At 43.5% G+C, this 71,030-nt stretch overlaps 2 protein-coding genes across 2 annotated transcripts in view; both read left to right on the top strand.

Moving 5' to 3' along the window:
• DUSP5 (dual specificity phosphatase 5) overlaps positions 1-9,540 on the top strand; it is a 10,832-nt gene extending 1,292 nt beyond the window's left edge. The window contains exons 2-4 of the mRNA XM_068139397.1: positions 3,593-3,735; positions 5,129-5,348; positions 7,610-9,540. Of these exons, the coding sequence (XP_067995498.1) occupies positions 3,593-3,735; positions 5,129-5,348; positions 7,610-8,010 (764 nt within the window). The 3' untranslated portion in view covers positions 8,011-9,540. The remainder of the gene's footprint in view (positions 1-3,592; positions 3,736-5,128; positions 5,349-7,609) is intronic.
• A 14,872-nt stretch (positions 9,541-24,412) lies between these two features.
• On the top strand, positions 24,413-49,848 carry SMC3 (structural maintenance of chromosomes 3). The gene is made up of 29 exons (XM_068139396.1): positions 24,413-24,598; positions 28,161-28,236; positions 29,405-29,443; positions 30,101-30,168; positions 30,527-30,598; positions 30,789-30,868; positions 31,418-31,496; positions 32,296-32,413; positions 32,971-33,146; positions 33,351-33,431; positions 33,855-34,019; positions 34,548-34,669; positions 35,074-35,287; positions 35,919-36,022; positions 36,237-36,336; positions 37,975-38,135; positions 39,447-39,588; positions 40,712-40,862; positions 41,803-41,955; positions 43,616-43,767; positions 43,978-44,136; positions 44,434-44,541; positions 44,908-45,016; positions 45,827-46,074; positions 46,174-46,386; positions 47,881-48,072; positions 48,232-48,409; positions 48,966-49,072; positions 49,354-49,848. The coding sequence occupies exons 1-29, from the start codon at positions 24,584-24,586 to the stop codon at positions 49,423-49,425; spliced, it is 3,654 nt and encodes a 1,217-aa protein (XP_067995497.1). The 5' UTR covers positions 24,413-24,583; the 3' UTR covers positions 49,426-49,848.
• Positions 49,849-71,030: the final 21,182 nt, after the last annotated feature.

Here is a 71,030-nt window from a genome sequence, read left to right as displayed (position 1 = left end):
TTTCACCTGGCAGTGCCTTTGCCTTTGTGCCCTCTCTGTGTTCTGAGCCCCCTCCCTCTTTCGTGCCTCTCCCTCAGCTCAGCTGGCTGCCGGGACCGCGGGGCTCTCCAGAGCGGGGCACGCCGAAGCAGGAGTTCCGAAACACTCCCCTTGCCATATCCTGAGGTCATGGGGAGGCCATAAATGGAGTAGAAAACTAGGAGCTATTTCCTGAATAAACTCTGCCCCTTTGTCTTCACCGGCCCTAGTTAATTGACTTTTATTGAGATTTTATCGCACTGATTTTCGTCCTAATGTGCTTCCACTTCGTCACCTACAATGAACAGTGCCCGGAGGGCCAAGTAAAGGCACCTCCAACTTGGATATTGCCCAGTATTAAAGGGGATGGAAGTTTGCCACCACCTTGAGTGTGTCTGGGTACCTCCAGCCTGCCCTGGGATCTGACAGTTACCCCAAAAGCACCAATTCTGCTGCAGGGCAGGAAAACTTGCACTGTGCTGGGCCAGGCAAATCCTTGGGGACCCCATTAAAGCGGGGATGAACATCTTCCAGGGACGCACTATGAAGCTGTGATGAAGCAAGGGCTGTATTAATCTTTGCTGACTCTCAGTCGCCTCTTTTAGCCACAAGGTCGTCCTTCCCTCCTCGTGTACCAGCCCCACGCTTTGAAGTGGTGCTTGTGGCTGTGGGCAGTTTATCTGGGGGTTTGATGTAGGCTCTGCCTTGTACCTTCTGTATATTGCAAAGTGCCTTATCTGAAAGCCTGTCGGTCTGAGGCTAAAAAGATTTCTCCCGTAGTGGATGAGAAAGTTTCCTCCTTTTTCTGCTTCTGTTACCCTTTGCTGGAAGTGATGTGAGTCGCAGGATCAGGCCCGTGAAGTCTGCAGCTCTGTTTCAGATCCTGTGTGACCCGAGGAGCCAGTGACTCAGTGGGCAGCGCTGCTGATTCACTGGGGCCACGGACCCCCAGGAAGCTGATGTGGTCTGGACAAAGATCTCTGGGACAGTGGGGATATAAATCACTCTGAAGCACTGGGCACTTTCAGAAGAAAGGGTCACTTGGGAGTCTGTAGCATCGACTTTGCAATAATGGGCTGTAAAAACACCGGGGGGGGGGGGGGGGGGGAGGGGGGAAAGAAGGAAGGAAAGAAAGAAAAATAAAAACAACACAATAAAACCCCAACACTTTGAGGTTCCCTTTTTATTCCTGTTCTCCCTAGGTGTGGGGGAGTTGGGAGGGGGTGTTAGTCTTGACTCAGAAGCTGCAGTGATAAGATATGAACAGGTCATCACAACCTCACCAGGTTGCCAAGCATCCTGGAGATCTGGCCCCAGGAAGGGCAAACAGCACAGAGCAATTGCTTGCCAAATTGTGTGTCAGGCACAGTTTCTTCCCTCGCTTTTTGGCTTCCAGGGGTTGTGTCACGGGTTTTTTTGTCTGTGTAGGTGCAGTTTCATTCTGGGTGAGCTCAGCCCCAGCACGGTGAAAGTGATTGTGTGGCAGGGGAAGAGCTTGCAGAAAGATAAAACAACCAGTCCTCCCCTGGCACTGACAGGGGTTCTATTATTTATTGATTAAAACCAAAGCACAGCCCAGCTCTGTGATGAGCAATTGAGTATGTGCAGAAATGACCTCAGGGAAGCTAGGTTGAGTGGGGAGGGGGAAGAGAGGAGATTGCTGCAGGATGGGATGAGAAGATGACTCACTGTAAGAAGGGCCTGCAAATATCCTGATCCCCAAGGCTTGTAATTAACCATTCACCAGCTGCATGCATTAGCTGCCCCAGAGACATGAGACATGCATGTCTGTTCAAACTCACATGCTGGCTTGGCTTGAGCAGGTTTCTGTGCTCATTCAAGAGTAAAATCAACAATGCTGGGCAGGGTGTAAATGAGCATAATGTCTATTTATGTAATCTGGACATATTTTTCCTATGTGATGGCAGGGGTTGGAGGGCAGGGGCGAGGAAAGGTTAACTATGCAAAACAAGAGGATTTGAAAGTCCACCCCACAAGGGCAGCTGGAGATCAGGAGAGTGGAGGAGTCTGCAGAGCTGTTTTGTGTTTGTTGGCTTTTCAGACTGCCAGTTGTTAGGGATATCACTTTATCAACCCAGTTGTTGTGGATATCATTTTATCAACCCCCGCTTATAGTCTCCACGGTCACTTGGCTGCATGACCCACTGCCTCACGCTGTGAGCTCTGGGGTGAGCTGGCTGAATGTGACTGACACCCAGGGAGTAGGATGAAAGGTGCAGGTGCTGAGTGCCAGTTGACTACAAAGTCATCCTCCTGCTCTCCGTCATGGAAAACAGATTTCCATCACGCTCAGTGGGCTTTGGATCGTGCCCTCCACTTGCAACATGAGGACCCCATGGCTGGACTGTGTGGGTGGCAGCAGCACGTCATGAATTTGAGCACATATCTGCTCAAACACTGCAAACAAATGAGACACCAGCCTTACAGGGCTGAAATGTCACAGGTAGCTGTACCAGGCAGCTCTGGCAGCCAGGGCGGTGGGGGCTCTGTGGCCGCTCAGATCTTCAGCGCTTCCTTTGTTTGGAAGCCCTTCCTTGCACCCAGGCACCCACACTGATGCTGCTTATCAGAGTGAAACTGCTGCAGGTGAATGAATGGCATGGGAGGGCTTGCTTCCCAGCCTTGTTTACTCGAGGGCCATGCTCTGAAGGATTATTGAATCTAACTGTTTGAGAGCTTTCACCATTCATTCCCCTTCTGAAAAAGCACAGGTGGTAAGACACGTGGCACACCACTGACCTTTCCAGGCTGCTTAACACTACCTGCCTTATTCACATTCATTTTGGAAATGGTGTGCCTCCGTGCAGCCTGCTCCCAGCCTGGAAACAGGCAACGAGTTAGCTGACGACAAACTTTGAGTAACAATGTGATAATAGGATTAATTCCTTTTCATTAGCAGCGCACTGAATGAAACAAATGTGCTACTTAACCATGCAGAATAGCTCATGTGGGGCTATTCAGTTGTCAAGTGCTGTCACAGGATTTCATTAAGTTTTATAGTTGTTATTTAATAGATTGGTCTCAGTGGGGCTGTTTTCCTTACCTCACTGTTTTGTGCATTGTGGTGATTAATGACATGGTTGCCAGCATCCTCCTCTTGTGCTTATGTCCATTCAACAACGCGAATGAAACATTTCTGATGTTGTCACAACATATATAATAATGACAAATTTAGAGAGGATGGCTGCTGATTACAGGAGTCTTTATCTCAAATGCTCATATATAAAACCTGGGGGAGTTTAGTCCCTGCTGTACTGGAGTTAATGGTTGCTAGACTCAATGGAATTACAGTCATTAACAGTTTTAATCTGGATCCACCAGCTTTCGGCAAGTTAATAATTGTCAGCGGTATCAGAGGTTTTTCCTCGCCTGCCCGAAGCCTTTTAAGCAAACCCATTGCCCCAGGGGAACACTATCCCTCGTTAACCCCCTGGGGCCATTGCTGTGTGGCACTATCCCACTGCATTTCAGGCTCCAGAGCTTCATTTCTTTTCCACTTTAATTAAAGCAGGTTTTGGAAGCACAAACATTCTTTCTTTTTTTCCCCCCCTAGGAGGATATGAAACCTTTAATTCGCAATATCCTGAGTGCTGTGTGGATGGAAAACTCATTTCCCCGGAGAAGACTGAGGCAGAGAGAAACCTTGCCAGCCACTGTGAGAAGCAGAGTGCCAACCACAAACCCGCTTATGACCAGGTGTGTGTCATGGCTGCAGCAGGTGACCTTCTCCTTGAGTGTCTCCCTCCTGCCCCTGAGCTCTGTTGGAGGCTGGCAGGGTGCTGGTGGCCCCCGTGCCTGTGCAGGCTGCCAATGAGTTGTCACAGACCAGGCTGGCAGCCTGCATGTCAAATAAGACATTCTCTGTGTGCTGCTGGTCAGCATCACCTCAACCTGGCTTGAAAATTAGGCAACAGAAGGAGAGAAACCACCCTGTCTAGCCCCAAAATTGTATTTGCAACTTATCTGTATCAGACAGCCAGGCAGTGTGAACTATGAGCAGCTCATGCCTCCCCAGGAGACTGAAAATGAGCAGGGGAGAAGCTGCCAAGAGTGTCAGTTTTCCAGGAGATGAAGGATCACACTTTGCCCATGCCTCCTCGGAGACCCCAGGAAGAGATCTGAGGCTGGCAGAGGGAGCCAGGGCCGCTTCTGAGCAGAGGCATTGGCTCTTGAGAGCTGCCCTTGGGCAGGGGAAATTGTCCTAGTCCTGTGCCCTGCCAGCCTAAGGAGCACACGTGCTCTGAGACGTCACCCTGCGGTCAGGCCACTTCCGCCAGGGCTGCGCTTCCGGGCGCTGGGGGGAACTCCCAGGTGATGCACCGCAGCTCCCCAGGGAGCACCCCCTGCCACCCCCTCTGGCTTCCGGCAGCCCCCGGTACGTGGGGACCTGCCGGGCAGGCAGCTCAGTGGGGTGGAAAGCTGGTTTCTCACAGCTGGGGGCTGGCAGCAGCTCTTGTGCATCATGGAAAGTTACCTGTGATCTCTGAAAGCCTTCTGTCAGGTGGTGGCTTTCTGTTCTTTTGTGGTCTTGTCACCCAGCCTCTGCCTGCACTCAGAAAGGAGGAACCAAGATAATATCTTGGGGTGGGTGACGCAGAAGGTGCTGTGCCCCAGGAAGGTGTGGGGAGGAACAGGGAGCCTTGCTCCAATTTTTTTTGCTTCCCTTCACCTTTGGAGGTGTGAGCAGAGGGGATGAAGCCATGAGCTAACTTAGAGCAGCCTCTTCCTCCCTGCTTGGATGTGGCTCCCTGCCTCACATGCATTTTGGTAAAGCCTTGGAGAGGGTGGGCCTTACATATGAAAGGTGCATCCCAAGAGACAGTGTTTTAAATCCAGAATCACCCTGCACATGAGTGGACTGGATCTCACTTTGTACCTTGCAGATGTAGACAAGAAAATGAAAACCTTTTTCTTCTGTGGGCTTTGCCTTTGCAGTGATTCACTGCCTGGCAGCACTGGGATCCAAAAACCAGCAAGGGAGGGACAGGACACCCACGCAGGTTCCAGGCTCCTTTGCCCCTTGTGTATCAGGACTCAGATACCTTTGAAAAGGAATTAAATGTTTCTGCTCTTTATTTTTTTCTTCCAGGGTGGTCCAGTTGAAATCCTGCCTTTTCTCTACCTTGGTAGTGCCTACCATGCTTCCAAGTGCGAGTTCCTTGCCAACCTGCACATCACAGCCCTCCTCAATGTCTCCAGGAAAAGCTCAGAGTCCTTCAAAGACCAGTACTGCTACAAGTGGATCCCAGTGGAGGACAGTCACACAGCAGACATCAGCTCACACTTCCAGGAAGCCATTGACTTCATCGGTAGGTCCAAATGAAGAGCTTTCCAGATCTTTGTGTTTTAAATGCCCTCTTTTTGTTTTAAATACATATTGGTGGGAAGGGCAAGTTATTTTCTCTATGTCCTCAGATGGCACAGCAACAGTTTAGGCTCTCTCCCTTCCCCAACATCCCTCCTGGCAGAGGGTTTTGTGTGAGGATTTTTTAAATTGTTATTTGTTTGTTTGTTTGTTAAAGGGAAAAAAGCCTAATGGTTTCCTTGGGATGGCATGCCACACCCTGTAAAAGCCAGGAAAAGCACACACAGCTTATTGCCTTGCTGTGCTGAGTTATCCCAAAGCCAGGGAGTTAGAGACCCAGCACCTCCCCTTATAGCAGAACTCTTTCCATTTCTCCTTTACTCAAACACTCCAACCTGTGTGGGTGGGTGGAAACAAAACAAACAAACAAAAAGCCCTGTAACCTTTAGAAAACTTTGGGCTGGGCAGGTGACACTGGCCATGCCAGTTACTGCAGGGGAGAAGCTTCTTCCTGATAGGCACAGGGTGACTTAGGGAGGTAGAGCAGCCTGAGCCTGGGTGGAGATGGTGTTGAAATTGGTGCTGTAGCTCTCCAGGAATGCTCTGAATATTACCCCAGTTACAGACTTGCTGGACTCATTGCTCAGCTGAGGCTGAGTCCCTTGACTCTGCAGGCAGAATTGGGAAAACATGATGTGAGGGATACACTCTTCCCTTCCTGGTAAGGGACTTCTCACACCTTTCAGGGAACTGCTACTTCACAGTGCCCCTCTATCTCATCCCAAACTCTTTCTGATAGTTGTTGAGTCACTTGGAAATTTCTCAAACTTTGAGGATGACTTTTCTTTCTTTCTTCCTTTCTGCTCTCTCTTCTTTCTTTCTTCCTTTCTGCTCTCTCTTCTTTCTTTCTTCCTTTCTGCTCTCTCTTCTTTCTTTCTTCCTTTCTGCTCTCTCTTCTTTCTTTCTTCCTTTCTGCTCTCTCTTCTTTCTTTCTTCCTTTCTGCTCTCTCTTCTTTCTTTCTTCCTTTCTGCTCTCTCTTCTTTCTTTCTTCCTTTCTGCTCTCTCTTCTTTCTTTCTTCCTTTCTGCTCTCTCTTCTTTCTTTCTTCCTTTCTGCTCTCTCTTCTTTCTTTCTTCCTTTCTGCTCTCTCTTCTTTCTTTCTTCCTTTCTGCTCTCTCTTCTTTCTTTCTTCCTTTCTGCTCTCTCTTCTGTGTGGTGTAGATGCTGGGGATGACTCAAATCCATGTCTTCCTTACTTTGTGTAGTAGTTAAATATAACTGCTTGTGGTGTCACCAGTCCCCTGGCAGACAATCGAAGACAGGCAAATGATAACTTGCTCAGCTCTGCGTTGTTTCATTGAGAACTGTGCAAAATGCAGTTATCCATAAATTGGGGCTTGAACATGTTGCTCAAGGCAATAGAGCAGAGAGTGTCTATTTTTGAACTCTGTTTTTTGTGTGGAAAAGGCTTATTTTAAGCACATTCTCTTTAATCTAATAACAATCGTTGGGTTGTGTGAGTAACCACAGTGGCTCCTGTTGTGTAAAATGTGTGCTTTGCATAAGCCTTTTATATCCTGACTTAAGTCCAAGCATCTTCTAACCAAGCTGTAATTAGCAACTGCCTCCCAGTCCTTGTGTGCTTTGTGGTGAGGCCCCAGGGATCGAGCTCAGCATCTCCACCCAAGGGTTCAGCTCCTGGTAGTGCTGTTTGCTGTGAACTGGCCAAGCAGGGGGTTGCATTTGGACTTCTGGTTTCCTATCAAAGCTGGTGAAATGAAGGCAGTCCTGTAGCTTTAGCAAGACCTGATGGTGGGAGGTCTGGCCTGGCTGATCTTGGGTCAACACTTAAAGCCACAAGCAGAGAAATACAGGTACAGCAGAGGAGAAATGTAGGTACAGCAAACACAAGCATTGCCCAGGTAGTTGGTGTCTATCTCTGCAAAGTCTGTTCATCTGAAAGAGAAATAGGCACATAGGAAGGAGACAGGAAAAGAGTTTCCAAAAAAAAAAAAAAAAAAAAATACAGAAAGAACCAAATCAGGATCCACAGATTCTGAAACCATCACCAGCCCAGCTCCATCCCAGGCTAGGCTTTGTCCTCCTTCCCTTTTAGTCTCAATGTTACCCTTGGTACCCAACAGAAGAACAAGTCACTCCCTTCTGGTGGATGGGCTGCATGCCATGCTTCACCTCCAGTGCTGTGTGTTTCGGTGTCCTCTCCATCTCCAACAGCTGATGTTTGCAACAACTCTTTTCCCCTAGATTACGTCAGACGAACAGGAGGCAAGATCCTGGTGCACTGCGAAGCAGGGATCTCGCGCTCTCCCACCATCTGCATGGCCTATCTCATGAAGACAAAGAAGTTCTGCCTGGAGGAAGCCTTCGATTACATCAAGCAGCGCCGGAGCCTGATCTCACCAAACTTTGGTTTCATGGGCCAGTTGCTACAGTACGAGTCGGAGATCTTGTCTTCCACTCCCAGCCCTGCTGTCGCCTCGTGCAAAAGAGAAGCCGCATCCTTCTTTGCGGAGGAACTGACATTAGGCAACAACTTTGAAGGCTCCTGTTTTGCCTTTCCTACCTCAGTGTTAAGTTCTGTGCCCATCCACTCTCCTGTCCACCAGCTGAAGCTCAGCCCCATGACAGCATCCTCGTCCTGCTGAACATCCTGGAGGAGACCAGAGCTGGTGTGGTCCTCTGATCCAAACTGTGACCCTCAACAAGAACATTTCATGAACGTGCAATAGAGAAACTTCCATGACTTAGTCTGAGATGGAGAAGTTACCGTGGGTCATACTTCCCATATGCTGTGACTGTAAGACACAAGTGCTCAAAGTGTGGCAGGGTTTATGATCTTTTATTGTCTTCTTTTTTATTTTAAGAAAAGAGAAATTGAAAAGAAAAAAAAGTGCTTTTTTTTTTTTTTTAGGTTTTTAACCACAGAGTGTGCACCCACTACTGTATCTCCAGATTCCTGGGGAGCAATGAGAAATGCATTTAGTATGTTCTCTGTTCCCATCTCCTGCCCCTTCTTATTTTTTTAAAAGACCCTTATTTAATTTTTCAAGCAATAAACAGCAGCAGCGGGGAAGAAAGCGAAATGAAAAGCACCACCTTGGCAGCCACAGAGATGGTGGGAGTCAATATTTGTTCTGCTCTTTCTGGGGCTTTCCTCCTCCTCCTCTCCTGTGTCATGTTTCAGGGAGCAAAAGGCTAAGGTGGCAGGAGTGAGTTCCTTTCCCAGGACACAGTTACACAACCAGGTGAAAATCCCCTTTCCTGCTTCAGCCTCTGAAGTGTCAGGTACTGGCCACAGTGTAACTGGACACCAAACCGCTGGGGGATCCATTCAGGTGTGGCATTTCCTGTACTTCTGCATTTGCCTTTGTACTGGATGTGCTTTTAACTAAAGCAGGGGGACTTAACCCGAGCTGTCAGGCTACCCTGCTGAGTTATTATCCTGCCATCTGTTATTTAAGAACAGCCCTAAAATACTTGAATGTCTCCACAATCCTCCCGTCACATAACACTGTAACTGCTGGATTTTACACCAAAAAAAAAAACCCTGACAAGCTCGGCTCCAAGCCAACTCTTCCTCCATCCCTCCCCAAGTGTTCCCGATGTGTATCATGTGTGGTCAAGTGGTCTTTTTCAATGTTACCTGGCTTGCTCTGTGTGTGTGGTCACCTCTAGCCAGCCTTTGTCTGCAAACCCCGGTTTCTCCCTTGCTCACATTGGCTTCTGTGTCTGCAGGGAGTTCAGAACGAGCAACTCTCTGTCTGTTGACCATTTTAGTTTATTTTATTTTCAATTGTATGTAATATGTGTGGGAAATGGCAATAATTTCCAGGAGATCTCGTGAATGTGAAAGCAAACCTGTGATGGTTTTTATGGAGTGTAAAAAAAACAAATAATAATAATAAAGGAAAAAAAAAGCCAGGAAAGAAAAGGTTTTTGTTGTACTTGGTGTTGGCTGCAGAAGCGCTTTGGGAGAGTTTGGTGGCAGGAGAGGTCACCTGAGGGAAAAATGCAATGGCCCCAGAAGTGGTGTAAGGGGGTAGAAGAGGAGGGTAAGCATCGCTAAGCTGTGTGCTGAAAGGCTCTAAGGTGCTTCTCGTTGGAGGGGAGGAGAAGGTGAGGGGGAGGATGGTTTTAAACAGAATGACATGAGTCACGGTGGCGTCACTTCCCAGCAGCCAGGCAGGCAGTTCTGTTTTGATTCACCCGTGTCTTATATAAGATTTGCCATCTTGCTGAAGATGAAAATCTGAACTAGACATGGACTCCCCTTCCTTCCTGAGCACATGCCATGGTATGCTGCATGCCCTGGTCCTTGGTGTGACCCTTGTGGGTGGTCCCTGGCACCCACAAGCGTCAGGGATCGGAGCACCTGGGTATTGCTCTTTTTTGTTCACTTTTGTAATGAAAAACAGCCTAAAGTACTGGCATCTCTGATCCATTTCATGCTTCTTAGTGGCTGGGAGCTTTGACTTTTTTTGGCTCATCACTGCAGCACATTTCTAATCAGCATTTTTTTCAGGTCAGCAAGTGAAAAAATGTATGGTGGATGTGTGGGTTACAAAGCATCTACGCCCTGTGAGATTCATCCATTTGCTTCCCCCCAGGGAAGCAAATCTGACAGGTGAGAAGCTGTCATCAGAGATGGGCCTTGGTTCCTCTGTTAGGAGGACATGGCAGTAGCCCTCTCTCCACTCCGAGAAGCCTGCAGATGGGGAGTAGCAGTGGAGAAGATGAGGCAAATACTCTGGTAAGAGCAGTGGCCTTTGGTAACCCATGTCCTGTTGCAGTGTAAAGGTCTCCTAAGCAGAAAGGCTGCATCCTGACCACAGAGACCTACAGCCTCCCTTGAGCAGCCATCAGCAGTCTCATTAAAACATCATAAACCCTCTCCTGAAGCAATGACCAGTTATCTTCCTCAAGGATGAGGAATGTGAAGCCCTCTGAAGAGCTGCTGCTCTTTGCCATGGGAACCTGCAATGCATAAGGCAGCATGCTGAAGGGGTTAACAAAGACACTGCTGGCACTGGCAGGTTTGACCACAGCCAGCAGAAAAGATCATAGGTCAGGCCCAGGAGCCAGATGTTTATCAGAGAGGGAAGGTAGTTGCTCTGGTCTTGGAGAGGGGCTCTCATTCTGGGCTTTAGTGCAGTGTTGGCCCTGGGATGTATTGGGCTGGGATTCAGCAAGGATGGAGAGCCAAAGCACTGTGGGAGCCTCAAGAGGGGGTGTTGTCATGCCTGAGCATAGGAGTTTGAGGTTTTCATTCCTGTCCAGGACATTGCTCCCCTCTGCTTGGCTGCCCCAGTATGCAGAACAGAATGTAAATGCTGCCTCCCAGAGGGATATGCTCCCCTGATATTGTTGGTGCCTGTTTCAGTGGTAGTGTAAGACCTCTGTCCCTAGATCCCTTCGCCAGTTTGGCAGATCCTATCTTTCTGAGGAGACATCACAGCCATTTGCCTGCAGGGCTCTGGGGTGAGAGTGCTCTTCCCACCCCAGCAATGCGGCTCCCACAGGCAGGGAGGAGCTGAGGACCCAAGCACCAATGTATGAAAGTGAGTGTGACAAATCATGATGGCACCTACTTGGGGGACGGGATGTGTGAATTTAAACTTTCATGGGCAGGGCAGGATCCTTGGTTTTCTGCTTCCAGACACCAGCACACTACAGGCAAAGGAACAGGCCTGGCTGTGGTTTGTGTGCTGAACAAATTCACCAGGTTGGGTAGGACAGAAGATTTAGGGGGCTTTTATAACCCAGATGGCTTGGTTTGGGGTAGCTATCTCCTAGGAACAAAAGTTCAGATCAGGCAGGTGTGTGGGTTGTGACAGTGATGGGAGCTGAACTGGATGGTTCAATGTGCCTGTGTCCATCTGCCAGCTAAGCTTGTTGGAGGAGCAGGGATCACAAACCCAAAGTTCTGGTGGAAATTAGAAATATCTCTAGCCTTAAGAGCAAGGGGAAGGCTACAGCAGGATGCTTTCAGGAACCAGAAAGGCAAATAAGGGAGAGATGCCAGGAATGCTGTACCCTTAGGCAAAACTTTGATTAGAGCTTATCCCTTCTAATAGCTGAATCCAAAGAAGATGAGAGGAAATCTCACAGGAAAGGGGGTTTTGCAGCTTCTGCTGCTTATGGAAATGTTGGCTAAGGGCTTCCCTAGGACTTGAGCAGCTCATCTCTCTACACTGACACTCCTGATGGTGTACCCTATGTCCTAGACTCCTTGGTGTCAGTCAGGAGCTGTTGCAGATTCTGGTGCAGGATGGGACAGGTTTTATGAAATGCAGCTTTTGGTCCCTTGCTTTTAGGCTTCCAAAGAGCAGTCATGTTGCAAGCATGAGTGCTGTTGCTCAGCCCCTGTCTCTGCTTTGCACATGCTGCCTTTCCTTTCTGCATCCAAGACAAACTCTTCAAAACACTACCACCAAATAAAACACATGTCTTTACATAGTTGCAAATGAGATTGTGAAGAAATCTGGGGTGGGGGTGGATGGGTGGGTGCTGTCCTTAAGTGTCCCTGTATGTTCTTTTAGTCCATACGTTTGCTGGTGTGATTTGCAGCCTGTGCTGGTTACAAAGGCTTCTCTGATTAAAGGACTTTCTAAAAGGCAGGTCAAGGGAGGTGATTCACCCTCTACTCCTCTCTGGTGACACCCCACCTGGAGTACTGCATCCAGTTCTGGAGGCCCTATTACAAGAAGGATCTGGAGGTGCTGGAACATGTCCAGAGAAGGGCCACGAGGATGATCAGATGGCTGGAGCACCTCTCCTATGAGGACAGACTGAGGGAGTTGGGGCTGTTCAGCCTGGAGAATTGAAGGCTCCAAGGACACCTTATTGTGGCCTTCCAGTATCTTAAGGGAGCCTACAAGAAAGCTGTTGAGGAACTTTTTAGGGTGTCAAGTAATGATAGGACTCGGGGGAATGGAAAAAAATAGAAATGGGTAGACTCAGATTGGATATTAGGAAGAAGTGCTTCCCCATGAGGGTGGTGAGACACTGGAACAGGTAGTCCAGGGAGGTGGTAGAAGTCCCATCCCTGGAGATTTTTAAGTCCAGGCTAAATGTGGCAACCTGATCTAGTGTGAGGTGTCCTTGCCCATGGCAGGGGGGTTGGAACTAAATGATCTTTGAGGTCCCTTCCAACCCTATCAGTTCTATGATTCTACAAAATCACATCCTGATCAGTAGAGCCCAGATAAAATTCACCTGCTCCATAGGGAGTTAATACCGAGGTGCCCATCCTCAGTCCTTGAGCAGCACAAGGTAGGTAGTTCTTCTCAGCTTCTTGCCTCGTGGTTGTGAGCTGCTCTTTTCAGGAGACATAGTGTGAGTGCACAAGGTACTCTGCAGGCATTGTTACTTGTATGCTAAAAACAACACTTGCCTTGCTGGGAAGTCAAAGGCCCAGATGTGCCTGTAACACGGCAAAAATAAGTGATGCTCCAGGCATGGTGAATTTGACCCTCTGTCTCCACTTTTCATGGCTTCATGCTAATTGGGGAGGAGACACGCTTGCCAGCTCATTTTCTGGGCAGAAAAGGCAGGAACCAATTTGCAGAGCCACATAAATGTGGAAGTAGGAATTTTTTTTGGCGTGGGAGGTGTTACCAGCACCACACACTACGGTTCCTTGGCTTTCTCACATTGCAGGCTTTTACCAAGACATGAGTAAGTTCTCTAAATAAGGAAAGTGAAAATAGCTTGCGACATAGATTGAGTCACCAGAGAAAATCAAATGAAGTTCTGACACCGAGGCCTCAGTTGTAAAACCCTGCTTTGCTTTACCATTGCATTATAAACTACAGGGTCGCTTCAATCTGTTTTATTTCAGCTTCAAAGTACTCTGACAGCTAAGTAACACTTAACAAATGAGTTCATTTTTCTGTTAGCAGCAGTGCTCCAGCCCTACACATTCTGCCTGTGAACTCTTGCAGGGAATGTAAAGGTTACCAGGAGAAATGGCTTCTGTGGTTATAGATGAAATGCTCAGCACTTCTTCCAGATTGGTTATTAAATGGGATTGATGGCCCCTAGATAAGCCTTTCAAGTACTAGCATATCCTATGGAAGTCACTGGCTGTCAGTTGTAGCTCCTGGAAATCCCAGCAGGACCCATTGTGCTAGGAGCTGTGCAAACAGCAAACATCCAGAAAGCCAGGAACTCAAGATCAGGAGGGACTGTGGAAGATAGAAAGGAAGAAAGATGGTCAAAGCTCTTGTGGGACAGCATTGCCCCAGGACTGCCATATTTCTGTCAGGATTTTTTGTATATGCCAGAATAGCACCCAGGCCACCAGCACAAGAAAAAGAGGACACAGTCTCAAGCTGCACCAGGGGAAGTTTAGGCTTGAGGTGAGGAGAAAGTTCTTCACAGAGAGAGTAAGCGGCCAGTGGAATGTGCTGCCCAGGGGGGTGGTGGAGTCACCGTCCCTGGAGGTGTTCAAAATGGGACTGGGCGTGGCACTTGGTTTAGTAGTCAAGAGGTGTTGGGTGACAGGTTGGACTTGAGGATCTTTGAGGTCTTTTCCAGCCTTATTGATTCTATGATTCTATGACCAGCAAACTGATAAAGACTTCAGGTCCCTTTGGCATAACCATTTTTCCAGATTTGGTTTTACTGAGTGTGGTCATTTTAGGTAGATGCCTAAGAAATTTTCCACAGTTCTTGAGTAGAAAAGTGGCAGAATGTAAATAAATCACCATTGGATGTAAAAGGGAAAATGATAAGATCTAAATAATCCCATCGGGTCTGAATATCTCATATAAAGCTAGTTGTTGTAAACTAACTCTTTCTCTTTTCTACTTCTTCACTCTAGGAGATTCTAGCTGGTGCTTCTGCTGGCTTGCTGACCTTGGCTGCATTTCTTTGTTGTGGCTAAGTACTAACAGACTACCCTCTGCTCTTCTCTCTGTCTCTTTTACCTTGTATAGGGTGGGGGAAGGGAGCAGGGAGGGGGAAGCTCTTGGTAATCCCCCTGGTTTTGTCCAGGGGGGGGTCTTGTGTTGCTTATAAATTGTAAATATATGTCAGTGTTGTATATTTTGTACACATTCATTGCATTTCATATTCCTAGATTGTAGTTCTGCTTGTAAGTACAGCTTCATTTGCTTTCCACTTGAGCTAGTTAGGCAATTTTATTTTGGGGGGTAATTTCAGCACACCACACTGAGTTACTGGTGTTAGTTAAGTTACTCCCATGAGTAAGCATTCACTGGACCAGGTTAAATCTCCCAAGTGAAACGACAATGTAGTTTTTCATGTGCTCTCTTTTTGTGTGTGTGTGTGATGAATAGTGGTTTATTTCTGTCACACAGATACTCCATTTCTAAGATTCCTTTGTAAAGCAGACGGTGTTTGATAGTGAGTCATCTCTCGTTATTAAATTGCTCATACATTGGGAGCTGCCTCCAGGCCCTGATCCAAAGCCTACTGCCTTCGGTGGGCAGGAAGGCTCCTCAACACAATGGGCTTCAGATCAGGCCCTGGATGAATTTTTCTGTTAAACCTTTATTTTAAGGAACTGCTTGTTCTAATTAGAACTAAATTTGCTGCTGCATTGAAATGCAAATTGAGGTCTAAGGGCCTCAAACTGGACCAAGGGCTATATCCTCTCTGCTCTGATGTCTCAAATCATCTTATGTCAAGGTGACTGGAAAATCAGCTGACACTAATTCCAGTGTGACCATTAGCTGCCATCCTGCTGGACCCTGACAGGCTGGCCAAGATGAAGCATATTTCTAACAGGGACAAGGCAGAACTGTGAGTATTCATCACTTAGAGATGCTTTCAACCCAAGGTCTCTTTACCAGTATACATATTGCTCCAAGTTATTACTGTGGCTAACACAAAGCCTGGGGGTCAGGCAGTCTGGGAGCAATTGTGGGCTCAGCCCTTGGCTTTCCAGGGCAAGTGATGCAGCTGCTCTCTACAGCCCTGTTGGCACAGTTGCATTTGTCAAACCCCTAAAGGAAGTGAGTGAGACCTGGGCTGACTGAGCTGACCAGATGGATCCCTTGAGCTCACAGAAAAGGAGCGTAGCACTGAAACTGTTTTCCCACAACACAGCTCATTTCTCCTGCAGAGGATGTTACTGCTCTCTTGGTAAAAAGCAGAGCTTTGCTGATGTGGGTTTGCTCACATGAGAAGCATTTTGCTGCTGAAGTAGACCTGAATTTCTCTCTAAATATTTCTTGCAGGCTTAGCTAAATGTCTCTGCATTCTGCCCTGCATCAGGGATAATGATATCGATCTCATTCTGAGAAAGGAATAAAGCTTCTTTCATATGGTTGCAATGCACATTAGACACATGGACAAAGGCTATCCTAAGCAGCAAATCTCATTACCATGATGTACAAGAAAGCTGATGAGGGACTCTTTAGTGTGTCAGGTAATGATAGGACTAGGGGGAAAGGAAAAAAATAGAAATGGATAGATTCAGATTGAATGTTAAGAAGTTGTGCTTCACCATGAGAATAGAATAGAATAGACCAGACCAGGTTGGAAGAGACCTTTGAGATCGAGTCCAACCTATCATCCAACACTATCTAATCAACTAAATCATGGCACCAAGCACCCCATCCAGTCTCTTCTTAAACACCTCCAGTGATGGTGACTCCACCACCTCCCATGGCAGCCCATTCCAATGGCAAATCACTCTTTCTATGTAGAACTTCTTCCTAACATCCAGCCTAAACCTCCCCTGGTGCAGCTTGAGACTGTGTCCTCTTGTTCTGGTGCTGGTTGCCTGGGAAAAGAGACCAACCCTCACCTGGCTACAGCCTCCCTCCAGGTAGTTGTAGGGAGCAATAAGGTCTCCCCTGAGCCTCCTCTTCTCCAGGCTAAGCAACCCCATCTCCCTCAGCCTCTCCTCATAGGGCTTGTGCTGGAGGGTGGTGAGACACTGGAACAGGTTGCCCAGGGAGGTGGTAGAAGCCTCATCCCTGGAGGTTGTTAAAGCCAGGCTGGATGTGGCTCTGGGCAACCTGATCTAGTGTGAGGTGTCCCTGCCTATGGAAGGGGGTTGGAACTAAATGATCCTTGAGGTCCCTTCCTACTCTATCAATTCTATGATTCTATGATGCATTGTACTGTGCCTGTGAAGCCATATGGGTCATATTACAAGGGAGAGTTTCTTGTTTGTTTTGGATTTTGGTCTCGTTCATTTATTTGGGTGTGTGTTTTGTTTTCATTCCAATTTTTGTTTCTTTTCCCTCCAGCATATAATGTTTTACTTTGTTAAAACCAAAACCAATCGGGTAGTGCTTTCAGACAACCACCACAGGGTAGAGCAGCCGCTCTCCTAGGAAGCAGGCACTGGGAGCCCTGAGTGGGTGGCAAGAAATCTGTGTGCTACTGAGTGCTAAAGCATTGACATGGTTCAGCTTACTAAATCCAGCTGTGAAGAGCAGCTGGTTTTCTGGCAGTCAGCACGAGATATGCAGGCAGATATGCTCAACAGAATTGATCAGCGGCCACCAGTGAAGGGAAGGGAGAAAGGGAGTGTATGTTGTTCCTTGCACTACTAAGCGCTAAAGTGGCTCCTGGCAGTTCTGATTACCAAACCCAGCTGCGAGGAGCTTTTCTGGACAAGAAGGTGATGTTTGATGGGGATATGCCTCAGCTGTGTGCATGGGGAAGAAGGGAAGCAGAAGGCTTCTGCATAACTGGCTATTGCCATGCTCAGTGCTCTGGCTTGTGGAGCCCTAGGGAAAGTTTGTCGGGACAGCAAAGGAGACTGCCAAGAGGCTTCAGGCGTTCTTCCCACCTCGGTTTCTCTTTCCATTTCCATCTCTTCAGACCCCTGTGAGAGGGAGTGGTGGATGCAATGGGAGCAGCACTACCAGCAGGCCAGGGCAAGGGGAGGTCATGTAGAATAAACAGCAAGACACTTCCTTGGAGGGCTGGAAAAGATGCCTATTATCTGAACCAAACTGTGAAAAGCTGCACTGGTGAAGCCTGCCAGCTTAGGTGTGACAGGAGTTGTCCTGCTGCCCCTGCGCTCAGCCTGGGAAAAGCCTGAGAAATACTGAGTGCTAAGGGGAAGGGCGGTCCAAGACAATCCCTAGGGCAGTGGATTTAGTTTCCATGATAAAGCTGAAAGTTATCTTTGCTTTCCTTTGATCTTCAAAGGACAGGAGGAAATTTCACACTTAGAGGAGGCCACCCGGTGTCAGGTGAATTTGCTGCAGCTTGTGAAAGTCGGTCAAATGCCATAAGGTCAGCAGCTCACCTGCCTGGGTGTGAAAATGCCTCCTAGAAACGAGTCTGCCTTCCTCTGAGGCTGGTTTTGGTGCTCTGGTTAGAAAATCACGTTTATTGGTGGATCAGGAGGCTGTAGACAGATGGCTCAGAGAGGGACTAAAATCCAGGCAATGTGAATCTGATGTGATCCATCAGTTTGCATGTGTATTGCTTTGTTGGATGGATGTAGTCAGCCACGACAATGATTTTTTTTTTTTCTAATCTAATTGCAAATTTACTGCAACCATCACCTTATAGGGTGCTAATGAGAAGCAGAGGCAGGAGGAAAGGGATTTTTCAGCATTTCAGCTCACTCTGTGGAAGTCACATGTGCAATCTGGAATCTCTGTCAAATGTAATTTTGTCTGTACTGGCCACAAAAGACTGAAAAAGCTACCCTGCAATGAGGTGGCTTGTGTCATAGGCCCACACAGGTTCTCTGCCCCTTGCCCCACAGCCTGGCTCACCACACATGCTGAGCACAGACTTTCAGAGACTTCTCTACACCCACCCACCCATTCCCCCAGGGAGTCTCTGTGGACATTGGTTAGTCTGTGTCCTGACACTGTTGGGAATAGGTTGCAAAATAACCCTTTGGTCAATGATATCATCCAACCAAGAACACCTCCTGGGCTGGGACAGGCACCACCACTTCCTCTCAGTGCCTTACAGACTTTCTAACAGCAAAAAACCGGTGTTCCTGTGGATGCAGCTTCAGAGCAAGCTGAGCAAGCTGCCAGTCCTGCAGATGGGATGCATATATTTATGTCTGCCTGTCTCTTACTGCCAAGACTGCACTTACTGCTCTCCTGAACATGAGACTCTTTGGAAGTAAAACTGGCTGTTGTTAATTCACCTCCTGATCTCCCAGGCTGGCACTGCTGCCTGAGCTGGTGATCTTTCACTTAGAGTTTGTACTTAGGCAGGTCATCAGAGATCACCCGCACTTAGGATTAATTTTTAAGAGAATCAGTTGATCCTGCCCTCACAGAGATGTCCCTGAGCCTTATTGGTGGATGGGCAGGTGCTTCCCCCAGGAATGGCATGCAGGCCTGCAAAAGCAGCCACTCCATTGCCCTGATGCTGGTGAGCTGGTGCTGATCTAGCCCTACTTCAGGGCAGTTCCCACTGAAGCCAAAGGGTGCTGTGGGCTTCCACCCTCACTGCTGGAGCAGCCATTGGATGCAACAGAGCTGTGGGATCCTGGGTCCCTGATTCACTTCTCCTTCATGTCTGAACCACCTGAAAAGAGGTCTGGGAGTGCATCTGGAGGTGTCTCCTAGCACAAGTGACCCCATAAACAGTCCACTGTAGGGCTCGTTCCTTGCCCGGGGCTTAAAAAAGAAAAAAATGCAGAGCAATGGTTTCTTCTCTTTCCCAAAATTGCCAGATGCTGTTTTGTTACATCAGAACAAAATAAAACATGGATGATTTCCACCTGGGAGGGGATGCAGCCTGTCCCACGCCACCGATGGTGCAGCCCCAACAGGGCACCCATGTGTGTAATGAGTTTCGTGTGTCTGCAGTGCCTTGCCTCATGAAATTAGCAAGCCAAGTGAAATTAATTCAACCACAACCACATGTTACTCACAGTGAGGCTCAGCTGAAGGATGATGAGCAAAACAACTGTTTTCCCCTCATAAACCTGCAGCAGATTCATTCCTAGTGAACCAGACTGTTTTTAGAGGGAACCTTTTTCTATCGTTTGTTTAGGCCGTTGTCTTACCCTGCCACTCTCTTCTTGACAAGCACATTGGCTTTCTTAAAGTGTTGCTGGATGAAGGCCTTGATGGATGAGTACTCAGCAAAAAATAATTTACCTTTACACATTCAAAGGATCATAGAGATCCAGAAAAACCTTTTTTTTTATGCTTATGTTTCAAAAAGAAACTGCCTGATAGTTTTGAGTTGTTCAAAGTGAATAGAAACAGAGTTAGAAAAGATAAACAAAACAGACAGACATCAATAAATTTAGTGCTTTTCATGGTTGGCAGAGCACTCAGTGTGAGGAAGTAACAGGAGAGCTTGGCAGGTCTCCCGAGCCTTGGCAGGATGGTCACCCTTCCACCCCCAGCAGCTTTTAAAGCTCATGGCAGCCACCTCACAGAGACAAGCTAATGGATCCACACACGGTGCTAAGCTGTGGAGCCATATGGCTACCCACTGCCCAGCTGCTCCTGGAGGTGGGTTGGCAGGAGTGACTAAGCTGCTACAGCTCTGCTCTTCTCCTCTGAAAGGGGCTGTGGCCAGCAGTGCCAGATCGCTCCCGAGTCACAGGGACAAGTGCTGTTACCACCACTGATTGCACGTTTGCCCTTTGTATCTAGGTACAGAGATGTCTTATGGTGTATCACCCCGGCACACTTGGGGGTGCACTGCAACTGTGAGCAGCCAGCTGGAGTGTCTGCTGACTGCTGCAACATCGGCACCAGAAACAAAAAAGAGCAAGAACAGGGTCTGAGGGTGTCCACCACTGCGACACAGATATTACTGATTAATGCCACGCGGCTAGCGTCTGAACCTGTAATTACATTCACCCCTTAACAAACAAACAGAGCTTCTTAAGTCCTTGCAGGCTTAGGGCTTCCTCTGCTAAGTCTTTGGCAGGCAGCTGCGCAGGGGCAAAGGCACAGACATTTCTGCAGGTTTTGATGTGGGCTCAGTCTTGTCTCGCAAGGCATAGGGGCAACTACATGACTTGAGGGCAAAAGATCTTGGTGGTGTTGCTCTAGAGAAACAATTTTCTTGAAAAAGGAAACCACTGTGTGTCTGGCTTGCATGTTTTTCAGAATGATTATTGTTCCTTGCTGAAAGCCTGGTGGGTTAAGCACACTGAAACCAATCCACATGCCCAGATCTGTTGAGAAAGGGCTGGCTTCTCTTACTTCACCTGCTGGAATCTCCACCGAATTTGAAGGCAAAAGACAGATGCCTTGCTGCCTTAGGATTTGCACTTGACACGGGTAGCTCAGGAGGAGAGGTATTCTTGGCCATTCCACGGTTACCCTGCTTTCTCACTGCCTTTGTTTCAGAAGCTGAAGTTAGAATATCATCATATCCGGTTGTGTTCTCAGAATGTCATCAAACATTGGTTTCTGCAGGGTCTAACCAAACTATCAACTGAAGCCGAGCTCCTGGTTTGCTCCTGAGGCTTTCTGTTGTGACACGAACACAAGGCAGAAGCGCCCCCACCAGTGCTCTGCCTCTCCTAACAACCTCAAGCGGCTGTTGTGATGAGCTAGCTGACCGATTTCCTACAGCCATTTAAAAATGGCAATAAATACCTCAGTGATTGCAGCCATTCATGATTGAGAGCAGTTGATTCACAACTGAAAGTGGTAATAGGAGAGATTATAATATGCTCAGAACACTTTACACACACGTTTAATATAGTTTTCTATGTGAAATTTTACTATTTGAGAAGAGAAACCCACAACTACAGACTTGAAATCCTGTCTATATATTCCTGTTAAGCTTCATGAAAGAACTGCCTGACATTTTCATGTAGATAAAGCCTAGGTGATTTAAAGCAGTGTTCCCACTTTCTCCTTTCTAATGCTCATGCCTAACTTCAGTATATTTATAGAAAAAGTGCTATAAAATACAGCCACAGAAAAAAGCTCTGCAGCACCTACAGAAGTGAGGTGAGCTACTCCACACATAGCAAGCACTGATTATATAGTATCATAGAATGGTCTGGGTTGCAAGGAACCTCCAAAAGTCAGCTAGTCCAATCACCTTTGCAGTAAGCAGGGACATCCTCAATTAGATCAGGTTGCCCAGAGCCCCAATGAGCCTCACCCTGAATATCTCCAGGGGCGGGGCCTCAACCTCCTCCCTGGGAAATCCATTCCAGTGTTCCATTACCCTCATGGTAAAGGACCTGTTCCTAACATATGTTTGCAGGTTCTGAATAAAGGGCCCTGTTTTACTAGCTGCCAGCACTCTGCGCTCCTACAGTCACAGCAGAGTGACAGAACAAAGCCAATATGCGTCACCCTTGGGTTGGGTGATTATTTTCAGCATGGACTACAAACCCAAAGAGATTAAAAATTAAAGAAAAAGAAAAAAAAGGCACCTACCCCACCCCTGCCCTCTCCCTCAAATACAAATCTCTAAAAGCTATGTGACAAAACTTGTATGCAGGGGCCTGTAGTAGAAAGGCTCTTTGAACTGACAGTCATTTACCACTTAATTACCACTTAATCCTTCATGAATACAGTTGCTATTTTTACAAGTGTGTCACAATGGTGGGAAAGTATCTTGAGATATGATTTTATTCCTATGAATAAATATAACCTGGTGTATGCACATATAAGTCATCTCTAAACCTCAGGAGTATGAGGTATATACTAAGTCCTCATGAGGGAATAAACACCTCAGGATAAAAAAGAGATCTCAGGCCCTTATTTGGGCCTGTTCATAATACAGAATGATGCACTTCTTGATACACCTCAACAATAGCAAGGTGTCTAGGACACCAGCCATGGACCAGAAAGTTGTGGAATCTCAGCTTTTAGAGGTCTCTTAAAGGTTTGACTTTAGCCGGGGTTTTCAAGATGACTTAAGTGCATCCAGGCACAACAACATCAGTGCAGGAGGAGTCAAGAGAAAAGGCAATTTTTTCCTCAGGTACTGGCCACCCTGGTGACTCTGAATACTCTTTTTAGGGGAGGAAGATTAAACCCTTGTTCTGGAAGCCTATGATTAAGTTAAAAAAAAAAAAAAAGTTTCTAAACTACAAACAAATGCTCAAAACATGACTCAAGGCATGCTGTAACTCTAAAAGCAGGAGACAAAGAGGACGGAACTTTAGAACATGTCAGTTTAAAAACATTTTTATGCCTGTTACCACCCTGAGAAACAGGGACAAGTAACACAGGGTGGTCCTTCCACCCACAGTCTTCAGCAGTAGAAGGAGGCTGTAAGTAAAGAGATATCCCAGCTGTTTGCTGGGACAAAACCTTTGCTGATGTGTTTCAGCAGAGGTCAGACTGTACTGCCTGCTGTGCAGTGCCAGCAGAGTCTCAAATGCAAAAAACATATGCATGTGTTCTCTTGCCTGAGTGCTTCACGAGGTGATTTGGAAAATTACAAGTTTATCTGACGTACAAATCTGTGCAATTTATTTACAGGCAAATATTAACAACAAACCAACCAACCAACCCACTTTCTTTTAACCACATATAGGATTGGTTAAGTGTACTGTGAGGAAAAGGGTATTTAATTTCCCTTTCTTTTAAAACTCTCTTCTCCCCACTGCCAGTGAGCCCCCGCGGCACGCTCAGGCAGCTGCAGCCCAAAGTATTCACATCTGTGATTTGCTTTGCCCCCCCAAAAAAGCAAAAAGTAAATTCCATTTTATAAACCAACTCCAGAAAGATGTTGTGAGCCTCATTTAAGGATTTAAATGAGCCCAAAATCCTAAAATTGAAGAGATTTTGAAAATGCACACGAGGAAAACATTTTCCCCCCAAGTCCTAGGGGACTGAGCTATTTAAAAGTAAATGCACAACAGTCGGGCAGGAATTTTTCATTTTGAACTTGTCTGTGGAGTAATCACTGAATACTTCGGGGTTTTAAGCACTGTGCTTTCTAAAGAAACAACAAACTTTCTTTACATGTGCAGGTGAAATCTGTTACAGGAGCCTCCTGATGGGCATTTAGCAGAGCCGGTTTGCTTTACGGCAGTTAAGTGCTACAGGGCTGGGACTGGGGAGATCTCCCTCTTTAGCAAGGTAAGTAATACCGCCACCTATTATTCCAGGAAAGGTAGGAATCAGACCGTTCTTTTTAAATCTGATTTTTATTAATGTGAGGAGGCTCAGTGCAGGAATTCTATTACATCTATAGAAATATTTACTACAGCTACATTTTGGGAGGAAGGCTGTCAAATTGAAAATTGCGTTTTCTTTGAGACATTGTGCCCCTATTTTTGTCCCAGTAACACCTGAATTACTGTCATTTAAAGAGATTTGAAGAAAATGAATGTTTTCATTGTTTAGCAGCTCTCGTGGGAGTTGAATGGTGGCTTTATCTCTTTGGGAGATAAAGGCGTGGGTACGGGCTCGGGATAATATTTTTGGGTTTGCTTTCCTGAGAATATTTTGCACCATTCACGTTACTCGGCTCACCCTGGGGAGGCAATTGGCTTTGCCCAGGCTTTTCGCCGAGGAGGCGGAGCTCAGCCCTGCGCCACGGCTGCTCAAGCCCTGTCCGACGGCACTTCACGTCGCCTCGCTGAAGGGACTAGGGTCAGCACAGGGGAACTAATGAGCACAACCAGAGGTAGCGAGTAAAAATAGAATTTTATTTCTTTTAATATACATTTAAAAAATAAAAGTTTTATTACTTAGTCAGGGTGAGAACTTTTACTGCGGCTCCACCTCGGAGCTGGCTCACAGCGCTCGTCTCGGTGAGGCTCGAACCTCCGCTGCACCCCGAACCCTACCAACATCCTCCCCGAGATCCCCGCTTTCCACTGCTCAGCTCTCGGCTCACACTTGCCTTTGGCGCCCAACCTGCCCCTCAGTGGGAGAAACCACTTTTCCCAAATCTATAGGGGGGATCCCTACTGAGAGACGAGACGAGACAGTGTGACCAGCCTTCTCCAGCTTCAAAAAGGCCTGTGAGGCACTTTAGAAAGAAAAAAGAGGGGAATCCCTTCTGTCTGCTGTCATGCCCCTTCTCCAGGGGACAAGCGGAGCATTCTCTGTTCTGTATCTCCCCTTCCATCTGCTGCTCTATGATTTGCGCCGGTCCGTGTTGGGGGAGGTTTCGCCGCCATTTTGTTTGCGTGAGGGGTGAGCGGGACGTTGTGCTGTGGAGGCTGAAGGGGGGGCGAAGACGGCGGGGGTGAAGACCACCTGGGGAGTCGCGCCGAACACTTGTGCGAAGAGGAAACGGTGAGGGCGGGCTGAGCGTCGGTAGGAGGCACTGGGGCGGTCGCCTCCCCCATCCTTCGCAAATATGTACATCAAGCAGGTAAGCCGGCGTTCTCCGAACCGTCCGCCTTGTCTGGTGTGGCCTGATCGTGGCTGACCCGGTTTGTCTTGGCCTTCTTTGCCCTATCCTGGTGCTGCGGGGGGCGTCTTCATTCATATTCTGGGCTAGCGGCAGAGCCAGGTCCCGGGCCCACATCAAGAGGCCCTCTGGCTGGTGGCGGGTGTGAAGGCCTTCGCCGCTGTCCCGGGGAGGGAGACCGCGGCCGCTGGTGAAGGAAAACGTCCCCGGCCACGCCACAGAGCAAGCCCCCCCCCCCCCCCCCCCCCCATGTAGTCTGGGGGATGCCTTTTCCTGCGGCTGGTTTAGTTAATTACTGGTATGAAGAGGCTTTGAAGGCAGACCCTCTTGGACCCATGACATTTTTCGCGGGCTCTGCGACGACGGGATAGCCCAGGTGTCCTGGTCCTCCAGGCGACGGGCGACCCAAAGCCCGGCGGCTCTTACTTGTGCTAGGTTCATACACTCCTCACTTGTCACGTTGTGTCTTCCAGCTGTTGAAGTTGTGGGGATCTCCTCTTTTGTGTGTGTGTATACCCACACACGCACGCACACACACACACACATCTATGTATGTTTATTAACATACCCATATTTTAATCTACGTGTAGTTTCAGTGGGAAAACGTGACCGTGTTGGGGGTTTCAATTCAAACTGTTTTTGTTTGCTGCTTCCTCCGGCAGAATCAAGTTGCTCTCTGACTGGGGTGATGCTTTAGGCCCTCGGGCATGAATTCTTTAATCTGTTACACTTCATACTTGACGGGCGACCTGTAGCTAATCTTCAGTTAAAAAAAAAAAGAAGGTTCTTGTATAGACTTTTCTCCAAACTGTTTCTAAGATTGAAGTAATCGTTAATGTTACTTTTGTAGCATAACCCTCCAGTCGTATTGCATGGTATAGCTGAATTTCTTTGGCTGCTTTTGTACCACTGCCTGTGCATGTTCATGCAGAGCCTCCTAGGATTCTCATTCTCAGTGGACTCAATTTACCTAGCTTTCTGACACCCTGCGGGTCTCATTATTATGAAAAATACTTCTTCGTGTTTGGAAGTGCATATTCGACATAAAAATCATGTTTTCGTCAACTGTTTGACTGACTAGGGAGTGTTTCAAATGAGCGTTTCAAATGCCTGTTGATAGTGTTTCGGTAAATCTATGATTACAGGTGTACACGCTGCTTTAAAGCATTCAACACTGTTTTGCAGATGTGAACTGCATAAAAGTAAACAGTAGTGAATATATAGAGAATCAGAGTAAGAAGTCCGAATTAGGTGAGAACAGGAAAATTAATTTCATCTGGAAGGGAGATTTATGTGGTCAGTGACCAGTACTGGAGCCACAGAAGAGAACGTTAACAAGGTGTGAAAGTGAGAATGAAATGGTTGATGGTGAATTTTATTTTCCCACCGCTGTCATTTATTTTGTTGCTTCACAGAAATAATTCCTGGAGTTGGAAGATAAAAATTATTGCAGTCTTAATCTGAGGTTGTATAAGGCAGTAAAGAAGTTAGGAGGCTTCAGACTTTGTAGGCATGCACGAAGTGAGAAGACCTCTGGGAAAAAAGCTTGAGAGGGAGGGAGAGTGGTGTTCAGAATCTGCCTGTGTCATACTCCTGTAATGCCTGAATTTGTACATGGCAAAAATTTATGCTTGTGTAGTAATATCAAAGAAATAATGGTTCATTGGTTTTACATTTTTATAGAGGGTTTTTGGGTTCATAGGGGATTAAAGTAGATTAATTTTTCCATTCTGGATGTTTTTAGACTATTGTAGATAAACTAGAAAAACACTGTAGAGCAAATTTTTTGTCCATTATTTTACTGAAATTTGATGTATTGGAAGCAGCATTGTTTGCCAAATATTATTTAAAAAAAAAAAAAATATTTTTCAAATTTTGAGTGATCAAAAGTAGTTGCAATGGCCTAGAGTTGGTTTCAAAACCTGAAGAAGATTTCTGTGCCTATTTTTCCTTTGAAAGCCACAGGTACGGAGCTTGCACAAGCCTCCTCTGGCGTATGAGGCAGACTTGTTTTTTGTGGCACATGGCGGGTCTGTATTCACAGTCACGGTGATGGGAGTTTTCAGTTCATATGTCGTCTTAAACTTGCTTTCTGGAAACTTGCTTTAGGAAATCCTTAATTACTCCAATGCAGTTGCTTTGGGTTCAGATCTGAATACTGTGCAGGTACTTGATGAGAACTGTATCTTTCCTGAGGAGGGTGAGCATAAACAGTTGCAATTTAGAAAAAAAAAGTTTAGATGGGCAAAGTTTTGGAGGAAATTGTATTGGAAGACTGTTCCTTTTCCAAAATACCTGCTCCTGCTTAGATCTGATGTCAACCTGATTAATTTCTCAGGTGTTTGTGATGTCAGTGGCTCTGTGATTTCTGATTCAAAGTCAGTTAATGCCTTTACAGAAATTGAAATAACAATTTCATTGTCTGACATGACGTTCTCATTCAACTTTTGAGAGATGGTTTTAATCCTCTAGTTACTAACAGGTGGTAAGAGCAGTTTCGCTGTCTTCCTAAGAAGTCATTCTTCGTTGATGATGGCTATCATGGTGAAACATTGCCGTTAACTCTAACAATACCTTGCTTCTCTTCTGGAAGAGCTTAGCGAAGGACATAATGATTAAATGTCAGTTCTAGTTCTTTTGTAACTGTTCTTGCTGAAAGATCTGCAAAGAGCAAACCTTGAATGTGGCTGCTGTCTTTTTGATGTTTTCCTGAAAAGTGCAAAGCTGCTGTTTAGTCTTAACAGCACAGCTTTAATGTTTGGAAAAGGTTGCTTAATGCTGGAATGGATCCATTTCTCTGCTCTGAAGACTCAAACTACTGTATATTGTCACTGTGCCTTGTATTTTACTTGCTTGGCAAACCTCAAGTAACTACTGAAAGAGAATAGTTGAAATTTGACATGCAGCTTGGGATTCCTCTGCTGTGTGGCTCCTCAAATAGATTGTGTAGGTTTGTATTTGTCTGCTTAGGAAGTGAGTTCACTAGAACCAAGATAGTTTGCCTTTTTAACTTTCCTTTTAGGCTGCACAGTAAAACAAAACATGACTGTATTGTAGGTGTTATAGGCAGAGCCTGGTAACTAGAGTTTTTGTAGTTCTGCAGTTCTCTGCAATTGCTTGGAGCATTTGTAAACACAATTCTTACCGTCCGTGTGAATTGCATTATAAAAATTAAAAATAATCTAACCTGACTAGGATAAATGCTTGTTATATTGAGGTTTCCTTTCCTCTATGTACATTTAAAGCAGTGCATCTCTTCTGTGTAGCATTTTTACAAAAGGATTATCAGAACGCTCATGTTCACAGTACTTTGGCCTAGGTAAGCACCACTATGTCTTGTGATGGGGAAGACAATCTGTCTCTTAAGTGCTACTTAGATAAGTCTCACAAGTTTTGTGATGTAAATTGCTAGGTTTTGTGATGTAAGTTGCTTAAGTTTATGTGGGAAGGGTAGATAAAATCAAATGCAATGAATGTAAATACTCTGTAAAACTTTGTTACAATTATGCACTCTTCTCTTCAGGTAATCATTCAGGGCTTTCGAAGCTACAGGGACCAAACCATTGTGGACCCATTCAGCTCAAAACACAATGTCATTGGTAAGTTCAGATTTCTAACATGAGCTAGAGTTGCGTTTTTTACTTCAGATGATGTTCACATTACAGTCCTTTATAGTTTTTAATAGTCTGCCCACATTTGATGACTCCGTTTTCTGTTTTGGAAACTTCTTTACAGTTGTCTGCAATTTATTGCAATATGTGTATTCATTCCGCTTACAGAAGAGTAATGCTAACATTCAGTTTTACTGTGACAGTAATATGTGCGAGTCTTCAGAAACTGAGTGATGTCTGTAAACTTCCTATCTGCAGATTTCTGTAGTGACCAGACTCATTCACCCTTTAAAAGCTGTCCTCTCAGGAACAGCAGCAGAAAATTTGTATGGAATTATTTTTTGTGTGCATGTGTGATCATTTTTGATAAGTAAGCAACACTAGCTACTATAAAATGATGCAGAGAAGATGATCCTCCTCCAGCTTTGGAGGAATGAATTTCTCCAATGTGGACTATCAAAAAATAAAAGTTTCAAAGTGTAGTTCATATGGAACACCTAATCTAACAGCATATTGTCCACCATTCTCATGCCTCTTCTTAATTTTGCGTATGTCTGCCTGGTTCTGCCTTTTCATTTGCATTGATTTTAGTGATTGTGCAGCAACTTTGACACTGCTGACCCAAGAGAAAACAGTCAGCTTTGGACGTAAATACTTAGTAGCCATGATTTACCCAGAGACTGGGGAAAAATGTGCATATGGCTTGCATAGTGTGTCCTGTTATGCAGTGTTACTTCAGTGGGAGCTAAAACTTCAGCCAGGGCCTGGTGTTTTTAAAAGGAAAAAGTAAAATCAGGCACGTGATTTCCATTCATCAAATACAAAGGAAAAATGATGCTTAGACCAGAAGAGTTTGATTTAGGTCTACTGTTCTTAGCCCTGAAGGAGATCAGTATCAAAAACAAAAAGATTGTTTATTGGCTTAGCTGTTATAGTGGAATAGTGTTGGAATTTTTAAGTTGTGGTATTGAGTTTGAGTGGGGAAAGGACTACTCCCTTGTTCTCAAATGACTAAGTGATCCTCCTACTAAGTCTGTCTCATTCTCATGAGATTTTGTTTGACTGTTACATTTGGGTTCTCTTCTATGGCATTTAATGTGCACTGCAGTGTTAATGTATGGCAATTTGAGGTTATACTTTGTGTTTTATTTTTCAGTGGGAAGAAATGGATCTGGAAAAAGCAATTTTTTTTATGGTAAGTGTGGATTTCTTCATGAGGATGCTGTGATAAGCAGGTTGATTTCTTGTTAACTAGAAGTTGGTTTACTGTGTGTTCCTTCTACAACTTTTAAGAGGAATAAAATATATTTACAGGACACGGATTCTGAAAATCACCCACCTTGAAGACCAATTGTCGTATTTGCAGTTACTGTAGACATTTCTAGTGGCTAAATTCTAAACTGGTTTCATAGCAGCATGGCACAGCTTATACAGTTTTTTTTTAATGTACGGTTATGCAGGGGGTTGTGGAGGGGAGCACCAAAGGAGAACAAAGGTGTTAGTGGCCTTTGTGATGGTAGTCATTATAAATTGTCAGGTATTAAGTATTTTAGCAATATTTTTAACCTAGGTCTGTGTGCTATGTATTTGTAGAGGAAAGCTCATGGATCTCTACTTCTGCAGCATTGTTCATGCTTATGCAGTGAACTAGTAAGGTGGCCACGATGAGAGTGTGCAGCAGACTGAGTGATAAAGTTCCATCAGGTTAAGGTTTTTAATTGAAGAAACATTGTAAGGTACTAGCAACAGCGTGCCTGTGCTATACAACAGTAAAGCAGTACGTTTTGAGTTAAAGAAACTGCTCCATGGATCCCAAATGGAAAGAATGCATCTTCTGTTTATTTTATTACAGCAATTCAGTTTGTCCTCAGTGATGAGTTTAGTCATCTTCGCCCAGAGCAGCGACTGGCTTTGTTGCATGTAAGTGAAGGTGCATAACGAAACTAAAGAACAAGCTAATGCATTACAGTGTTACTGCAAAAATGGTAAACTACTGGGCTGCGGATATTTGAAGCCATCCTTGAACAGTTTTTGTTTCCCTTTGGCACAAGGGAGTTTATTTTAAAGAAACACTTTACGCTGATAATGCTCACTGGTGAAAGGGCATCCCAAGATTTTCAGAAATAAAGATGCTTGTACTGCATCCTACACAGATGCTCTTGACTTGAAATCCTTGGAAGGAAAAGGGGAGTGGGATTGTCACAGAAAAGGGGAGATGAATGAGCACAAAAAGCCTCCTGAGGTGGGAATTACCTAACCAGACTCTCTCCTTTCTTAGGAAGGTACAGGTCCCCGTGTTATTTCAGCCTTTGTGGAAATTATTTTTGACAATTCCGACAACAGGTTACCGGTGAGTTGAATAATCTACTGCAAAAATACATAGATGATCAGTTCAGACTGCAGTAATCTCAGTATTATAGAAGTCTTCAGTATGGTAACTGCTTTTGAGTCAGCTTTGGTAAAAAGTGTGGTAAACACTCTGAATTCATTATATGTGCCTACTGCAAGCAGTTAAATTTACTTTGTTTTGTTTTCTTAAGATCGACAAAGAGGAAGTCTCACTTCGCAGAGTCATTGGAGCCAAGAAGGACCAGTATTTCTTAGACAAGAAAATGGTGACGTAGGTGGTACTTTTCCTTAGCTGAATGAGACTAGTATTCCTATAAAAATTGTCTAGTCAAACAGAACATGTGCATCTCTAGCCTGAAATGAACCAATTCAGTTGTGTTATATTGAGCACAGTACCTGACAGCAAGGACATCAGTCCTTGTGTGGTAACTTCAAAGTCTGCCATCTACAATTTAATCCATTCATTATTGTAGTGTTTAACTGCTTCTATGGTATTTCTTTCAGAGCTTTTGTAAATAGAAGAGTTAACAGACATCAGGATGGTTTCATATTGTTTCTTTTGATACCTTTACCTGTATTTTCCTCCTCTTTGCTTCAAGGTGCCCTTTCCTAATCTCTTTGCAGTGTTACAGTGGTGTAGATATTTTCCATTTTTATTCCCTCATTTTCTTTCAGCTGTTACCAAATAAAGAAGCTTCTTCAAAACACATCATGCATTGCAGACAGTGATTATACTATGTGATGTATAGCTGTGATACTTATTTTTACAGCTGTCACTTTCACTGTAAGTGTGTTTAATAGATTCAAAATATTATTTCAGGAAAAATGATGTAATGAATCTTCTGGAAAGTGCTGGATTTTCTCGCAGTAACCCCTACTATATTGTCAAGCAAGGAAAGGTAAGAATCTTTCTCACAGAGTAGAAGAAATCACTGTTAGCGGTATTATGTTTCCTGGATGCCACATCTAGTTCTGTTATTGCAGAAGTAAACCAAAGCCTCAATCCATTTCAATTTGAAACATTCTTGTAGATACTGCTTTTGCAAATATTATTGTTCTAATGGTTTGTGTTGGTTTTAATTTTATATTGTATTTGGAAGAAAACTTTGCAGAATGTCACTTATTTTATAGTGAAGTTTAGTGCAGCTAATTCTTGCAGCCAAAATACACCTACTGGTTTTGTACAATACAAATTGAAAACAGTTACTTTCTTGTAAAAGGATGCAGCTGCTGAAATTTTATTGAAGGAAGCTGAGTTTTATGTAGATTTTAATTGTGTGAGCAGTTTAATGTTGGATTAATGAGTGTTTCGTGGCACAAACTATTCTAAGATTTATAAGCCCTACATTTTGGTGTGGGTTTATGGAGGTATTTGAACTACTTGGTTTAGCACCAGAACTTAAAAAGCCCTAGCTTGAGTTTCTCCAAACAGAATTTTGAGCAGGTAATGTTTTTTTTTTGCATAATACTAGTACTTTGAGGTCTAGCAATAACTGGTAGCATATGAAAACCAACAAAACTAATTACAAGTGGAATACTTGCCATTCTAAACTAACTGCCTCAATAGGAGCCCAGTATGGTATGTACTAGGTATCTGAATCTCCCTGCCAAAACCTCAGGCAAGCAGGCACAGAAGAAAAGCACAATCTTTGATCTGTTAAAGCAGGCTGTTGAAATTATAGAGCTTATTTTTTTCAGATCAACCAGATGGCCACAGCTCCTGACTCTCAAAGACTAAAGTTACTAAGAGAAGTAGCTGGTACCAGAGTGTATGATGAACGTAAAGAAGAGAGTATTTCACTAATGAAAGAAACAGGTAAACAGGGTTTTAAGAAATGAACTTTTTATGCCACAGCAATTCAGATAACTCCAAAGGTTTATGGCATTTTCAGTGAAGGTTAATTGCTGGAAAGATTTTATTTGTGGCCTGTTAAATGATGTAAAGCGTGTCCTATTTCCTCCTTGAATTTTAAATATCTTAAAAGGTTTTGCTGACTTTAAGTCTGCTTTTAATAGAAAAACTTTTTAGCTTGGCTAGTAGGGAAATATTTGTACTGTTCATGAGTTATGTCTGCTGGCACTAGTCCAAACTTTGGAATGCTTACTGCTGTGCAAGCACTAAAGTTCCTTTAGTACAGTCTGTATTTTAAATGTATGAGCCAAAAGAGTACATGCTTGTGTTGCTTTACATAACTACTATCAACAGTTCTGCTGTTGGAATGGCTTTTTGGGGAACTTCTGGACGTGGGTTCTTCTTTACATGTATTGTGACTGTTGACATAGGTAATCACTGGAGGAGATTGGGTAGCTTTAAAGGTCTAGAAATGTATTACTGTGTTTACATGCATTTCAAGATTGTCATCTTTTATAAAGAGGGCAAGCGAGAGAAGATCAACGAGTTGCTGAAATACATTGAAGAGCGACTGCATACTCTGGAAGAGGAGAAAGAAGAGCTGGCTCAGTACCAGAAATGGGATAAAATGAGGAGAGCTTTGGAATACACCATTTATAATCAAGAGCTTAATGAAACCCGAGCTAAGCTTGATGAGGTAAAAATTCTTGAGTAATAGAAACTGGAACTTGAGCAGTTGGTTTGCTTTTTCCTAGCATCTCTTTGTGTTCCTCAATAGAATCCTGTCTATGTTCTTTGCTACTTTAACAAACTGTTTTCTTCAAGGGGGGCAGGGGGAACCAACAAAACCCCAAAAAAACAGAATCTTGCTACTTACACTGTTACTGATGTTTTTTTACAGCTTTCTGCCAAACGAGAGACGAGTGGAGAGAAATCCAGGCAACTGAGAGATGCACAGCAAGATGCTAGAGATAAAATGGAGGTAAGCCAAGATTCCTTTATTGGTTGAGTAGTGGGCATGGGTTGGTGGTGATGTTCTGGCATCTCATTGCCTGGGCACTTCAGTGGTTCTAAATACTGAAGTGACTGGTAATACTAGAGACTTCAGCATCACCATAGATAGGTAAATTTTCAGTACTTGGTGACCAGGTGCCCCCCCGAATCCTTCCACTCCACCCCACCCCATTCTAAAAGTTTCCTTTTAACAAGGCTCTCCAGAAGTCTGGTGTTGGGAGTTTTTCTGAGGGTGGAGGTAGGTTCTAAAACCATGTTAAATTCTGTTTTATGCTTTCATCCTGTTCAGAAACAGGAAAAGTTCTTCTGCATAATAACAGTCTGGTGGGTTTCGCTAGATACTGACATGCGCACAATGTGCTTAAGATTCTGAATACTCAAATTTGCATAGGAAATAGAGCGGCAAGTTCGAGAACTGAAGACAAAAATTTCAGCAATGAAAGAAGAGAAAGAACAACTTAGTGCTGAAAGACAGGAACAGATTAAACAGAGAACGAAACTAGAGCTGAAGGCTAAAGACCTACAGGACGAATTAGCTGGCAACAGTGAACAAAGGGTATGTAACAGCAATGAAGTCTTAAAATGTCATCGGCACAAGGAAAAGTACTTGCACACTGATGTTTTATGTTTAGAGTGCAGCAATTCATTATTTTTTAAGGTTTGCTGGAGAGAGAGCTTAGTGTTTTGTGGTGTCTTCAGTGTGCTTCTATGTATGTAAACAGACGCCTGTGTTGCAGTCCCTTATCATCCTGTATGTTGCAAAATTGAGCACAAACAACTCTTCTCCTTCCCAGTACTAGCAGCAATTAAAGTAGGATTTTGTTTGTAACCCTAGCTTGAATTTCCCTGTTTGGGCTATATAGACCTTCTTTGCTTGCATAGTTTAACCTCTTGAGAGTGCTTCCCTTCATCCCTTCTTGTTGTCCAGATTGGAACAGAATTCCTTTCTGTTGTGTTGAAACAGGGTAGTATCAGATAAATAATGGCATCTTACAATGAAATTGTTCTTCAGAAGTGTGTATTTATCTAATAACACAGTTCCTGATATTACCTAACTTTAAATACTGCTTTGTTTGACTTTCAGAAAAGACTGTTAAAGGAGAGGCAAAAGCTTCTTGAGAAAATTGAGGAGAAGCAGAAAGAATTAGCAGAAACGGAGCCGAAATTTAACAGTGTAAAAGAAAAAGAAGAGAGAGGAATTGCTAGGTCTGTGACATTCTACAACAGTCAAAGCATTAAAAAACAAACAAACAAAAAACCCCCAATGTCCCAAGATATTAGTACTGTCTACGTGTGCAGTCAATTCGGTTGTACTTGTTGCTTGAGAATGGGGCAGTTAGGTGTCCTTGGAGATGGTCTGTAAAAAGCCTCCTTTGTTGTTGGGCAGAGGAATGGTATTTGGGGAGGTTAATATTTAAGTTTAACCACTTACTGTTTTTTGATGTCTTGTGGGTGACTTTGTGGTTTATAACATGACCCTTTTCTTTTTGTTACTGATTTGATGCTCAGGTTTTAGAGTGTGGTTTGGCACTTTTTGAAAATTATGCTCTTGCCCTTAATAAATACAAGGTTTCTTTATAACACAGCATGTTTTTCCCTTCTCAAAATAGATTGGCACAGGCCACGCAGGAAAGAACAGATCTTTATGCAAAACAAGGTCGAGGAAGCCAGTTTACTTCCAAAGAAGAAAGGGACAAGTGGATAAAGAAAGAACTGAAGTCTTTAGATCAAGCCATCAATGACAAGAAGCGGCAGATTGCAGCCATACACAAAGATTTAGAGGATACAGAGGCAAACAAGGAGAAAAATTTGGAACAGTACAGTGTAAGTTCTCAGCTTATTGATTCTCAGTATTTTTGAGAGGAAGGTTACACGCTCAAATTTAATCTTGGACAATTGGATTTTAGTGCGTATTTTTAAGGAAGATGAGACATTCTGGTTGGGTGTGGTCTCTTAAGAATCCGTTCTTGAAAAAGCCTGCAGATAAATTCTGAATTCCCTTTAGCACTGCACCTACCTTGGCTCTGTGTTGACTGTTCTTTTTGGTACATTCCCCAGAGTGTTTGGCCCAAGATTTTAGGAACAGGTTTAGATCTGCTTTACTCACACACATGCCATTTCACATACATAACAATTTATGTTTTTATAGAGATCTACATGGGTTATATTTTCTTCTCTTCTAAACTGTGCTGCAAGCACTGCACTTTTGCACCACGATTGCAGCTGGTTTTAAATTGCCCTCAATACCTGCTTTCCAGATTAATTGTAACTTCACATTTTTACTGCTTGCTTACCAAGATACATTATAGGTGCTTTTGCAGGTTGTTTTAAGTTGGTTAAAATGTTTGTAGGAACCATTTCTGATATTTTATTAGTAATTTAGTACTGACTAAAAAGGAGTTATTTTATTATTTTATAACAGAACTGTAGTTTTATACTCTTATCTTTGTGTTAGAAACTGGACCAGGATCTTAATGAAGTGAAGGCTCGTGTTGAAGAACTGGACAGAAAATACTATGAAGTGAAAAATAAAAAGGATGAACTCCAGAGCGAAAGAAAGTTAGTAATTAATTGGAATGTTTGACTCTCACTTGATTTGAAGGGCCCCAACTATGTAGTTGTTAACATGGCATGTAGGTATGTTTTAAAAATACAGCCATATATGAATTCCTGCACTTCACCCTCTTACTAGGTTAGCAGTCTTTGAAGACTATACTAAAAATGCCCAGGCTTTATTTACACTTAAATAATTACAATATTTTTTGTTCTGTAGTTATCTATGGAGAGAAGAAAATGCAGAACAACAAGCTCTTGCTGCAAAGCGGGAGGATTTAGAAAAGAAACAGCAGCTTCTCAGGGCAGCAACAGGAAAGGTAAGATAACTGGTACTTGAGAATTCCTTGTGGAAACTTGTCTTCTCGTTCTGACAGGGAAAGTGGTAGTCATATCTGAAAAGATATCACAGTTAATTCTTTGCTTGTGGTCTTAATGTCATAATTAAGATAATTGTATTTGTAACCTGATTTTTTTTAAAACACATTTATAGCTATAGAACTAGTTGGAAATTAGTTTTATAAGCTCAGGGTAATTGAATAGAGATAAAGAGACCAGGTAGAGCTGGAGTAATTTTAGAAGTTGTTCTAGCTGGCGGCCAGTCACCAGTGGTGTCCCCCAGGGATCAGTGCTGGACCCCGTCCTCTTCAACATCTTCATCGATGATCTGGATGAGGGGATCGAGTCAGTCATCAGCAAGTTTGCAGATGACGCCAAGTTAGGGGCAGATGTTAGTCAGTTAGAGGGTAGAGAGGCTCTGCAGAGGGGCCTCGACTGACTGGACAGGTGGGCAGAGTCCAACGGGATGGCATTCAACAAGTCCAAGTGCCGAGTGCTGCACTTTGGCTACAGCAATCCCATGCAGAGTTACAGGCTGGGGTCGGAGTGGCTGGAGACTCCCAAACAGAGAGGGACCTGGGTGTGCTGATCGACAGCCACTTGAATATGAGCCAGCAGTGTGCCCAGGTGGCCAGGAGGGCCAATGGCATCCTGGCCTGCATTAGGAATAGTGTGGCCAGCAGGAGCAGGGAGGTCATTGGGCCCCTGTACTCTGCTTTAGTTAGGCCGCACCTTGAGTCCTGTGTCCAGTTCTGGGCCCCTCAGTTTAGGAAGGACATTGAAACACTTGAACGTGTCCAGAGAAGGGCAACAAGGCTGGGGAGAGGCCTTGAACACAAGCCCTATGAGGAGAGGCTGAGGGAGCTGGGATTGTTTAGCCTGGAGAAGAGGAGGCTCAGGGGTGACCTCATTGCCCTCTACAACTACCTGAAAGGTGATTGTAGCCGGGAAGGGGTTGGCCTCTTCTCCCAGGCAACCAGCACCAGAACAAGGGGACACAGTCTCAAGCTGCACTAGGGGAGGTTTAGACTCGAGGTGAGGAGGAAGTTCTTCACCGAGCGAGTCATTCGGCATTGGAATGGGTTGCCCAGGGAGGTGGTTGAGTCATCGACCCTGGAGGCGTTCAAGAGGAGATTGGACGTGGCACTTGGTGCCATGGTCTAGTCATGGGGTCTGTGTTGATAGGTTGGACTCAATGATCCTCGAGGTCCTTTCCAACCTAAGTGATACTGTGATACTGTAATCTCTTTTAACTTATTAAAAAAACAAACAAAAAGAAACAAAAGCCTCCCAAACACAACCCAAGCAAACGGGGTAAAACCCCACAAACAAAGTAAACCAAACCAAACCCTCACAACCCCCCCAAAAAACCCCAACAACGACAAAGAAAAAAACCAAACAAACAAAGCCCCACAAAACCAAAAAAGAACAACCGCCTCCCCACCCTGAGAGGCCATGGACTCAAATACTTGGATATCTTCTTCGATTAGAGCCTGTTAGGTTAGTGAGCAAGAACTTGTAGCTTTTTTTTTTTAATCAACTTCCACAAAGTTGAAGATAAAATGAGTAGTACCTCTGCATCTTTAATTGTAGAACAATAATGAGTTATGTTTTAACAGGCCATTTTGAATGGTATAGACAGCATAAATAAAGTTCTGGAGCACTTCCGTCGAAAAGGCATAAACCAGCATGTTCTGAATGGCTATCATGGCATTGTCATGAACAACTTCGAATGTGAACCTGCTTTCTACACCTGTGTTGAAGTTACTGCAGGGAACAGGTAATTGCATGCTTTTAGTGTTACGTAAGTTAAAGCAACCTGGTACAACAATTCAGTTGGTGCCAGTTACTAATAGAAGTTTTCTTCTTTTGAACTTGAGCTCTTGTCCCTTTTTGGTCAGAGTGCTTTTTGTTTAGCATGATCAAACTGTTAGTCCTTCAAGAAGGAACCTAGAAGAATTCTGCCTATTTAAAAATTAATCCTAGCGGCTCATGATATTGCCTAAAAAATCGTAAATCAAAACAACACAAAGACACTCCCCCTCATTCCCCACAATAAAAAAAGGCCCAGACCCACGCTCCTGACATTTTCTGTAAGGACTGGTGGTGAGGCTGAGCTATATGGAATAAAGTGGATGGCATCTTCCAGTTTGTAAAATTCTACAGGAAGCAGTGCTGATGGTTGATAACAATCAGTTAGGGTTATTTCACTTAACACCAGAAAATCTCATGGGTGAGGGTGGTCTCTAAACTGCTATTAAAAAGCCATCTGAAAAAATATTGAGTGTTACTGACTCTGTGTAATGTGTGTTGTAGGAGTAGTAAGTGCCTTTTGGGTGATCTACCACTTTCTGCAGCATATGACACTTTCTGTGTGATCAGTACCCTGTTTGAATTAATGAGTTGTCAAGCAAATGCTTGTAGTAATAAAATGTAGACACTGCAGAACAGGAAAGAAGACAGAGGTGTCATGATCTTGCTACGCTATCCCATATACATGTTGATGCTACCAGAATTTGAAGTGCAGTTCCTAATCTGTGTCTGTACGAACAGGGATATTTCTTCAGAGTACTTCGCAGTTCTCTCTGAAATCTTATACCCCGTAGTTTGGAAAAAGGCATCAACAAGCAAACTAGTTCAACTTGGAAGAAAAGGATCACTTCTTTTTTCAGTCCCTCTCATGCTAGTCAGTCATGCACAGGGCATGTGATTGCTGTTACCGTTGGTTGTGTACAGAGACATAAAGTGCAAACTGTGTGTAAATCCATACCAAAAAGGCTGACTATTGTGTGTTGATAGTATGGGGGAGAGGTCTGCAGCTGAATCAGCAGAGACTGTGTAAACAGAGTGTGACACTATATACCTATTGAGCTGCTCTTGTGACTGGAGGGTGGAATGTAAAATCCTTAGCTGATTCCACATTAAGTGAAGGGAGTGAATCCACCTGCTTATGTCAAGGCATAGCCTTGAAGAGATGTGACACAGCTTTATATCCATGCATTATTTAATGATACCTGCATGCTGACCATTTCCATACATTAGTGCTTTTAGCAGAATGAAGTTTTGTTTATTTATTGGTCTTGTTAATTAGGCTGTTCTACCACATTGTGGATTCTGATGAGGTCAGTACAAAGATACTAATGGAATTTAACAAGATGAACCTTCCTGGAGAAGTTACTTTCCTCCCTCTGAATAAGCTGGATGTTAGAGATACTGCTTATCCTGAAACTAATGTAAGTTTGAGTTCCTTTTGAACTTTCTTCTACTTAATTGCAAAGCCTCATATTTTGAATTGTTTGCATATATTGCTTATTGCACAGCACTTGCTTTGCTTTTGAATGTGTGCAATTACATAATTCTAATATGTGCTTCTCTTATAACAAAATACTTAATTCCTGACCAGCTATTTGCTCTCTAAATTTAAACTTCACCTTGCAAGTAAATACTAAAGAGAAATAGAACTGTCTCGTAAAGAGATAGTACTTGCTGGATGCTGCCATGTGCAAAAACTGAAGAGCTGTGCTTTGTGTTACAGCCATGGACAATTTCTCAAAGTTACTGGAAATGAATTGTGCTTTTAAAAATGTATAAAGAAATTTTCAGTGACAAGCTTTTAAAAGGTAGTTCTGAAATGCATTTCAGGAAAGTGCTTGCTTGTTTGAAATTTTACTAGTGAATTAATTGTGTAAATGTTAACTGCTGCTACAACAATCATGGTAGAAAAAGTTTTTGAGAAAGAGATAATTTTTCTCATCAGATAAACAGGAGGAAAAAAATAGGAAGCTATCTTGACTTCTAGTGTGCTTATTTTGGGGAGGGCTTTACTAGTAAAACTGGAGGGGAAAAGATGATGATAACTTATTATACTTACTAAGTATTGTTTCGGTAGCAATTTAATACTCAGATTCCTGCCAGACTCTTTAGTTGACTTAAGGCTCATGCCAGGATGTTAAAAGCAAAAGCTGCAAAATCTTGTAGTTGATTTCCATAGAGCCTTTGTGTTTGTTGTAGGAATATTCGGTCAGTGTTGTCACCCTTCTACCAACTGATAGCTGCTTATTTCCTGAGTATCATTCACAATACTGTACTTTGAGTTCAGGGTTTGACATCCTGAATGTGAATGAGATGGGCAAGCTCCAGAAGTCTTCCTTCTAGGATTTTGATTTTGAAGTCAATGTTAATATTCAGTGAATTTGAGATATGATAAACTTGTTGTAGGACTAGTGTATTGCATTTTTGCTCTTGATGGCAGTTTTTCTTCCATGGCTCTCTTGAATCCTGTGTATGAATTAGTTGCAGTATATTTGCCATATTTGTATCAATATGATGTTCTCACTAAAACCACTGTTGCTTCAGGATGCCATTCCTATGATCAGTAAACTGAGATACAATCCGAGATTTGACAAAGCTTTCAAACATGTTTTTGGAAAGACTCTAATTTGTCGTAGCATGGAAGTGTCTACCCAACTAGCCAGAGCTTTCACTATGGATTGTATTACACTGGAAGGTAAATATTACAATCTTATAAATTAGTTACTGTAAGAATGAGACTGCTGAAATGTCAGGCTCATTAAATGTGGTGTGTTAGTGCTGTCAAAATACCATGTACTTGACAGAGATGTACTATGTTGCACTTCAAGTACAGCGCTTAAAAATACAGAATTTCATTGCAAACTTTGAACTTTCTAATCTAAAAGTTGGTAGCTAGGTATCTCCATCCTGAGAACTGTAAAGCATATTCAATTTGTATTAACTACTACTGAGTACAAGGTGAATACTTTGGCATACCAGATACACTAGTATGTTATGATCTCTGAACTAATCTATCTCTATTGTTAGTAGCCTGTTCTTGGAGGGCAGATTCCTTGCAGGGTTATTTTACTCTCTTGTCTCCTAAAGTTAATCTGAAAAATTCCTGAGGGTGTCTGAGGAGGAAGTTATTAATTTTTCAGTAACATCATGCTCTCAAGCCACAGATGCTGCTAATTACTCAGCTTCTCTTGTTTTCTCCCTCACCAAAGATCTGAGATTTAATTTTTTTCCCAAACCAGTAGTGCTAGGCATTTGCATTTTCCCCTTAATAAAAGTGTGGGTTTTTTTTTTTATCCTTCAAGCTGCATGGTTTCAGAGATTAATTAATTAAAAGGAAAAATCCAACTGATGCTTAAAGGAGGTCATATCAATGTATGCTGGTCTTGAGATAGGAAATGCACTTTGAGTACAGAAATAAACATTTCCCTAAGTATTGTAAAAATACATAGAATAGAATAAACCAGGTTGGAAGAGACCTTCAAGATCATCATGTCCAACCTATCAACATATGTGATTTCTTGTAGCTTAGTTGAAATGTTCTAGTTAATCTACTAGATTGTATTGTAGAATCTGCTCTGAGCGTTACGGAGAGCATATAGCATGCAGTTTATAGTCTCACTCTGTTATGCTCTTAGGTGATCAAGTCAGCCATCGTGGTGCGTTGACTGGAGGTTATTACGACACCAGGAAGTCTCGGCTTGAGCTGCAAAAAGATGTTAGAAAAGCAGAAGAAGAACTTGGTGAACTTGAAGCAAAGCTCAATGAAAACTTACGCAGAAACATTGAAAATATCCTTTTATTGTTCTTGGGGAAAGGTGGTGTGATGGCAGAGCTTTTGTTTTGCAGTTACAGTAATCAGTAAAAACATACTGCATATTAGCTGTAGCATTTGTTTTGACTGTTGTTAATGCAGCCCGATTCTATATGTTACTGTAGAAATTTTAGTAACAAAGAAATCAGTGGTAGAAGAGAAACAAACAAAACCTTGCATGTGAAGGTTGGTGTACAAACAGTGAAAATTACAGATTTAAAAAGATATCCATAGTTTGTATGACTGAATAGCACTCTTTCTTAAAAAACTCTTTTTAGCTCAATGGAGCTAGTTAAGAATTAGTTTCTAACCATTCTGTTAATTTTTTTGGTAAAAATTCCATACTGGGGAAAATTGACTGAAAAAGATCAGTGAATCACACCTTGTCCAGTAGCTTGCTTCAGAAAGTGGCTGGTGCTGTAGCCTTCAGGAAAAAAAAGAAGCTTTAGAAATCTGTCCCCATTAAAATTTTATCTTGATCTTTAAAGCTTAGAGATGAGGCTAAACCCTAATTATGTGTCTTTCTGTTCCTTTTAGAGTTTGTAGTAACTGCTATAACCAGATATTACTGTTATCTGTGTTAATCTTCACTGCTCTTTCTGATTCATACTGTATTTTTAGTGCTCGTGTCCTGAATCGGTGTGTTACATAGTCTACTTATGCTGTGGGGAGGAGATGGAGAGCATTGTGTTATAATTAAGCTCTGAGTTGCTTGACAGTCTTGGTATTTTCAGTCCTTGTACAAAAATTCAGGTGACTGTCAGCTTTTTCTCTAACCTCTTTTTCTGTAACCTCTTATTTTTGAGGGAGGTTTATACAGTCTTTCCCCCCCTCCCCCTTTTCCTCCATTATCTATGTCGTTCTGTCCTTTGAACTGAACTCCTTTGTTTTTTCTGTCATGCCAGCAGTGTGTTAAGAGACATTTTTGGGGCAGTAGATAAGCAGAACACTGCAATCTATGCAGAACACTGCAATCTATGCTGATAAGCAAAACTTAACGAGACACAGGTACATGCTTTTTTGAAATCAATAGCAGAATGTTGAAATGTTCTTGTTAAATGTAACTTAAATAGACCGAATTTGCCAGCTGGCTTTATGTGCACCAGCACTGATGAATGTCTTCCACCCTTGCCTGTAAGCAATGTGCAGGACCTATTTTGTGTATCTACAGTTAAGTTTTTATTAAGTATGGTGTTTTTTCCTTAAGTATTTTTAAAGCTACAGCTACCTAGGCATATAGTTTGAACAGGATTTGTACAGAAACTAATTTTAATACTTATCCCAGTGTGCATTGTACAGGTATCCTGCTTTATGTGACTAGCAATGGGAGCTTGAATATCTATTGCTTGTAGTTAAATTCCTCAGTTACCTGTTAGAGCCATTGGTGTTGCAAAATTATCAGCTAAATGAAGCTTTCTGCATTATTTTTTTCCTTTGTGTTGATAAGAGTGCTCATGTAACTTCTGTGGATAGTTCTTGATTTCTCCTGTGCAACTGAATATTTCTGGGGTTGTTTGTTTTGTTTTGTTTGTTTGTTTTGATGGTAACTGAATGTGCTAAGTGGACTAAGACTTGAAGGTACTAATAGGTATAAAATGCCTTTTAAAACAAGGACAGTTTTCCTTAGCCCACGGTATGGATTAATAATGAGATTGACCAGCTAATGAACCAAATGCAGCAAATTGAGACACAGCAGAGAAAGTTCAAAGCCTCTCGAGACAGTATCTTGTCAGAGATGAAAATGCTGAAGGAGAAAAGACAGCAGTCTGAGAAGACATTTATGCCTAAGGTACAGTATGGAGATACTGAAAGCTGGGTTTATGTAAACCCTTTCATTAATATTGCTAATAAACTCGCATTCACTTCTGGTTAATATCATAATATGAACTATGAAGAGATCACTACAGATGTCCCAAAAATGCTTATTACATAAGCAGAAAAATGAAATTCATATAAATTTGCAGATCACTGAGGATTCTATTTAATATGTGTTCTGTAGCAACGCAGTTTGCAGAGTCTGGAAGCAAGTTTACATGCTATGGAGTCAACCAGAGAATCATTGAAAGCCGAACTGGGGACTGATTTGTTATCTCAGCTCAGTCTTGAAGATCAGAAACGTGTGGATGCTCTTAATGATGAAATTCGGCAACTGCAGCAAGTAAGGAAACTAAAATGTCTTGCCATTTAATGTACCTTCCCAATAAACTTGGTTTTGTCCATTTGTATGAGAAGTAACTTCAGAATGTGATGTAATTAAAGTGGTGGTTCATTTATGTCTAGAAGTTGAGGCTGATCTCCTAACTACTGGGAAGGTTTCTTACTGTCAGAAAAACAATTAGTAAGTCTCCCTGTCTCAGCATAAAGAGTGGGTTTGTTTCTCTTAATTGTTTTAACTGGGAAAAAATAGTTTGTTTAGGAGTCAGGTAAGACATTTAATATTTTTCTTCTCTTTCAGGAAAACAGACAACTTTTGAATGAGAGAATTAAATTAGAAGGCATTATTACAAGAGTTGAAACATATCTCAATGAGAACCTGAGAAAACGCTTAGATCAAGTGGAACAAGTAAGGATTTCCTCTTAAATGTACTTTGGCAATCCATTTTTGGTTTGTTTCCAGGGCTTTCACTTACTAGTAATTTGATAAGCACTCCTTTGTTCTCCTGCATTATCTGTGATGGGTTTTGTTTTCCTATATGCAGGCTAAGTCAACACAGTATTTTACGCATCTGAGTTTTTGACAGAAATCCTACTCTAGAAACCAAGCCTATCTGTAAACAGGGCATGATAGATTTGTTTCAAAGTCTGACTGTTCTCTAAAACCTTAGTGAAATTTTTAAGACAGTTACATGCAGAAGATAACTTGTTTGCCTGGCTTATACTTTTGTTCCCCTCTATACTGAAGCTTGGTGGCGTTTCCTTTGTCCCATAGGAACTGAATGAGCTTCGAGAAACAGAAGGTGGCACAGTTCTGACTGCCACAACGTCAGAGCTTGAGGCTATCAACAAACGAGTGAAAGACACGTTGGCACGGTCAGATGGTGGGTAGCATCATTTCTGTTTTTCATTTTTTGAAAGAAAATTCTCCCTGTTTTTGAAAGTTCACACAGAGCATACTTTTCTTCAGAAATAGACAGCAATATGAGAAGTAGTTGTTTATTTCAAATACACTGCAGTGGTAGTAAGTGATGGGATGGAAGCAGACAGCCTCGAATTGTGCCGGGGGAGGTTTGGGCTGGACATGAGGAACAAGTTCTTGCCCCAAAATATTGTCAAGGCCTGCAACAGGCTGCGCAGTGGAGTGGTGGAGTCCTCATTCCTGGAAGGCTTTCAAAGCCCTGTAGATGTGGTGCTGAGAAACATGATGTAGTGGTGGGCTTGGTAGTATCGGGTTAATGGTTGGACTCAATGATCTTAAAGGTTATTTCCAGCCTAAAAAATTCTATGATTCTGTGGTTATATATCCTGTAACAGATTTCTGGAACTTAAACTGAAAAATGAGATAAGATTTTGTGCATGATTTTAAATAGTTGTTCTTGTAAATAGTTGTTCTTGAACATTGTCCAAAAGTAAATTACTGTCAGATAGGAAACATCATCTATATGTATTACTCAGAACTTCTGTTTTTTGCTTCACTTCTAGACTTTAATATGACCTTAGTATGTTTGGGTTTTTGAAGCCATATACTTATGGAGAAGAATTGAGAAGGGGTTTCAGCTTTTTGTTTTAAAATCAGATTTAATAGATATTTGTCTTTCTGTTTCATAAATATTTGACTGGGTAATTGCTGATCTTACACAAGCAAGTAGGTCTGACGACTTGGGGTTTTGTGCTCTTGCCCAATACCACAGATCTGGATAATTCTATTGACAAAACAGAAGCAGGAATTAAAGAGCTACAAAAGAGCATGGAACGCTGGAAGAACATGGAAAAGGAGCACATGGATGCCATTAACCATGATACTAAAGAACTTGAGAAAATGACTAACAGGCAAGGCATGCTTCTCAAGAAGAAAGAGGAATGCATGAAGAAAATCCGAGAGTTGGGTTCCCTTCCACAGGAGGCTTTTGAGAAGTATCAGACTTTAAGTTTAAAGCAGGTAATAAGTGTACTTGTTCTCACGTTTCATGACCTGAAATATTCCTGTCCGATACATCTTGAGCGCCGCCTCTGATGTGTTAATGTTTCCCATTTGCAGTTATTCCGCAAACTGGAGCAGTGCAATACGGAACTGAAGAAATACAGTCACGTTAATAAAAAAGCCTTAGATCAGTTTGTAAATTTCTCAGAGCAGAAGGAAAAACTGATAAAAAGACAAGAGGAGCTGGACAGGGGCTACAAATCCATCATGGAGCTGATGAATGTCCTTGAGCTCAGGAAATATGAGGCTATTCAGCTGACTTTTAAACAGGTAAGAATATGTCAACAATTATGATGGGGGCCTACAGGAAGGCTGGGGAAGGACTTCTCAGGATCTCAGGTAGTGATAGGACTAGGGGGAATGGAATGAAGCTGGAGGTGGGGAGATTCAGGCTGGATGTGAGGAGGAGGTTCTTCACCATGAAACTGGTGAAACCGTGGAATGGGTTGTCCAGGGAGGTGGTCGAGGCCCCATCCCTGGAGGTGTTTAAGAGCAGGCTGGATGAGGCTCTGGCCAGCCTGATCTGGTGTGGGGTGTCCCTGCCCATGGCAGGGGGGTTGGAACTGGATGATCCTTGTGGTTCCTTCCAACCCTGAATGATACTATGATAGTATGATACTATGATGACACTGGTGCTAAAATCAAATTGTCCTGTATGTAGCAGCTGTATGGGAAGGTGCAGATACTGGCTACATCTGTTCTGTAATAGTAGAAGGCAGTATCGTGTAAGTTGAGGTTTGGGCTTTTTATTTTAATATTGAAAAAGAAATAGGCTATCATTTTAAATAGATACCTTGGTTGTATTAAAATTCTGGCTTGGCTTTAAATTTCTTAAATATTTTATTTCTGGTGAATCTCTTGTGTTCTATGTACAAGCCTTTCTGGGCATTGTCTGGTGAAAAACGGCACCAAATCTGTTCTCTGGAATAGAATAGAATTAACCAGGTTGGAAGAGACCTTTGAGATCGAGTCCAACCTATCATTTAACACTATCTAATCAACTAAACCATGGCACCATGCACCCCATCAAGTCTCTTCCTAAACATCTCCAGTGATGGTGACTCCACCACCTCCCTGGGCAGCACATTCCAATGGACAGTAGCTCTTTCTATGAAGAACTTCTTCCTAACATCCAGCTTAAACCTCCTCTGGCACGGCTTGAGACTGTGTCCTCTTGTTCTGGTGCTGGTTGCCTGGGAAAAGAGACCAACCCCTTCCTGGCTACAGCCTCCCTTCAGGTAGTTGAAGAGAGCAATAAGGTCTCCCCTGAGCCTCCTCTTCTCCAGGCTAAGCAACCCCAGCTCCCTCAGCCTCTCCTCATAGGGCATGTGCTCCAAACCCCTGACCAGCTTTGTTGCCCTTCTCTGGACAGGTTCAAGCAACTCAACATCTTTCCTAAACTGATTTAGTGAAATTGACTAGATTTAGTCAAACTGACACCTAGTTTTAACAAAGGATCTTAACTACAAAACATAGGAAGTCTTTTCTTAAAATGTCATTTGCTTAACTGCTGATATCTCATCTAAAGCTTACTGAAATAAATTGTATTTGCTTTTGCTTCTGTTTTAATTCTTTTGTTTAATTGTGACAATTATTGTACTAGATGTTTTAGAAGCAAGTTCTGTATAGCATATTTGTCACTTCTGCTGAAGAATGAATGTGAATGAAGCAGGTGTTTAGTGTGGTCATGTAAAAAAGCAGCTGTTTTTTGTAATCTAATTTCACTTTGCAGAAATGAGCTGCTTTTCTGACTTTCTCTTTCAGGTGTCAAAAAATTTCAGTGAAGTATTCCAGAAGTTAGTCCCAGGTGGCAAGGCCACACTAGTGATGAAGAAAGGAGATGTGGAGGGCAGTCAGTCCCAGGATGAGGGTGAGGGCAGCACCGAGAGCGAAAGAGGATCTGGATCTCAGAGCAGCGTCCCATCTGTAGATCAGTTCACTGGAGTTGGCATAAGGGTAAAGAAAAATATTTGTTTCAGTACACCAAATATTTGTTTAGATTGCCTTTTAAGTTTGGTGGGCTTTTTTAATGCAATATTTAATTGGTCTATTTATTTATTAGACTAGCAAGTGGTGTGGTTTAATAACTGGAAATCATCTTCCCGTTGCATTTAGGTATCGTTCACAGGGAAGCAGGGTGAAATGAGAGAAATGCAGCAACTTTCAGGAGGACAGAAATCCTTGGTAGCCCTAGCCCTGATATTTGCAATCCAGAAGTGCGATCCAGCTCCGTTTTACTTATTTGATGAAATTGACCAAGCCTTGGATGCTCAGCACAGAAAAGCTGTTTCAGGTAGCTGTCTGCCTTTTATTTATCTTCATTGTGGTTGAAGGGCTTCTCATCCCTGATGTTTAAGATAAAATCTTTTAATCCAAAAGATAGACTTTTGAGTAACCCAGTGAGGGTTAGAATTTTACTTTGAGCCTTTTCAAGCTTTCATGAACTCTGTTTTAGGTAGCAGCTCTGTGTTGTCTACTACATCTAAAGGGTCACCTACTACACTTCAGTGTGGTGGAAATAGTCCTGGTTTTAAGTGTAGCTTGGTTTTTAAAAATTAACTTTTAGTCCATTGCATTGTTGGCAAAATGCTTACTGTGTTTTTCATCATGGAAGTTTAATTACCCTTCTGATTTTGCTGAGTTGTTAGAGTTGATACTGAACTGATAATACTTAAACCTGGTATGGGTCTTTTCTTGATTGTCTTTTTTTTTTTTTTGTTTGTTTTAGTATCTGAAAACTCATTTTGAATAAAGAACAGCAAACTCTCTGCCTGCCTCATTAGGACCTGCCCTGCTCTATTAAAATGTTTGTTGAAAATTAATAAAGAATGTTTCTGTTCCTTTTTCAGATATGATTATGGAACTAGCTGAACATGCTCAGTTTATTACCACAACTTTTAGGCCTGAACTGCTTGAGTCAGCTGACAAGTTCTATGGTGTAAAGTTCAGAAACAAGGTAAATTATGGTTCAGTTACAGCATTTACTGAGAACCTTACCAAGTGTGTCTGAGACTTAACAGTTTGGAGTGCATCAGCCTGTGATGGATTTCTAGTTATATCACTGTCTTGTGTAGAAGTTGTGGCCTTCCTGAAAAAGAATTTAAATATCTCACCATATTTTTTAAAGGGAATTAGAAATTGATTATAGGCCTGTTGCTGAGTCCTAGAGTCTTCAGAAATGAGTCTTACCCTGCAGGAGATACTTTGGTAACTGTGTATTTCTTTTTGTCCCACCAGGTTAGTCATATCGACGTGATCACAGCAGAAATGGCCAAAGACTTTGTAGAAGATGACACCACGCATGGTTAAACAAGATGGCACTTGGTGCTTGTTTGGAAGATGCATATAGTGCTATGTTTATGCCAGGGAGCTGTAAATTTTAAAAGACAAATTATTTAGTCCTTGTTTAAAATAGTTTTTGAATATATGTTTTAACCAAGACCCCAGAAGGCTTAGTTTCAAAGGAGCTTCAGTATCCATTTTGTCTCTGTTGCTGTATTTTATAAGATAATTGTTAATGTCACCTTTATACAGTGCCTGTAGTTTGGAAATTTTATTCTCCTTCCCCAAATCTTTTGTAAAGTGTCTGTTGCTGTTTTAAAGCTTTTTAGAAAGTGCTAGCTGCTACTTCTTAAGTATAATGTTATCAGTTACATTGCCTCACATTTGTTTGTTTGGGTTGGTTTGTTTTTTTTAAAGCTTCAATTAAAATGATTGGTTTTATTGCTGTAACTTCTCTACATTAAGTTTTTAGTTAATATTGTCTAAAGGATTCCACTGAGGTGGAGTAAGTACTATTTGGTCATATTGCAGCTGTGTATGTCAAGAGTATGAGACAAAAGCACTTCTTGCAAGCCATTGTTACCCCCTTTTTCTGCACTGTTCCAGTGCCATCAGAAAGCAGAGAAATCCATGCTTGTCCAGATTCATAGTCTTCTGGTTATTGAACTGAAAAGATAATCAGGAGACACTGAGAAGTCTGAAAGGACCCTGGAACTGTATCAAGACAAATCACAACCCCCTCTTTTTCTTCCTGGTACCCCAGCCAGTGTGACAATTCCTCCATTGTACTCCTTCAGCCTGAGACACCAGCCTAATGTAAGCCAAGTGACAGTCACCAGTCAAAATGTGAATCTTCCTGCTGTCCAGGCTTTTGGCAAAGTGGCACTGGATAATTTGATGTGTTACTCTGGGAAACTGGAGATTTTACCATGAGACACACTTCTTAAGAGAGTAAAGCAATAGTTACAATAGTATAAGTATAAAATAATTCTGACCAGGACCTTACGTAATGAAACAGTACAGTCTGAAGCAGTGAACTTGCTCTACTGCATGCACTCTGTAGGACATGTTGAGTCAAAGAGGGGAAAAAAAGCTGTTACGTTTCCATCCACTGAGATCTTCAGTAAGGGCAGGAAAGAAGAATACAAACTCATTCCACTCCTCAGCTCAGGAGACCTGCATACTTGCCATACAAGGCAGAATAAGAGAAGTGCCAAAGCTGCTCTGGAGTAACTTCCCCAAGGAATGACGATAATGTAGGGAATTACTACCTCCAACAAGCCTTAGGGAGATGATGTTGTACCGGACATAACAAAGCTTTCTCATACAGAGTCACTAGCTACACAGTGGACCTGTCTCTGTGAAGAGAGAATAAGGTAAAAAAATATGAAACAAACTCTTGAAGCCTAAGTAACTCCAACACCCCCGAAGTTTTTAATGTGAATAGACTTTTTACATGAGAACCTGAATAATTTACATTTGGCCTCTGCATACAGAGCTTGGAATATGCATTTAGGGTGGTTACAGAGCAAAGCATTCCTTAATTGTAGGTGAAACAAGCAGCTTTGAAGTCCAGAGAAGGATTAAAGAACCTACCCACAGATTCCTACCTCCGGTTACTGATACTACACCGTCTGATCCGATGCATGAGGATGTACTTATCTAATCTATGACCATCAGATACATCACTTGCTTTTGATAGAATAGAATAGAATTAACCAGGTTGGAAGAGACCTTTGAGATCAAGTCCAACCTATCACCGACACCATCTTGATTCCTCTTGTTTTGGTGCTAGTTGCCTGGGAGAAGAGACCAACCCCCCACCTGGCCACAACCTCCCTTCAGGTAGTTGTAGACAGCAATAAAGTCTCCCCTGAGACAGCAGGCTGTGCCCTCACCTAACTCGTGAGGCTTGTCACTGCTGGGGCATCAGCTTGGCAGTTGTTTGCTTTGAATTTTGGATGAGAGAAGCAGTTCATAGCCCATGAAGCTAATTACTGTGCTTATGAAGAAGTGTCATATTAAATCCATCTAGGACTGATCATGAATTTTATCTAATCTGATTAAAGTGGAAGATTAGTAGAGCAGAATTTATTTTGTGCAGTGTTCAGCACAATAGTCTAAATGCAGCTGAATAATGTGAGTGGTTTCAGCTGCATTAGGAATTTTCCTCTGTTGAGTCTGGCATGAAGTTTATCATCAAGCACAGTAGGAAAAATGGGTAACTAGCAGGCTGGTGGAAAAACAGCTGAATATTGACTTGCCACCATGGAGGCTAAAACAGTCAACCCTTTAGCTATCAGGTTTTTGTCTCTCAGTGACCAGTGTTCACAACTACTTGCACAAATCTTGAGATTTATCTAGGCTTTAAGAATCCTTTTTCAAGGTAAGTTAGGGGAGGAGGTGGTGGTTTGTCTCTTTTTGTTAAAGCCTAAGTGACTATTCTTCAGAAGTGGCATTTCTAGAGGAGCTAATTGCTAAGCTGACACCTTGTTCTGTGAGCACAGCCCTTCCCACCTGCTCATTCTCAAAGCTGTGTTGCCTCTCTGCTCTGCAGCCTCGTTCTGCAAGAGTGAAAAAAAATTAATGGTATCAGTGCCTTCATCTGGTTCACTGTTACCAGTGATGCTGGCATGCATGGGGCTGGAACGGGGAAGGCTGAAATAACCTAAGGAGCACCTTCACCAGATATAAAAGCACAGCCTTTGTGTGGTGCTGTGGATGCCCTACAGCAAGCTTGGGCTGCTAAATTAGCTATAGTCAGAATTGCAGAAGGCCTCAAAGGGGCTGGGGTAATGTAGGGTATTCAGCTAAATCCATGCTAGCTTACTATATTGGAAAGTAATTGCATGAGAGAGAATTACATGAAAGGGGAATCAGAACCTCATCCTTTTCTGCATGTTCAAAAGAAAGTCCTTGTGCAAAAGAGGAAGAATTGGATAGCAGTAAAAAACCTGGAGAAGGAAGGTCAGGAAAGGCAGAAGACTTCTCGTTGTCTGCCCCTTAATGATTTACTTCAGACTGCTCCATGAATCTGAAGATGTGACACAGCCATTGCTAAATGCAGTGATGGGAGTGACAGGTTTCCAAGGTGTTTGTGTGTGTTGTGTTCTGCTTGTGATGGTTCGTGTCTGTTCAACTCATGGTTCCCAAGTTGCCTTTATAATCTGCCAGTGCTTTAAATTCTTCCTGAAGTCTTAAAAATAAGCTATGTTGAGAGTGACTGTGTCCTTGAGTTTCTTAACAGGTGTCCTGTTTTTCCACTTGGAAACTAAAGGCAGGATTCAGTGAAACTACAGAGTTGCTTGAAATTGTAGAAGTCCTGGGTGCCCCATGGTGCATCACCTCTTTAATGCCCAGGGAGCCTGGGCTTACACCTGATGACTGCAGATCTGCACAGTGGCTCTGGTAGATGCTTTCCCGGTAATGGGGCTGGTGGCTGTATGTGGGTCAATAGCACAAGTAACCCCTTCGATTGCCTGTCTGCACCGGGGAAGAAAATCAGTGGTGGTATGATCCAGAAACATGAAGCTTGAGAATGTTGCAGTTTAGTTTCGTTTTTTTCTGGTGATGCTCAACCTTCAAGTAAAACACAGCTGTTGTTTTCCGGATGTCCACCTGAGGCTGCATTTCCTGGGAAATACCAACGTAAGGTAATTGCTGAATGTCTCCAATACAGCTGTTCAGTTGTGCATTTTCTTAATTATCAGTATGTGAAGCTTATCACCTGAATAGCAGATCACTTACGATATCATAGGATGCTTTTAACTTGTAGCAAACGTTCTTCCAACTGCTTTGCAAGATTGAGTTTCGTTTTCTGAAGCACATAAACGTTACAAGATGTAGTTTGTAGCTTTGGGCAGCAGATGGAGCCAAACCGGACTGAATGCAAAAGGACATTTGTTTTGAAGGTAAAGTCAAAGCTTTTCTATGAGGATTTTGGAATTCCAGAGACTGGTAGAGCGGTCATAGTATCATAGTATCGTAGTATCAGTTAGGGTTGGAAGGGACCACAAGGATCATCTAGTTCCAACCCCCCTGCCATGGGCAGGGACACCCCCACACTAGATCAGGCTGGCCAGAGCCTCATCCAGCCTGGGCTTAAACACCTCCAGGGACGGGGCCTCAACCACCTCCCTGGACAATCCATTCCAGGGCTTCACCACTCTCACGGTGAAGAATTTCTTCCCCACATCCAGCCTGAATCTCCCCACCTCCAGCTTCATTCCATTCCCCCTAGTCCTATCACTACCCCAGATCCTGAGAAGTCCTTCCCCAGCCTTCCTGTAGGCCCCCTTCAGATACTGGAAGGCCACAATTAGGTCTCCTCGGAGCCTTCTCTTCTCCAGACTGAACAGCCCCAACTCCTTCAGTCTGTCCTCATAGGAGAGGTGCTCCAGCCCTCTGATCATCCTTGTGGCCCTTCTCTGGACACGCTCCAGCACCTCCACATCCCTCTTGTAATAGGGGCTCCAGAACTGGACGCAGTACTCCAGGTGGGGTCTCACCAGAGCTGAGTAGAGAATCCTGAACAGCTAGAGAAATACAAACTAGAAATAGTTTTACATGGATGAGAGCATAAATGTGAATGGAAAGAAGTTGCACATTTTGCTTAAAGATTTATGAAAGCCTTAAAGATGGTAATAATTTGCTAAAACATTGTTCTTGGGTAGAACTGCAACCACTCCAGAGAAACACATCCGTAAATTTATGTAGAAGTAAACATTGTGTAGGTAAAATAATCTTTGCAAAAGGATAAGCATAATAGTTCCTCCTAGTGAATGAAGTCATCGTTCTGTCCTTGCAGCTGAACCTGTGTCTGTGCGGGGTGGTGATTCCCAAGGCAGGAAGGAACAGAGGGGGGACACTGCTTCTGCTAAAATTTGTCCCTCAAAGGGGAGGTGCAAAGTGACTTCCCCTTGACTGCTGAAGTTGGCAGCTGTTGGGATCCTCTCAGCTGCTCCCGTCTGAGTCTATTCATCCACAGGCACTCGAGCACTTCTGAAGAACAGCTGCTCTGCTTTTGGAGCTCTAGGTTCTAGCGGGTAACAGCTCTTCACCTGGTGGGGAATGGCAATGTTTTTTATTGACATTTATTGGAGCCCTCCTGATTTTACAAGCTGAGAGTCTTCAGGTATTGTTTCAAAATATTTTCCTAGGGAAAGGTAACCTTAGACCCTGGAAGGTCTCTCCAGCATCTGCTTTCATTCCTCATTAGACACAATGGATGCTTTTACTGTCTTCCAAGTGGTCATAAAAGTATTCCCAGTAACAAAATCTAAATCTTTTCACATGTGCACTTGTTCATTTCCCTGGTGACAATTGTTTTGTGTTTCAGAAAGGCTTGTAAAGAGTGCATTTGGTTTTACAGAAAAGCAAATATATAACATTTACTTTTAGTGCAACTACAAACATATTTGGGGATTATTTTAATTGAAGGCATTTTTCACCTTGGTCCTGGCATGCCGTCTCTCTTCTCCTTCTTAGAGTCTGCTGAAGAGCAGAGAGAAACCAGCCAGGCTGAAATCCTCATTTCTAGTTAACCTCACTCTTTCTTCAAGCTAGTTTGCAGTCTTTCTTCTCCTTTGCTGCCTTTGACTGTAACCACGAGGGGGCATCTCCTGGGGTTTTCAACTTTCACTGCCTCCAGTTTGGCTTTTTAATGTTGTTTTTCTGCCTACGTGTTTTGTCTCAGACAAACGTTTCTTTTATAACTCAGCAATAATGATGGACATAATCATTGTTCAGGAGTCCTTAGATTCCCCTGTTGCTGCAGGTTGACCTGAGGTAACGATGCTCCAAGAAGATATGTTTAGCATATGAATCTTTGCAGCATACTGAGCCTAGCATCACTTTTTGGTGCTACTGAATCAGCTGCTTCACATTGCATTTCACTGCCAGGAGAATTACCTCATTCTTCTGAAATACCTTCACACTTCTATTTGCTAAGTCAAGGGGGGGAAAAAATTAACTCTTCCTCTAGTTGTTTGCATTTGAGAGAGAGGTTATTATTGAGCGAGCTTTATTGCTCTGTGTGGAAGTATACAGATGAGAAATGACATGCATGTTCTCGGGTTCTGATGCCTGACAGTTCCCACCATGCTAGAAATGAGATTTACATCGGATGGGATCAACATTTAGAATCCAGTTCTGCAACTCTGCCTGAGAGGATGTATCACTAAGATGTTTGTTGGGTTACAGGACCTGAGTGATATAGCATCTGCATATACTATGCTTTAAATAGGAGGCATTCCAGGCAGAGCAGGGATGTGAGTCAGATGCACATCATCTAATTGCTGTTGATAGCACTAGAGGTTGTAGGTACATGCTGCTAGAACTTTGAGCAAAATGGAAAACTGGTCAAGTTTTTCTACATAGTTTAAGGAACCAGGACCTTCAGTGGTCAGATCACCCAAACAGCATCTACCCAGCTGGATGCAGGCCCCCAAAGAGCAGTGGAAAACACTTTACCCTCTTGTTCAAACTGAGAGGAAGTCAGAGCTTGTAAACAAACTTCTGGTCATTTTTAGAACTCAAACTTGTCAATATTGAGTAGCTGGAATCTCTCAAGTACAGCTGTAGTTCCCAACACTGGCTACTTTACCCACAGTGGTACTATCTAATAGCTGTTTTCAAAAACACTTTAAGTGATTTTTTTCACAGGCTTAAAAAATGGGCTGGAACAACTTTGGAGTCCTAACATTTTTCTTCCCAATGGCACTTGCCTTCAATACTCACATGGAGATTTGCCTCTTTTAGGGCATTCAGTAGGTTACAGTGTTCATTTATCTTGAAAAGATGACAATTTGCCCCTCACTGTTAAGTTACAGTCCCTTTCCAAAAACAGAGTCTTCTGTCAAGCCTCTGTGGCTTATATGCATGACAAATTCTTTGATGATTTTTCAGTCAGTGTCCCAAGATTTTTGTCCCCCAGGATTTTCTGTAGGTCTTGCCAGAGGTGGCACAGTCTCAGTATGAGGTTCAAGCTGATCTTCCTTTGGGGCCAGGTCCTGGTGATTATTTGTTGGTTTTTTTCCCCCTGGTTCATTCAGCAAACTAATTTCCAAGAGAAAAGTTCTCTGCTGGACCAGATGGTGCTCCTTAGCCCAAGTTTTAAATCACTCAGTCTCTCTTTGCCTTCATAAATCCTCTTCTACCCCACAAAGATAATTGTGCTGAAGGTTGTAAGATGGCTCTGATGCTAGAGAAAGGGATTCAGATAGGGTACCTATGTAAGTAGATAAATGCACAACTAGGAGGCATGACTACTCTTTGCCAGGCTGGATGTGGTTCTGAGCAGCCTGATGTAGTGTGAGGTGTCCCTGCCCATGGCAGGGGGTTGGACCTAAATGTTCCTTGAGGTCCTTTCCAACCCTTATGATTCTATGACAACATTCAGATCTCTTGCTTAATAAGGGATACTCTAAAAGGTGTGTTTATACATGTGTGAAAACTTCTGTGAACAGTGGTCTATCTAGATTGAGTCACTAAAAGATCACTTGCAAATATCAGGATAAATAAGAAAAGGGAACCTACACAATTGTATCACAGTATCTCTAAGGTTGGAAGAGACCTTGAGGATCATAGAGTCCAACCTGTCGCCACAGACCTCATGACTAGACCATGGCACCAAGTGCCATGTCCAATCTCCTCTTGAGCACCTCCAGGGACAGCGACTCCACCACCTCCCTGGGCAGCCCATTCCAATGACTAATGACTTGCTCAGTGAAGAACTTTCTCCTCACCTCCAGCCTAAACTTCCCCTGGTGCAGCTTGAGACTGTCCCCCCTTGTTCTCCTTCCAAAGAGGTGGGGAAGTAAAATAAGGGGTTGTACTAGTGTGAATCACCTGAACCCCTAATTACCACCTGGAGTTGTCTTATGGGGAAGACATCTCCATCTGCCACCTAAGACACCAAGGGTCTGACCCCTAAGAGAATCACACCTAGATTAGACGCTTAAGGTGGGTCATGTAAATATTCCTTCACTGTCTGCTGTAAAGGTAAAGCAGGGACACCACAAACTGGATGGAGGAGAAGAACTTTGTTTTTATGAAGTAATAGTCTAGTGGATAGCTGGAGTAAACAGGGAAAATTGAAGAACACTTGCTTGCTTTCTGCTTTTTAGTCCATTCTCTTCTACCCCATGCTCTGGATCTTGGGGCAATCTGGATGTAGAGTTCTTCAAACAGTGAGTAAAACACTCCATGTCAGAACAGGAATTGGCTAGCACAGTACACTTCTGCCTTGTTGTCTAATTCCTCCTTGTTTTTGAGTTGCTGAGTGAGGCAGCTTGGGCTGATTTCTGGAATGTGCAGCGAGACGAGAGACAAGCATGGATGGACACAGCTGGTGTGATAAAACTGGGGAGGCGGTTCCCAGGACGGCCAGGCTCTCAGAGCTCAAGAGAAGTGGCTTCACTGTGGGAGCTCATGGGGGCTCTGAGGTAGCAGAAGGTTGTCTGTTGTGCTGTGTCTTTGATATGTCACCAGCTTCTAGGAGAGCAACACAGAATTGGGAACAAATACTTGGATTGTCAAGTGCCTTTGCATGCTGAACCTGCTTGCGCAGAGTGAGTCCTTTCCCCTGTCTGGTCCTCCAAATGTCACCCGGTAATGAAAGGAAGGGCTGCAGCTTTCAGACTGGCGATAAGAACTTGCAGTTATTCATACCATGCACTCCTAAGCACCCCCCAAATGGAGCCCTAGGATCAACGCGTGGGTTTTTTTTTTTTCACTGACTAATTGTGGAGGTTGTGTTAATAACTCTTTGTTGTGTAGTGCATAGATATTTCCCTATGTAGAAAGAGAGTTAAATGGCTGGACAAAAGCCATGATCAAGCTCTCTGGCATTTGCTTTGTGATGCGCAGCAGCTCAATGCTGCTGTTGTCTTTGTAAGGAAGCTGTGCTCACAGAACCATTTGGAGCACGCAGCCTGTGCTACAAACAGTATTGCTGATGCCACTCTGTTTCCTTGCTCTCTGAAAATTTGTAGGCACCAAAAAATCCACAACTGCATCCAGGATTCTCCTTATTTCTCTTTGCAGACAAACCAAAGAGCATGGTCTGGGGAAATCTCCATTTGTTCTGCATGCCATCCTTCCTGAGCAGCATCCTTCCTGAGCATTGCCAGTTTCCATGAGGTACTCTGCTCAGTGACTAAAGAACTTTATCTATCAGGACACACCATAAAGCAGCTCCAGTTGGGAGACTATGAAGAGCAAAATTTGTTGAAAGAAGCTAATTATGTATACAATATCTAAGTCACTCCCATGGATAACTTGGTTATGCATTGCATAAATGCATCGTTTATGAATAAACTGTAATATCCTCTCACTCCCTAAACTCTGCATGCTTTTTGTTCCACCACAGCTTGGATAATCATTTTATGAACCAATTTCCTGAGAGCTGAGCACCCTTCATGCTTTGTAGTTCCTCCTGATGGCACCTTCCAGGAGCTATGCAGAGTGACTGCAGTATGGGTGTGTGTATAATAGCTTGGCAAGCCTCCACAGTTGTGGAATTTACAATCATTGCTCTGTGTGTAATGCTTGGAACAGTTTTTTGTATTATTTATTTATGGTGGATGATGAATTGGGCCATCTGTCTTTAATGTCTGCTGACCCTCTTCCCCCTGCTCTCCTCTTACCCTGGTATGTTGGCACTGTCACACAGTCAGCCAAGGTGAAGGTCTGGAGCCTGGATCTGTGACCTTCACTGCTGAGACCACGCTGGTTCAGTCCTCAGTTTCCTAGGGTAATTCTCCAGTATGTTATGCACCCACAGGTCTGAGATGCCATGCAAGGAGGAGGGATCTGTTACAGTAACATTAAGAATGCGATAATAGGAACTTCCCTCATGCATGTAGCTAATACTCGAAGAGAACTTTATTTAGGCCTAAAGCTAATGAGTGGGCTGGGTTCTTTTCAGAACATAAATGGGACACTTCCTGATTTGCACTAAAAATGGCAGAGGACACTGGAAATCAAATTAGGTGAACGTAGGCCTGAAAACGTTAGATGCAGATGCACTCAGACATCACTGGGACAGATGGAAATAGAAAACCAAGTAAATTTGTCTTGGCTCATTTAATTTTGCCCCTTGCCTGCAGCAAAAATATATGCTGGTGACATAAGCGTCAACAGATAGGCAGCTTTGCCCCTACGAACCAAGGTACTATTAGTAACTGTAAAACTTAATCCAAAGATTGCTGGGCTCTTTTCTGTCGAGTTTATTGGGCTTTGGATTAAGTGCGTAGATGATCACCACCGCAAGCTGTTACATAAAGCTAAGACCTCTGCAGGCACTTGGGGAATCCTTGGGAAGCTTTTCTGTAAACAGCTAGATCTTTAGCATGGGTGTAAGACTGAGAGGCTTATTTACTGCTGTTGGCAGTCATCATAGGGCTATGTAAGCGCCTGTGCAGCTCAGCAGGGAAGGGGCTTTTACAGTATTGCCAGTGCTGTTACAAACTGATGAGTCAAGTATTAAAATAAGTGAGAGCATATGGAAAACACGGGGCTTTGTTTGCAAATAGAAAGCAGCAGGTCCCTTGGTTTTTTGGTTTATGCTTCTCTTTTGGTCTTTAAAAGTGCATGCAAGCCACACTTCGAAGCCTCTCTTTGTGGGGCTTTGTGGGGACTTTCCTGGGGCTTATTTATTATGGAGTGACTCAAAGGAAGAGGAAATTAATAATCTGTATGGAAACTCAGTGTGAGGAAAAGGAGGTTTGGTGGAGGGGTGACTAAGAAAAACTTTGATGTAACTGTTTCCCTGATACTTTTATCAGTCTTTGAAGCATTAATGAACCTTTGGGCAACTTTTGGTCAGTTCTCAGTGTAGACCTCAGCATAAGAGATCTCAGTTTTGAGAACAGAGATGGGCTTATGAGTTGATAGCAAAATCAAACATTCATTGTCGTTATAATAGTTCCTCTGTCTTAATAATCCCTCAAAGACCAAAGCAGAAAATGGTTTGCTCCTTGTAGGGAAGGAGAAACGTTTAGAACCATAAAATTCAGATTACTTTGAGACTTTTCTATGACTTTACCAACTGGCAGAAAATTAATGACATCAGAGAATCACTGGAAAGGGGCTTATGTAATTTTTAAACTTATTGGAAGCTGTCACATGTGGTTGTAATGCTAACAGCTGCTTTCATCTCACTTCACTGCAAAGGAGAGCAGCACTGTGCCTGGATAAGGGTATAAAAGCCAAAGCTGTGAACTGTGACAGGGAGGTAAGCTGAACATTCTGGGATACACAATCAGTTAATTCTGTTGTCTGTACTGCAGGTGTTAAGTGCAGGAGGGTTGGTTGGTTGGTTTGTTGTACTGGGTTTTTGTTTAAGAGTAGTGACAATGAATATAGTTAAATTCTTAAAAGAACTTCACTTTAAAACCATTTGGATGAATAATACAAATAACAATTATTTCCTAAGAAAAGAGTTGGGAAAATACTTGGTTTTTTTCATGCTTCTTGCTTGAAAATACCTCTGTTGGAGTTGTTTTCATTTTTTTCCTGTGTAAACTTGGGATTTAGGAAAAATACAACACTTTCTTGAGAGTAGAAGTGGTGCTTATTCAGAAATGAGAGACCCAACTGCAAGCTGGGTGAGAGACTGCTACAACACACCCATTTCCAACGACCTTATGGTGGGTTCTCTCTGCTGCGTGAGCTCATCCTTTAGCTTGTCTCTTCTTTCAGTTAGGCTGATGTGTAAAGAGTGGTGATAGGTGGCTTTTGTAAGAAATGGAAGTGTTTTATAGCCATCAGCCTTGAGTTCAATTCTCCAGGCTGCTTGGCTGTAACCTTTCCATGCTGGTGTGAGGATCTGCAACAATTTTTACCATATTCAGTATGTTAATTCTATAACTGTAAATTAAATCTGCAAAGGATGTTACTGATCTCTGGGGAAAAAAATGGAATGGCAATATTTCAGCAGTTACTTTTAGAAGGTAGAAGAAGTGCTTTCCACAGAATCAGGAAAGGACACAAGGTGAAGGAGCACATAGTAAATACTGTGGAAGCATCTAAATGCTCCACAAGAAGCTCAATCCTTCTGTAATTTCTATGATCTGAGTCATAGGTTTTTAGGAAAGGAATCCCAAAGATGGGAAGTAGTTGAGTCAAAAAAAAATCAGCTGCAGGCAAGCATGCATGAGTTTTGCCAACGAAGTCAACTTCAGTCTGGTTTATTGGTCCTTCATCACCTGTGATTTGAGTGGCTTACTACACAGCTACTGGCTGCCCTGAAAGATTTTTGGAAGGCACACTGAAAAAGTATGCCTCTAGTGAAGTAACAAGATTCGGTGCACCATGTACTTGTGGAGGATTATCAGAGGCCTTGGGCATGCAGTGAGATACAAGGCTGCAGGCCAAGTGCTTTCAACCCCCTATCAGCATAATCATCCATACAAAATGCACCATTTTTACCCATCTGATTGCAGAATTTGCAGAGAAGGAGAGTAAGAAATCAAATCCAAAACTGTGTGGGGTGTAGCAATAACTGGTCTGAAAGGCTAAATTGTTTCCAAGTGCTCACATATACTCTAGGACCTAAAAGACCTTAAAAAAAAGACAAAAGAAAGCAAACAAAAAAACAACCAACAAAACCCCCAAACTTTTAAAGCCAACTAAAATTCATTCAGGTTAAGTTTTCTACAGGAAGACTGTAACAGTGGTCTGTTAAAAGTTATTATGTTATTAATATATATACATTATAAAGGTTTTATAATGGTCTATAAACAACTTTCACTTGTGGGGTCACTACTGGAGTTGTATTTGAGCTGGATTATGGGTTTGGGACTTTGGTGTTCTGTTTGTTTTAACTCTCTTTCCACCAAAATTGGCATCCTTGTAACACTGTGCCCTAATGAAAAAATCTCATTAGAGATGACTGGAAACTGGCCAACGTGGTCCCTATCCACAAGAAGGGTCGGATGGAGGAACCTGGAAACTCCAGGCCAGTCAGCCTGACCTCAGTGCCAGGGAAAGTGATGGAGCAGATTATCCTGGCGGCAATAACTGCGCACCTGAAGGATGGCCAAGGGCTCAGGTCCAGCCAACATGGATTCAGGAAGGGCAGATCCTGCCTCTCCAACCTGATCTCTTTCTATGATCAGGTGACCCGCCTGGTGGATGTGGGGAGGCCTGTGGATGTGGTCTACCTGGACTTCAGCAAGGCCTTTGACACCGTCCCCCACAGCAAACTGCTGACTAAGCTGTCAGCTCGTGGCTTGGACCATTACACTTTGTGCTGGGTTAGGAACTGGCTGGAGGGCCGGGCCCAGAGAGTGGTCGTGAACGGTGCCACATCCAGCTGGAGGCCAGTCACCAGTGGTGTCCCCCAGGGATCAGTGCTGGGCCCTGTCCTCTTCAACATATTCATCGATGATCTGGATGAGGGGGTCGAGTCAGTCATCAGCAAGTTTGCAGATGACACAAAGTTGGGGGCAGATGTTAGTCAGTTAGAGGGTAGAAAGGCTCTGCAGAGGGACCTCGACTGACTGGACAGATGGGCAGAGTCCAATGGGATGGCATTCAACAAGTCCAAGTGCCGAGTGCTGCACTTTGGCTACGGCAATCCCATGCAGAGCTACAGGCTGGGGTCAGAGTGGCTGGAGAGCTCCCAAACAGAGAGGGACCTGGGTGTGCTGATCGACAGCCACCTGAATATGAGCCAGCAGTGTGCCCAGGTGGCCAGGAGGGCCAATGGCATCCTGGCCTGCATTAGGAATAGTGTGGCCAGCAGGAGCAGGGAAGTCATTGTGCCCCTGTACTCTGCTTTGGTTAGGCCGCACCTTGAGTACTGTGTCCAGTTCTGGGCCCCTCAGTTTAGGAAGGACATTGAGACACTTGAGCGTGTCCAGAGAAGGGCAACAAGGCTGGGGAGAGGCCTTGAGCACAAGCCTTATGAGGAGAGGCTGAGGGAGCTGGGATTGTTTAGCCTGGAGAAGAGGAGGCTCAGGGCTGACCTGATTGCCCTCTACAACTACCTGAAAGGTGATTGTAGCCAGGCCTCTTCTCCCAGGCAACCAGCACCAGAACAAGGGGACACAGTCTCAAGCTGCGCTAGGGGAGGTTTAGACTTGAGGTGAGGAGGAAGTTCTTCACCAAGCGAGTCATTCGTCATTGGAATGGGTTGCCCAGGGAGGTGGTTGAGTCATCGACCCTGGAGGCGTTCAAGAGGGGATTGGACGTGGCACTTGGTGCCATGGTCTAGTCATGGGGTCTGTGTTGATAGGTTGGACTCAATGATCCTCGAGGTCCTTTCCAACCTAAGCAATACTGTGATACTGTGATACTGTGACTCATAGGTTTTCAGACCAGTCAGTTGTTCTTCATTGAAAGGAATCTCATTTATAGCAGCAAAAGTCCTATCTTATACTCTTTGGGCTGGTGACGGAAAGATCACTCACCTGCTGCCTAGCTTGTCAGGGAAAACTGTCTGGGAGGTGGGAGGGCAAATACAGGTTGAGAACAACCTGTGGGAAGTGTGTTCAGCATGAACTTGTAGGCCTGCCCATTTCTTACCTTTGTGTGTAGGACATTGTTAGTATTACAGTTTCTGCTGGAATTCTTCTGGAATATTCAGTGAAGATACTGAAAAAAAAAGTTTCCCCACGTGTATTATGCAATCTGTTAGGAGGAATCAGAGCTGAAACAGCTAGCTCATCCAGTGGGAATGGGTTTGCTCTGTGTTATCCTTCCAGCAGGGGTTTATCCATGTGTGCTGGAAATTGCAACATGAAATGCTCCAGCATGGAAATTTTGTGTGAGGATTATCTGACTTAAATTTTCTCCGTGTACTGCAGCCCAGGTCTCCTGCTGGCACAGGAGTCCCCTGGAGTTTCTGCTACAAGGGTTTTGAAACCTGAAACTAGGGAAACTGAACTCTTCTGAAGAAAACCAGAAGAGAATGTTTCATTTGTTTTAGTCCTTCTGCATGACAATGCCTACTGAAAACCTTTGCTCTTCTCTTACTTCCCACAAGTAATTTGTCTTAAGCTTCCTAGCTGTAACAGAACCATGACATCATTCCAGCTCAGTAGAACTGCCCTGTGTCTAAATGGCCAAATGTAAACCATGGATACAAAAAAAGTATTTATATTACTTTTTATTTTACCTTTCTCCAGATAAACTCACAAAATATTATGCACAGAGAAGAGTGAAGTCTTTCAGATACTGAGTAACTTAGCATCCTCTCCTGAGCTGGGCCAGGATGGTTATCTGCAGATGAAGCAGGGGCAGCTGCAGGGCTGCTGCCTCCTCGAAGTAGAGCTTCGGTTTCTTGCTGTTGCCACCTGCTTTTGACTGGATACAGCTCAGAAATTCAAGGTCAGTCTTTTCTGTTCTCACAGTGCACATGTCACATCTGATTCCTTGGGAGTGAATCCCTGCTCTAGTGCTCAGACCTGTTTGGGGGATGGCACGTGTCTGTTCTTAAAATAGATCTACCAGATGTTTAGTATCTGAGTGCAGTGTGATTATTTAGTCAAGATTCTATTTCTTGGGGTTTGAAGCAGCAACACCATTGTGCTGTATTTTTAATTCTGTGGTCATTTCAATGAGTGCACCCAGTGCCACAGAGGTGGAAGGTAGCTGGTTTTGAATCCAGCTGATGTATCACTACCACGTGCTTGGTGCCTTGCTACTGGCCTGATCCTGTGAGATGCTCATCACAGTCCAAAAATAAAACTTGCTCACAATGTGATGTATGGAATAGTCTTACAGGGGAAGGGAAGGGAGAGCTTTATTGCGTGTATCACTTGACATTGGGACAGTGTGAAAACTGGAAAATATTACGCCATAGTGGTAGCCTTTCAGATCACCTCTGGGTTTGCCAGCAGCGATTAGAAAGCTTTAGAGCCCGTTATAAAGCTTTTATTCATCCTTCCTAATGGCTTGTGTTTGGAGAACTTTCTTCTAGTGAACGTCAGGTAGTCCTGAAGGGTAAGGGATTGCTTCTGAAAACCAGTTGCTCACACTTCTGTCTGATTGTCATATTAATTAAAAAAATGCTGTTATAAACAAACAAAACCTTGGCTACACAGACCTAGCATTTCACTGCAATCAGGTTGAGCTACAGTTCTGCCTTTTCAGTCTTCCTCTGCTGAGGCTGCAATGCTCGTGCAGTGAAGCAGTTGGCCACACCTCATTGTTGAGGTTATTCACAACCGTGTACGAAGGACCAAGGATGTTTTGAAATGGCTACTCAATTGTTGTTACAGGTTTTATTAAACTGATGCCTGCACATTTTCACAGTGTGCATTTTCACCAAAGCTAGGGAAAGGATCTGAGTTACAATTTCAACCAAGCCTCTGTAAGGCTCAAGCTTCAATTTCAGAGCATAAATGTTGCTTGCATGCTGTGGCAGTTTAGGCTGGGTGCCTCTTGTTGCTGCCACACAAGCTATACCTCCAGTGTCCCGAAGGTCCAGCCCAGTAGATGGACACAGGAAACAGTGTATTTCATACCCATATAATATCCTGCACCCTATAAATTCATCTGCAAAGTCTTTCTCTTTCTCTTTCTTCCCTCCCTGCTCCTGTGGGAGATGCTCCCTATCAGGTAATGGTGGGAGAATATCTCAAGGTCTCTCAAGCCTGGCTAGGCCTAATGCCAGGAGGAGAAGCGGGAGGGGCAGTCTCAGACCTGGCCAGCCTGAGACTAGCCTAGCAGTGGGGGGGAAGAAAGAGCCCTGGGAGTTTTGGGTATACCCTCAGGTGGGGAGAAGGGAAGTGTTTTGGAGGCTGTTGGGTGTGCTATAGGGGATTCTGTACGCGTTGGGGATTCTTTTGTCACTATGCTTGCAACTTCTGTAACACACTAATTGCCTTTCCATTTAAACTTTCCATCACTGCTGCGCTCCATCTGTGTGAGTGGATCTGCCTGGCCTTAAACCAGGACACATGCAATTATACTATTCTGTTTCGGCCCCTGACATGAACATTTTTGTGTCTCTCAACCTCACTCTCGGAAAGTTACATTTGGGCCTAGATATGTGACACTTGTTGTTTGGAGTGACACACACAAATCCCCATACACCAAAACGAAAATTCAGCCCTAATCATCAAAGGGAAGTGAGGACTAAATGAATGTGCGTCATGCGTATCCAATTTCTCCCCTGATCACCCAGAGAAAATAAATCACAGCGGATGTCCTTCCATTTCTTCTTTGTTTAAATAGCCAGAAGGAGCTCTGTGTTGAAGTCATCCTGAGGGAACAGTAAAATAAAGTGATATTGGCTGATTAAATGCTTTCACCCGTATTTAAGCCACTGGAAAATGATAGGCCTACTTTGTCATGGCAGCACTCCAGCTATTTTTTTGTGTACTATTGGAATCAGAGGAGGAAGCTGGAGGAGCACTTCTCAACTAAAGGAATAATCAATTGAATCCATTTTTAGTTAATTCTTTCACTGGAGCTGTACTCTTTGAGATAGATTTCTTGTGCATCAGTCTCTCGCTGATGTCTAATGTGCTAGGGTCTCCTGGCATTTTCCCATTATGCACCACAAAAGACAGCAAAAGTGAGGCACAGAAAGAAAAGACAAGAATGGGTAATGGTCTGGTGTGATCAAGGGGGAAAATTTAAAAGTGCAGACAGGTATCCAAGTCACATTGATTTTTCAAGGAGAATAGGATAGCTTGCAGTCCCTCATCTCTCTGAAATGTTCCCTTACACCCTAAGGCAATTTAATTTGGAAAGAGTTGTCGGAAGAAATCTGATAGGTTTAGAAAATGAGCAGCATAAAAAGCACGCTGGCACAGCAAGGGCAATGCCCTGAGACTCGGAACCTGCTCAGAAGTTAATTGAAATCAATTGGAAAGACTTCTGTTGACATAAATAAGCTTGGGATGAGCCCTTAGGAGAGAGAGTTTCAGTCCTCAGGTTTACCTCAGATGTCTAGAATGGTTCAAGGCAAGTCTCTCAGGGCCATATCCAGAGTGGGGAGCAGATACTGTAGTGGGATCATTCAAAGTGGGGGGGCCTCACACTTTAGGGCTTTTTTCAGATGTGGCTTACAAGCTGCTAATATAAAACAAGTGATGCTTACAGTTGTAGAATGCTGTCAAGATAATTTAAAAACATCTTGAAAGTGAAGGTTAGGCATTTAGAATTCCAAGAGGAGCATCTGTGGTGAGATTATCTTGGATAAAATGTCAGGGGGCAGCAATCGTATTGCTTTAGAGCATAAACTCACCACCAGCTGGAATAATGAAGCAGATATCTCAGTGGAACAATGTGTTACTGTCAAGCACCAGAACAAGAGGACACAGTCTCAAGCTGTGCCAGCGGAGGTTTAGGCTGGGTGTTTAAGAAGAAGTTCTTCACAGAAAGAGTGATTGGCCATTGGAATGGGCTGCCCAGGGAGGTGGTGGAGTCACCATCACTGGAGGTGTTTAGGAAGAGACTGGATGGGGTGCTTTGTGCCATGGTTTAGTTGATTAGATGGTGTTGGATGATAGGTTGGACTTGATGATCTCAAAGGTCTCTTCCAACCTGGTTAATTCTATTCTATTCTACTATATGCTGTCATCCAGCCATACCTTTATGTGGATGCTCCCTTGGAAAGGAGATCTTGCTCTCACTTCCTGGGGAATTGTGGAGAAGTCTGTAACTCATGTAACTGGGGCCATTTCCTTGAGATGATGGAGTATCCTGATGAGTGCTGCACCCTCAGACCCACTGGGCTGAATCGTCCTGGCTACTCTAACAGCTACAGCAGTGGCTTTGGTGCTGTCAAAAAAGGCTCTACAGGCTATGGGACCTGGGCAGTGCCTTGTGGGATGGAGCCTTAATGGTCTCTCCTGGTTTAAAAATCATATATACACAACCCTGTGTCTCTCTGGGGTCTTTTGTCGGAATTGTCCATTTGTGCTGAAGTTCACATCCAGGGTGGTGATCCAGGGGCCTTGAGAGTGAGCACTGAGTGCCTCTGAAGAGCTGAGGCTCCCTGCCAGCAGTTTGATAGGTTGGTTGACTACTACTTAGCCAAGAGGTACGCAGGTAGACCCAATCTGGAAGCCCAGCCAGTCCTTGACTCCCTTCTCTGCTCCACCTCCTCACTTCATTTTTAGTTGACGCTGCTTCCTTGGCTTGCTCTGCTTCAGAAAGCCCAGCAGGAAGGCTGCTCCTGTCAGCAGGAGATGGGTTCACAGTCCCTGCGCCCTGCGTGGCCTTAGCCAGCAGCAGCAGTTGCGGTTTGGGAAGCCAGGTTGAGTGTTCACAGCTCTGGGCTAAACACACAGAGCATGGCTGGGTTTGGATCACTGCCAGCTAAGTCGCTGATGGCTCAGCCAAGTCCTGTGTGAAAAAAGCAGGAGATAGTCCGGATGACTCAGAAAACCTTTTACATAGCACTGGTAAGGCAGAAGAATTACCAGGAAAAAAGATGAAATTTAAGGCAATGCAGCACAGGGACTGCAATTCTTTTCAAAACCTTTAATCACAGATGACAGGGAGAAGGAGCTACCAGCTGCTGATTTTATGGGTTTTTTTTATCTCTTCTGCAGAGGATTTTGTTGCTAGGTAGAAGTTTACTGACATTTTCCCAGCTTGCCTGAGGCTACCTAGTGAAGCTGGTGCCAGCTTACTTTAACACATCTAACAAATGTTGTCTTCCAGGCTGTGCTAATGGCTGCAAGCCCTACATACTTAACTTAATTGAAGATCAATCAGAAGTTAATTAGGGCTTTTGGCTCTTCCTGCCTATGTCAAGAACAGAGAAGAGATTTATTGGAAAATACAGCTGATGAAGAGAGGATAAATGTGTGCTATCAGACTGCAATGTTTGATAGACAGCTTGAGCATTATGATCTCTGCCAGTGAAGCAGAATTTCTAGGGAGCTCATTGCCTAATTCTGACAAGCCTCTAGTGATGGCTTTACTGAACCTCAGGTAGCTGGGCCAGGAAAAAGATTAAGGGTGATTGTATCTCCTTACCTCATTCCCAGCTTCCTGGGATACCAGATGCTTGCAGCTTGTATCCAGCCAGTGTGATATGAGTAGCCCTAGTTCCCACTCCCTACAAATCCCATATGCCATTTGCACTTAGGGCCTCTAGGAATGGTCCATGACTGCCTTGTCTGCTTGGTGAGGCAGGCAGGTTGTATGACATAAACCATGCTGAATGAACTTCTGACCCCCATTTGTACCAAAGTGGGCTGCATGCTTGGTTCCCCTAGACAAACTGTTTTTTCCCCATTGCTTCTCCTGCTCGTAATATGCCCTGGAAAAGCAAATATAAGAAGAGCTGTTGAGTCTCCAGTCTTCATTGCTTTTCCTCTGCAGTATGGAGCTGCCAAATCTTTTGATGAAAAGCAACTTTCTGAACTGTTCACAATATGAACCAAAGAATGTTTTGTCCTGTAATTGTGTGCTAGGAAAGGACAGACATTTCATAGAATCAGACTCATAGGATCAATCAACAAGATTGGAAAAGACCTCAAGGGTCATCAAGTCCAACCTGTCACCCAACACCTCATGACTACTAAACCATGGCACCAAGTGCCATGTCCAATCCCCTCTCGAACACCTCCAGGGATGGTGACTCCACCACCTCCCTGGGCAGCCCATTCCAATGGCTAACAAGGTTCTCTGTGAAGAACTTTGTCCTCACCTTGAGCCTAAACCTCCCCTGTCGCAGCTTGAGACTGTATCCTCTTGTTCTGGTGCTGGTTGCCTGGGAGAAGAGACCAACCCCCTCCTGTCTACAACCTCCCATCAGGTAGTTGTAGACAGTTGTTGAGCCTCCTCTTCTCCAGGCTAAACAATCCCAGCTCCCTCAGCCTCTCCTCATAGGGCTTGAGCTTGAGGCCTCTCCCCAGCCTCGTTGTCCTTCTCTGGACACCTTCAAGAATCAAAATGTCCTTCTTAAATTGAGGGGCCCAGAACTTTCCTTCAAAAAGGTCATCTGGAAGCAAATACAGCAGCCAAAGAAGTGCTCATTGGTTAAAGTGCATTTTGTTTCTGCTCAATCCAAAAATCCAACTTTTATGAGAATATTTTGAGAACTGGAGGAAGTTGGTGTGCACTTAGATGTTCATTCCAAAACAAAGAGAAAGAAAAGTAATCTCTGAGGATGCTTCACTAGAAGTCAGACCTAGAGAGAGGTGACACCTATATGAACTGAATTCCTGCTGCTTTGCCTTTTGTGTGTTTATATTAGCTATAGTAGCTTCAATTAAACAAAACAAAACCAAACAACCCAGCCCAAACAAAAGCCCAAATCAAACAAATCAAAACTAAATCCACCAGCTTCAGAAACTCAGAAGTTTGGCAATTCAGGTGTCTTTGGAGAGATGGGAATTTGCACTTCAAATGCATGATCTGAAAAGGCAGAGGAAGACTTTGAACTTTACTAAGACTTTGCACTAAGAATCTGGCTTTAGTTTCTTACAATTTTATCAAACTGGAACTCTTTAGAATACTTATTTTTTCTTTCAAGGTCTGTCTTACCTGGGCTTACTCTGTCTGTCATCACTGGGGCTTTTGTTTATATTACTGGGGTCCTGAGAAGTTTCCTTGCTTCTCTCCAGCATGTGACCTCACTTGTGATGTCTGTGACTCTGCTTACAGTTTTACCTTTTCCCATCCTGTTCCCCTTGTTGCTGCTGTCTACAACTACC

The sequence above is a fragment of the Melanerpes formicivorus genome, unplaced genomic scaffold (genome assembly GCF_026170545.1).
Source record: "Melanerpes formicivorus ecotype bairdi unplaced genomic scaffold, bMelFor1.0.p_v2 SCAF_6, whole genome shotgun sequence".
Lineage (NCBI taxonomy): Eukaryota > Metazoa > Chordata > Aves > Piciformes > Picidae > Melanerpes > Melanerpes formicivorus.
This window is presented reverse-complemented; position numbering and strand designations above follow the sequence as displayed.

Excerpts from the sequence above, each read along its gene's own strand:
- SMC3 (XM_068139396.1), top strand. Across the intron at positions 33,432-33,854 it reads ATGCTAGAGATAAAATGGAG|GAAATAGAGCGGCAAGTTCG; the intron begins GTAAGCCAAGAT and ends AAATTTGCATAG. Across the intron at positions 49,073-49,353 it reads GTGTAAAGTTCAGAAACAAG|GTTAGTCATATCGACGTGAT; the intron begins GTAAATTATGGT and ends TTGTCCCACCAG.